General features: G+C 55.3%; 4 protein-coding genes across 4 annotated transcripts; 2 read left to right on the top strand and 2 right to left on the bottom strand.

Annotated features, from left to right (window-relative positions):
• The first annotated feature begins 11252 nt into the window (after nt 1–11252).
• SLC15A3 (solute carrier family 15 member 3) lies at nt 11253–24613 on the top strand. Its single transcript, XM_049645382.1, has 8 exons — nt 11253–11874; nt 15041–15330; nt 17178–17325; nt 18978–19088; nt 19790–19958; nt 22297–22455; nt 23693–23848; nt 24309–24613. Exons 1-8 carry the CDS (start codon nt 11335–11337, stop codon nt 24461–24463), a joined length of 1728 nt encoding a protein of 575 aa, XP_049501339.1. The 5' UTR covers nt 11253–11334; the 3' UTR covers nt 24464–24613.
• An 86-nt stretch (nt 24614–24699) lies between these two features.
• TMEM132A (transmembrane protein 132A) lies at nt 24700–36490 on the bottom strand. The gene is given in 13 exon segments (XM_049645311.1): nt 24700–24978; nt 24980–25426; nt 25428–25808; nt 26218–26409; nt 26767–27046; nt 27757–27959; nt 29056–29199; nt 29285–29480; nt 30770–30919; nt 32242–32573; nt 33340–33558; nt 33781–33995; nt 36376–36490. Coding segments are annotated over 13 exon segments (3063 nt in total). The 5' UTR covers nt 36476–36490; the 3' UTR covers nt 24700–24774.
• Nucleotides 36491–37843: 1353 nt separating this feature from the next.
• On the bottom strand, nt 37844–45970 carry TMEM109 (transmembrane protein 109). The gene is made up of 4 exons (XM_049645458.1): nt 45833–45970; nt 40871–41103; nt 39875–39977; nt 37844–39419 (listed from the first exon to the last, which is right to left on the bottom strand). Exons 2-4 carry the CDS (start codon nt 41093–41095, stop codon nt 39028–39030), a joined length of 720 nt encoding a protein of 239 aa, XP_049501415.1. The 5' UTR covers nt 41096–41103; nt 45833–45970; the 3' UTR covers nt 37844–39027.
• Nucleotides 45971–49349: 3379 nt separating this feature from the next.
• Nucleotides 49350–60523, top strand: PRPF19 (pre-mRNA processing factor 19). The gene is made up of 16 exons (XM_049645396.1): nt 49350–50366; nt 52043–52192; nt 52372–52448; nt 53180–53321; nt 53405–53478; nt 53598–53660; nt 54526–54567; nt 54692–54766; nt 55097–55172; nt 55332–55441; nt 56998–57153; nt 57279–57348; nt 57579–57664; nt 58017–58187; nt 58331–58436; nt 60360–60523. Exons 1-16 carry the CDS (start codon nt 50348–50350, stop codon nt 60455–60457), a joined length of 1515 nt encoding a protein of 504 aa, XP_049501353.1. The 5' UTR covers nt 49350–50347; the 3' UTR covers nt 60458–60523.
• Nucleotides 60524–61845: the final 1322 nt, after the last annotated feature.

Consider the following 61845-nt stretch of genomic DNA (forward strand, 5'->3'; position numbering starts at 1 on the left):
CACAGCCGGGGGCCGGGGCGGGGCACAGCAGCCTGTGCCACTGCCTGGAACTGCCACAAAGTCTTCTTTTGCTCTGGACCCCACTCAGAACCGGCAGCCCCTCATGTCACATGATAAACGGGTGGGAACAGAATTGCCAAGGATGGTCTATGTTCCAAGTTCCCAAAAAGCCCACTGCGTACTGGGCCCTGTTCTTGGTGGGAGGGGCTGCAGGTGCAAAGTCTTGGTCTTTGCCATAGAGGCAGTGTCCCGGCATGCCCCAGACCTTTGGACACCTAAAATCTTGCCCAATATGGCAGCCACCTGACTCTTTGGGGGGGGGGTGTGTCTCCCACCTTCTAGCACACAGGGGGCAACAGTTCTCAACCTTGTTGGTCTCAAGTCTCCTTTATGGTCTTTTTTTTTTTTTTTTAAGTGGGCTTCATGCCCAGCATGAAACCCAATAAAGGGGTTGAATTCAGGACCCTGAGATCATAACCTGAGCTGAGATCAAGAATCAGATGCTTAACAGACTGAGCCATCCAGGCACCTCCAATTTTTTTTTAAATGTTTGTTTGTTTGTTTATTTATTTTTGAGAAAGAGAGGTGGGAGAAGGGCAGAGAGGGAGGGAGAGAGAGAATCCCAAGCAGGCTCTGCGCTGTCAGCACAGAGCCCGACACTGGGCTCAATCTCACAAACTGTGAGATCATGACCTGAGCCAAAAATCAAGAGTCAGACAGTTAAGTGACTGATCCTTCCAGCCTCCTCTATATTCTTAAAAATTATCAAAGACCCAAAGAACTTTTGTTTACGTGGGTTGTATCTATTGATACTTACCGTATTAGAAATTAAACTGATAGGGGTGCCTGGGTGGCTCAGTTGGTTGAGAGACCGACTTCGGCTCAAGTCGTGATCTCATGGTTTGTGAGTTCGAGCCCCGCGTCGGGCTCTGTGCTGACAGCTCAGAGCCTGGAGCCTGCTTCGGATTCTGTGTCTCCCTCTCTCTCTGCCCCTCCCTCACTCATGCTCTGTCTCTCTCTGTCTCAGAAATAAATAAACATTAAAAAAAAAAAGAAATTAAACTGACATATTCTAAACATTTATTTAAGTCATTTAAAAGTAGCAACAATGAGCTCATCACATGTCAATGTAAATAATACTTTCAATGAAAAATTACCATATATTCCAAACCAAAAAAAATTGGGGGGGGGGGGAAGGGTAGCATGATTCCACATGTTTTGCAATCTCTTTAATGTCTGACTTTATAGAAGATGTTTGGACTCTCATATCAGCTTTTTCATTCAGTCTGTTGAAATGTGTTGTTTTGGTCGAAGCACACTGTATATGGAAAAAAAAAATCTGGCCTCATAATATGCAGTTGGAAAAAGAAGGAGCATTTTTATACCTTTTATTTTTTAAAAATATTTTTATACCTTTTAAAGATAATTTAGATATCCTTCGCCGATACTGCAACAAAGTTTGACGAGTGATGTTTTCTAAAGGTTAACTGGAGTATGGGATCTAAAATTGTGTTAATGAACTTTAATCCTCTGTTAAATTAAAATCCATTGACCTACCTGGCACTTTGAATGGATCTTTCATGCATGCATGTTTGTGTAATAACATGCATCGATCATTCTGGAGCATGCTGGCTCACAAAAGTTATGCAGATCTTCCAAATGTTGACATGTGGCATTATATGATAGGAAAAAGTCGCCTTCGTTAATGTCGTCTCTGATCTCCTCAGAAAACTTTAAGTAGTGGGAAGCTGTCAAGAGCGCAGTGGTAGATAAGAGTTTCTCCTAAATTCGAAATTTCACTTGAGAGCTCCAAATTCACGACTGGCAGCAAATACTGCCATTTGTTTTTTTTGGAAGTGACAGGCTTCCTTTGCTCAGTTTCAAAAAATTATCTGCCAAATTCTCCAGTCTGAATAGCCAGAGTTTTCAAGTAAAGGTGGCATTCCATGACAAAAAAAAAAAAAAAAAAAACCCCAAAAAACGACGACCCAGCCCGCTCACTGGCAAGTCAGATGACACGAGACTCTTCCCAGTAGTGGCCACTGCACCGTGGGATTCAGCAGTAGGGCTTTATATATTCTCCTCTTGTCACCCAGAATACTAAAAAATTGTGCACGCAAGAGTTGTGATTTGATAACGTTAGTAATTTTAGCTGCTTCGTTGAGGACATTCTTAAGTAAAGCTAGCAATGCGTCTCCCGCTTGTCCTCTGAGCACGGGGTTGGAGAATTCCGTGACTTCTAGGACAACTTTATGCCACTGCAGTTATAGCCATCAAGGCTTTTGTACGAGGCAGATTATGACAGTAAAGAAGCGAATGTTGTCTTAATGTTAGTATGAGAATCGTTTTGACCCTCTAGATCCCGGCAGTGGCCTCGGGGACCCATAGGGGCGTCCATGGACCTGACTTTGTAAACTGCTGGTTCTAAGAAAAGGGCCATGGTGCTCAGAGCTGAAACCTATCACCATGAAATCCTAGCTCTTTGCTAAAGCGTCGCCCCAGACACGTCAGCCTTCTTTGAGGGGCAGCCTTGCGGACTTTCGGCAACCGGGACATTCCGCCCCGTTGTCTCTTCTCTCCCGTGGGCAGGATTTCAAGCCCCTTCCTCCTCCTGGTCGCTCCCCATTGAATCTTTAAGTGTGGAACCTACTGGACCCAATGTTCTGCTGAACCCAACCTGGAGCAGAGGTGATACCAAACTTGACTTTTGTGTCACAACCAAAGCCTCAGAACTACATTAGAGGAACCCCGGAAATTTAGGAAAAGAAAACAAAGCCCTATAATCTCATCACCTTGACAGCCACTGTTACATCGTGGCCCCAAAAATGTTGACTCATCCTGAATCTGTTGATGAAATCCCCAAGGTGTTTTTTTGTTTTTTTTTTTTGTTTTTTGTTTTTTTTTTTTGTCCTGCTAGCTAAGCCACGTCATCCTGGCCCTTTCCACATGGGGCTGCAGTGTCCCATGAAGACAGCCTGACCTTCAGATCTGTCCACTGCCCCGTGGACATCTTCTGGGGTCTGGAGTCCAGTGGCCAAAGTTTTTACTAATTTTTCCGGCTTCGGGTGACCTGCAAATGAGATCACCCTCATCCAACATCAGCAACCCCTTTCATAAATTCTCCATGTGGCAACTTGAACCTTAGATTAGAACATTCGATGTTGAGAAACACTCACTGATGATGTATGTCCTCTGTTTTCGTTTCCTGGGGCTGCTGTTAACAAAGGACCACAAATCAGGTGACAGACAACAGAAATGTATGCTCTCATGGTTCAGGAGGCCAGGAGTCTGACATCAAGACGTTGGTAGGGACGCACTCCCTCCAGAGGCCCTCACAAAGTCTGTCCCTTGGGTGCCTGGGTGGCTCAGTTAGTTAAATGTCCGACTTGGCTCAGATCATGATCTCTGATCTCGGCATTCGTGGGTTCAAGCCCTGCATCGGACTCTGTGCTGACAGCTTAGAGCCTGGAGCCTGCTTCAGATCCTGTGTCTCCCTCTCTCTGCCCCTCCTCGCTTGCATTCTGTCTCTGTCTCTCTCTCAAAAGTAAATACAAACATTAAAAAAAACACAAAAAACAAAGTCTGTCCCTTGCCCCCTCCCTGTCTCATGGTGGCAGGAGTTCTTTGGCATTCCTGGATTTGTGGCCACATCATTCCACTCTCAGCCTCTGTCTTCCCAGTGCCTTCTTTTCTGCGTGGCCCTGTCTCACTTCCCTCCGCCCTGCTCTTACGAGGACACTTGTCGATGGCATTTAGGGCCACCGGGATAACCCAGGATAAGCACCCCCTCTCAAGATCCTTAATTTGCTGACATCTTTTGTCATATCAGACAATATTCATAGATTCCAGGGATTAGGATGTGGACACATTTGGGGGGGGGGCACCCATCAGCCCGCCATACCCTTTAACCGCAGACATTTGCATATTGGCAGTTCTCAACCAGGGGACGTTTGGTAATGTCCGGAGACAGTTTGATTGTTACAACTGAGGGGGAGGAGGACAGCTAGCATCTTGTTGACAGAGGCCAGGGATACTGCTAACTACCCCCCCAATGCACAGGACAGGCCCCGCAACAAAGAAGCATCTGGTCCGAAGCGTCAATAGTGGCAAGGTTGAGAAAAGACTTTATAATAAATTATTATTATTTTCTACCCCGTCTAAGAAGCCTCCACTGTCATCCCTGTGTCTTGCTGCAACTTTATGTTTCACTGCAGCCTTTGTTACATGTGACATTAAATGCACCCCGTTCTGACTCCCTTCTCTTCGCTTCCTCCCTGTCTGTCTCCCCCAGCACTGGAGCATCCCCACTGTCTCCATTTGCTTCCCTGTTGTATCCTCAGCCCCGTGAACAGCACTCAGCACATAGTAAACGATCTCTACACATTTGTTTTTATTTATTTATTAGTTCATTAAGGTGCAGACATTTCCTGAGCTCTTACGATATGCCAGCCGCCGGGCTGGGTTATCTCATTTGGATACTCGAAGAAAAACCCGTACGGTTAAGTATTTTCATTCTCCATTTTGCAGATAAAGAAACCGAAGAGGTTAAGGGACTCGATGAAGATCACTTAGCTCTCGAGAGGTCAAGACAAGGCCTTTTCTCGGGTGTCCAGCCTCAGGGTGGATCCCCTTGGGGAGGGTAGACCTACTCTACGCCCAGCACGGTGGCAGGCCCTGGGACACAGAGATGAAGACACAACCTCTGTCCTCAGACGGTACTGGTCCAGTGGGAGAAATAGCCAAGTAAGCAAGGCTTTTGTGACATGAGTCCCTGCAGGGGACTCTGGGGGCTAACCTGAACATGGGAAACCGGGGGAGACTTCTCGGAAGAGGTGACAGCTCAGTCAAGTCCTGGGGGAGCAGGATTCGTTAGTCGTGGGAGGCAATAGGCTGGGGGAACAGCCTGTGACAAGTTCCAGATGACAGACAGGATTGGAAGCTGACAGCGGCCGCGCGGCATCATGGGAGCGGGAGGTACGGAGAGGGAGATGCCAGGGATAAGGCTCAGGGACTGGCAGGGGAGGGGACTGAGGAGTTTGGACAACGGGGGACCCCCCCTCCCACCGCAGGGTTTCGAGCACTCTGTCCTCAGTGGTCCGTGCACTGAAAGGTGCTGCTGCGGTGGTCCAGGCAGGGCAGGATGGCTTCCTGGATGGGACAGAAGTGGGTGGACACGAGAGACAGTTGCCAGGCAAGACCAATGACTTGGGAGCAGGACCCTCGGGGATTCTGGAACAGCGGCAGGCATGCCGGCCAGCCATTTTTCTAAAAGGTTGGTGGGCGTGGGCATTTAGTAAAAGGAAATAATATGTAACAACAATCGCTGGTGGCACATTACCACCCCACGGCCATCCCCAATCTGCGGATGTTCTCACTCCTGGCTGCTAAGGGGGCAGGGAAGGCAATGTGGAACACGTCCCCTACTGCCATCTCCCCCTGCGGTCCGTCCATAGTCATGTCCCACATTCTGCTGGGGCCCTGGGAGTGTCCTGCTCATTCATTCTGGCCTCATGGGCTTGGAAAGGTGTCTGCTCTGTTCCTCGCCTTTAAAGGCACCCGGCTTCCCTGGAATGAAATAGAACAGCCGTGTCCTGCAACAACACGGCCGAGGAAGGGCACTGCGTGTGCGGCCGCCCGCCTCCTCAAGCACGGGGGTCCAGCACGGACATTTCAGCCACCCAGATGTGCAGTTCCCGGCCACCCACACACACCAGCATGTGCCCGGACTGGCTGCCCTTGGCACAGAAGACTGCCGCGGACGGCCACCTGCACAGCAGTGCGGGGTTGCCCTGGGCTGTCCTTGTCCCTCCCTCTGCTAGGTCCCTTTCCACTCCATGGCTGTCATAGCTTTCGTCCAAGCGGCTCTATGTCGTGGTTTCCCCCTATCTCCAAGCCCAGGAGCCCCTACAAGTACAGGGAGTAGGTTGGCCACGTATAAGAGAAACCCACGTTGTCCCACATGTTCGAGGCAGGACTTGGGTAGACCTGGGAGATCAGCCGGTGCCACTTCAGGGGCCACGCCGTGGCCATCCTTAACAAACTTGCAGGGAGAGGCTGTACCTGTACACTGTTGACAGAGACCCTGCAGTCTGTGGGCCATGGGCCATGTGACAGGACGGCCCTGGAGCGTTACTGAGAAACGGTACCTGGAAACTAGGAGCGAGATCTAGGTGTCACTGCCCGGTGACAAGTAATTTAGAAGGTGAGGCTGGGGGCCTGAGGGGTTAGGTAGGGACTTCCCACAGCCTGGCACCTCTCGCTGGCCCTGCAGGGTGCTGTCCAGAGGATCGAGGAGAAGCCACTGCCAGCAGACGTCCCTAGCTCGCTCCCAGGACAGCCCTTGCATTTCTCGAACTCAGCGGTAGCAAATGTGTAGGCGAAAAGACTCATTTCACCAGCTCTGAAGGAGGCGTCTACAGGGCCACTTCAGCACATGTCCTACTAGACGGGGCGGCTGCTACTCGGCTCCGTGTAAGGGTGCCAGCCCAGAGTTCCCAGACCCCCTGCCACCCCCCCCCCCGATTTCAAAAGTAGCTGGAAATCTAGATTTTCACGTGAACATTTCTTTTTTTTTTTTTTTTAATGTTTATTTATTTTTGAGAGAGAGAGAGCAGGGAAGGGACAGAGAACGGGGGGCGGGGTACAGAGGATCTGAAGCAGGCTCTGAGCTGACAGCAAAGAGCCTATGCGGGGCTCGAACTCATGAACCATGAGATCATGACTTGAGCTGAAGTTGGACCCTCAACCGACTGAGCCATCCAGGATCCCCCACACGAACATTTCTTAATGTTTAAAGGAGATAATTAAAATTATTTTATTTTTTCAAAAGATTTTTTGAACATTTATTTATTTTTGAGAGACACAGTGAGACAGAGCATGAGCGGGGGAGGGGCACAGAAAGAGGGAGACACAGAATCCGAAGCAGACTCCAGGCTCCGAGCTGTCTGCACAGAGCCTGATGCAGGGCTCGAACCCACGGACTGTGAGATCATGACCTGAGCCGGAGTCCGACGCTTAACCGACTGAGCCACCCAGGCGCCCCAGGAGATAAATAATTTTTAAAAACGTTTTGAATGAAAAAACAATAATGGAAACAAAGACAAAAACTTCACGCCATGTGGCCAAATTCTCTCTGGACCCAGCTGCCTCTGTTTGTGGGTCATGGTCATGGGCCGCCAGCTCTGGGTCTCCTCAGTACTGAAAGTCTACTCTCCAGCTCCCTTAAACACGGGTGATCGATGTTTAACCCGTGTTCAGGTGACAGTCACGTCTCTGTTCAGAATGCTGCTTCCTCTGCCTGCAAGAAGCAGTTTGTTCCCATGGTCTCCCTAAGTAAGCAGGTCCCAGGACCTTCTCTAGTCACCCCACCCCCACTCCCCAGTTCCTGGCCCCCAGGCACCTCGGGAGCAGGGACTGGACAGAAAGGAAGAAACTTCACCTGTCTCTTCTTTGATGCTTCCTTCTCTTGGCTCTTCTCCGCTGGCCACATTGCTTGTGGGGGACTTGCCCTTCATCCTCCAGTGCCTGAAGGTCACTGACAGCAGATCAGTACTCTCATCTGCAAAGCTCAGCCCCCTGGGGCTGATGCTTGTCAGATCCGCCACCCTAGTGACCTTGCCAAGAAAGGTCACAGCTGAGTCTGAGGTGACGTGCGCTTTCTCATCACACCCTGACGATCCCAAGCTTCCTCCACGTAGAGGCAGAGGCAGCTTCACTGGAGCCTCAGGAAGAGGCTAGGAGACCCCGGGGTCTGGCCGCCCCATCCAAAGCACCTGTCCCTGACCGCAGGGGCTGAAAGAGAATCCCGGGTGAAGAGCGCTGTCTTTTCTCTGCCACCCTGCATCACACCTTACCCTGCGTGGACTTGTCCATCCATCCCAGCGTGGCTTGTCGCCTGATAGGAAGCTTAAGAACCCAGTCTTCAGTGGCCATCTACAGCTGTTTACTTTGGCTTTCAGCCTTTCTGATGCTATTCTTACAGATCTTGGCTTGGGAGCCTCTTTCCATTCCTCCATTCAACCAGTGTTTATTGAGCACCTACTAGGGGCCAAACACTAGACACTCACGGGGAATAAAACAGTGAAAGACTAGACAAGCTCAGGAGGTTAAGTGGCCGACTCTTGATTTCAGCTCGCGTCATGATCTCACGATTTGTGAGTTCGAGTCCCGCGTCGGGCTCTGTGCCGATAGTGGGGAGTCTACTTGGAATTCTCTCTCTCCCTCTCTTGGTCTCTCTCTAGATAAATAATAAATAAACATTTAAAAAATGAATCCAGGGGCGCCTGGGTGGCGCAGTCGGTTAAGCGTCCGACTTCAGCCAGGTCACGATCTCGCGGTCCGTGAGTTCGAGCCCCGCGTCGGGCTCTGGGCTGATGGCTCGGAGCCTGGAGCCTGTTTCCGATTCTGTGTCTCCCTCTCTCTCTGCCCCTCCCCCGTTCATGCTCTGTCTCTCTCTGTCCCAAAAATAAATAAAAAATGTTGAAAAAAAAAATAAATAAATAAAAATAAAAAATGAATCCAAATGCACACTTTACGTACTTCACAAAAATTAACTCAAAATGGATCATAGGCTTAAATGTAAAACACAAGACTATGACATTCCCGGAAGATAACAGGAGAAAGCCTGCATGACCTCGAGTATGGTGATGACTTTTTAGATGCAACGCCAAAGATGCGATCCACAGAATAAATTATTGATAAGCTGGATTTCATCAAACCAACAGCTTCCGCTCTGTGCAAGACCACGTCAAGAGAATTAGACGACAATCACAGTGTGGGGGGAAATATTTGCAAAAGACACATCTGATACAGGACCGTTGTCCAAAATATACCAAGAACTCTTAAAACTCAACAATGAGAAAACAAGCAACCTGATTAAAAAAAAAAATCCAAGGACCTTAACAGACATTTCGCCAAAGAGAAACAGATCAGAAATAAGCATATGAGAGGCGCCTGGGGGGGTTCAGTTGGTTCAGTGTCCAACTCTTGGTTTCAGCTCAGGTCACGATCTCATGGTTTCGAGAGTTTGAGCCCCATGTCAGGCTCTGCGCTGACAGTGCGAAGCCTGCTTGGGATTCTCTCTCTTTCTCTCTCCCTCTCTCCCCCTCTCTCTGCCCCTCCCAACTCACGCTGTCTCTGTCTCTCTCAAAATAAATGAATAGTCTTTAAAAAAAAATAAAAAGCAAGCAAGCCAGCAAGCACAGGAAAAGGCGCTTCAGATCCTGTCATCAGGGAAATGCAAATCAAAGCAACAATGAGATGCCACTACACGCCCATTAAAATGGCCAAAATCCAGGACACTGGCAATACCAAACGCCAGCAAGAACTGGGAGCAACAGGAGCTCCCCTTCATCCCCGGGGAGAATGCAAAACGGCACAGCCGCTTTCGAAGACAGTTTGGCAAGTTTCTCGCACAACTCTGCATACTCTTACCATATGATCCAGCAATCGCGCTCTTTGGGATTTACCCAAAGGAGTTGAAAAATGACATCCACGTGAAAACCTGCTCAAAGATGCTCAAAGCAGCTTTATTCATAACGGCCCAAACTTGGAAGCATCCAGGGCGCCTGGGTGGCTCAGTCCGTTAAGCGTCGGACTTCGGCTCAGGTCGTGATCTCGTGGTGCGTGGGTTCGAGGCCCGCGTCGGGCTCGGTGCTGACAGCTCAGAGCCTGGAGCCTGCTTCAAGTTGTGTCTTCCTCTCTCTCTCTCTCTGCCCCTCACCCACTCATGCTCTCTGTCTCTCTCAAAAATGAACGAACATTAAAAAAAAATTTTTTTAAATTAATTCTTTAAAGAAAAAAAGACAATGTCCTTGACCGAATGGAACTTCTACTCTATTGGGGAAGACAATAAACCAGTAATGGAACAAGTATTCTGTGCTCTGAAGACAGGAAAACAAGACGGTGTGACAGATGGAGGGTGCTGGGGATCCAGCAGGCAACTACTTAGGACCGTCAGGAAGGTCTCTACGAAGAGGAGACATTTCAGCTGAAATCCAAATAAAGAGAAGAGGCCGGCCATGCAGAGCTCCGGAGGGAGAGCAGTTCTGGCAGGAAGCAGAGCTCAGCAGTTGGGGGGAATGGAAAGAAGGTCCCCGGGGCTGTTGTGAGATTGGAGGAGGGCGGGAGTGAGAACTCTGGGCTTTTAGGCTGCACCTGAGGGCCAGCTCTTAATCTCAGTGCATCGCAGGTCTCTGAGCAGGCCGTGCTGAGGCCCGGTTTGGACTTGGTCTGAGGTCCAGACCACTCTAAGTCTCGACTCACTCGTGGGCCCTCTGTGGCACCACATGCTTCCTGAAGGTGTCCCCGCTTCCTTCCTCCTGATGGCAGTTACACAATCTGAATTGCATTCCGAGAGCTTCCCCTGTCACTCACGAGCCCCTACAGTGGTTCACCCTTGGTTCAGTTAGCACGAGCCGAGCTGGTAATCCCCACCCTCCCTGCCTACAGATCCTCCCTCTGGGTCTCTGGTCTCTGCATCTGTAAAGTGGGCGGGGGCGGGGGTGGGGACCACATGATGCAAATGGCTTTGGTAGTTCCCTCACTGTAGCTTTGGATAGTGACTGAAAGAGGATGCAGCCAAAGTGGGTTCCAGGGAAGAAGCGAAAGTGAAAGATGGAAAAGAGTCCTCCGGGCTCCCGGGCTCCCGAGGTGGGGGTGGCAAGAGTGGTCTGGAGAAGGAGGGAGGTTTTTAGAAAGCCAGGCCGGCAGAGACCCTGTGACCCAGGCTTTCATTTCTCCCAAGCACCCCACAGCACCATGTGACCCAGCCTGGCCAGAGAAAGGGGAAGCGAGGAGAGCCCAGAATTTCTCAAGAAGCACAAAGCTGGTCGAGGCGGCCTCAGCCGAGCAGGGAGCCAGAGCCAGAGGGGGCCAAGGAGGAGGGGAGGCGGGGGGGAGGGGGCAAGGAGGAGGTGGAGGAGACAGCAAGGCCGGTGGGGGCAGAGCGAGCCCTGTGGGAGGGCCCCCTCCCCCAGAGGACACGCCAGGTGTCACAGGGGGAAGGGACGACAATTCAGACGGGCGAACGACTGGGAGACCCACAGGAGAGGAGGAGGAGGGGCGGAGAAGTGGGGCGAAAAGGGGTCGGCAGGGGGGCCTGAGGGGTCGAGAGGAGGGGGAAAAAGAGCCGCGGGAGGAAGGAGGGAGAGTCAGGGGTGGGTGGAGGGGACAGGGGGAGAGTTGAGGGTCAGGGACGGGGAGGCAGAGACCGGGTAGCCGCAGAGGCGGCAAGGGGAAAACCAGGCAGAGGGGTCAGGGAGACAGAGGGGGAGAGGGGGTGAGCCACAGCGGGTGAGAAGGGAGGGCCGCCCGTTCGGGGGCCGCAGGTGGAGGATGCCCCCGCCGCGCGCCCGGGAGGAGCGCCGGCCGCTGCTGGCGCGCAGGCCGCGGGGGCCCCGACGGTGGCGGCGGACGGCGGCGGCCGCGGTGCTGCTGGTGGAGGCGCTGGAGCGCGCCGCCTTCTTCGGCGTCTCGGCCAACCTCGTGCTCTACCTCAACAGCGCCGGCTTCCACTGGGACGGGCAGCAGGCGTCCCGCGCGGCGCTCGTCTTCCTGGGCGCGTCCTACCTGCTGGCGCCCGTGGGCGGCTGGCTGGCCGACGCCTACCTGGGCCGCCACCGCGCCATCGCGCTCAGCCTGCTGCTCTACCTGTCCGCCTCCAGCCTGCTGGCCGCCACCGCCTTCCTCGACGGCCGCCGCTCCTTCTGCGGGGAGGTGCCCGAGTCGCGGCTGGGGCCCGCCTGCCCGTCGCCGGACTGCCCGCGCGCCTCGCCCGCCCTGTACTGCGCGCCCACGCTCTACTCGGGGCTGCTGCTGCTCGCCCTGGCCGCCAGCTCCATCCGGAGCAACCTCACCTCCTTCGGGGCCGACCAGGTGAGTGGCGGCGGGCGGAGGCCCAGGCGACGCGCGGGGCCCGCGCGGTTCGTGGGGGCTGAGACCGGGAGCCAGGGGAGACCTCGGGCAAACCACTTCCCCACTCTGCGCCCGGTTTCCTTATTCGAAAGAAGAGGGGCGGGGGGAGCCAACTCTAACAGTCACGATGGCCGCGATGGCGATAACCGTAGCGGGTAGTTGCTTTTCTCCACGAGCCACCTTCACTGTTGTAACTCCTTTAATTCTCTTAACTATCCCGGAGGTAGGTGGTATTATTGTGTCCATTTTACAGGTGAGGACACTGAGGTTTGGGGATATTGATCAACCTGTCCAAGGTCACACAGAGAGCAGATCAAAGAGTGGGGCTGGACTTCAGGCCCCACCATGAGCCCCATATTTTTTTTAAGTTTATTTATTTATTTTGAGGGGCGGGGGGAAGGGCAGAGAGAGAGGGAGAGAGACAATCCCAAGCGGGCTCTGTGCTGTCAGCGCAGCCTCCGTTATGGGGCTCGAACGTATGAAGCTGTGAGATCATGACCAGAACAGAAACCAAGAGTGGGAGGCTTAACAGACTGAGCCACCCAGGCGCCCCCATGAGCCCCATCTTTATGTGTTATAGGGGTGGGGGGGGGGCGGTTAGGGAAGGAGAAAGCCTCTACCTCACCAGCAGTGCAAAGGTTGGTTCAAGCCAGTTTGTCCAGATCCCAGCTCTGCTACTCACTACCCAGGAGCATTGGGGCAAATATTTTAACTGATGAGTGTTTCTCTGTATGCTTTTGGACAGAGCATGGCACATAGGAGAAATTCAGTAAATATTTACTAAACAAATGAGTAAATGCCTAACCACGTGGCTATGTTTTCATAGCTTTCCTCAGTAGGATGTTAGACAATAATTTTAAGTAATATGTAATATGATTAAACCAGCTATGGTGTTAGTGAGCCAAATCGAGGCAGAACTGCATGCAGAATGTGATTATAGCCCGGAGGGCAGCCTTCCGGCCCTTCCATAGGAAAAAAGACCAGGAATCAGCTAAAACGGGAAACAGGAAAAAAAACTGTAGCAGTGGTCAGGCCACTGGGCTAATTGTACTTTTCCCTCATTGTCTCTGTTTTTCAAATGTTCTTTCATTGTATGTATTCACCACCATAAAGGGTGACATTTTAAAAAGAATCATTGCATCCAGCTGGCATCCACAATTCCAGTGTCCTTGCCAAGGACTTCCTCATCCGGCCTGTTTGGATTCTTTGGTGACGGGGGACTCAGTGCCCCCTGGGCAGCCTGTCCAGTCCTTGGATGCTGTCGACCTGCCTTCAGACTAGGAGATCCCCAACGTCGACCAATAGGAATCCCTCTTCTTCCCTTCGTTGTACTCTTTCACTGACATCCGGTATACTGCCAGGGGCCCTTAATCTGTGCCCTTGACCTCACTGACCTCCAGAGAGCCTCAGCCATCCAGTGCCCCCTGTCTCTCCTTCCACCTGGTGGCAGAACTCCAGTGACATCAACAGTGATAACTGCTCTCGAACATTCTCCTGTTTTCTGAGCTTGGCCTTTGGGTGGGGCAAAGCCAGACTGGGAGGCTGCCCCCTGGGGTCCAAACCTGACGTAGGACAGGCTGGAAACACTGAAATGGTTTCAGGCAGGGGTGGACCTCACTGGATTTGAGTTCTTTAAAAATGTCTCTGGCTGCGGTGGAGAGTGGATGGGGGTGACAGGAGTAGGTACATCAGAGCGGTAAGGGGCTGCTGCAGAATTTAGGGGGGCGGTCAGATGAAGGATGTGTGGGTGGGAAAAGTTGGCAGCATCTGGCAGACAGCCATACCCAGGAGCTGCGGTTTGAACACCCTTGCTGATTTCAGAAAGGGCCATCCATCATTCTTGACAAAGTGCTCATTTTGGGAGAGCTCATTTATATCCTGAATGGGCTGCTGGTCTTCCCCTTAGAGTTGCAATTGTCGTATTCATTTACTTCCAATGACTAAATGGAAGTGGCTGCACGTAATAGGACTTATTTAATTTTCTGCTTGAAAGTCGACAGCAAAAATTCTCGTTGAGTGGACAGGCCCCTCCTTCTCCATTGCCGAGAGGACCCCTCAGAACCTCCGAGGGGATGCATCCGTATGGACTCTAATTTTATATTTGGAAAAGGAACAAAATACATACTTTTTCCCCCCCACGCAGTTACAGAAAGTAAAGATTGACAAAAAGAGCTTTTTTTTGGGTTTTGAGATGTGGAGGTTTGTTGAAAGGGCGACGGGTGTAATGTGCACAGAATCACCTAGAGAACTGACCTCTAGTCCTCACTGCCTTTTAGAAATGCAGACGCCTGGTCCCTGCCCCAGATCTAGAGTCAGAACTGGGACCAGGGTCTGGGAGAGGTGGGATCAGTCAGTGCAGCTGACCCGAGCCAGCAGACCGGAAGGGGGCCTGGGGCCTGACTGTTGCAGATTGATCCAAATCCTGGGTAAAGATTTTCAGTCCTTCTGCCCTTGCTGGGGGGCCTGTTTTTTTTTTTTTTTTTTTTTTTTTTTTTTTTCCCTCACCAGGCCAGAACACTCTCTTGGGGCTGTGTCCAAGCCCACCTCTGTTTTCGCTGATATGCCAACCTTGTTTGACTGCCCGTATACCAGAGGGAGCGAGTCGAGGGGAAGGGATGGGCCAGAATAGAAAACTCTGCATCTCCAAGTTGCAGAGGAGATTCTCAATTAGACTTTTAACTGTTTTTTCAATAAGACTCGTATATCATATTTAATAATGCGGAACAGACCTGATCTTTATTGGCCTTCTTCCGATTACAAAGGTGATGCGTATAAAGGTTGTTCAGTCAAAGACAAAGGGAGAAATCAACCGGAAACGAGCAAAGTGGCATCAGACATCTGTTGTGTGCACTACTTGGTGAACATAAAAAGGCGCCGTGAGCCGCGAGCATGAAAAAACAGCTGTGCCAAATGTCCTGGTCATTAACAAGTGACTCCCAAGGGAAAGGTTTATTCATTCAATGCATAGATATTTATTGAGTGTCTAGTTAGTGATCCAGGGGTAGGAAAGTGCTGGAATGTTCACCCCCTGACCCAGGAAGTGCCTCTGTGGGAAAGGGGGTGCAGGCACATCGTGGCGGGGTGCCCCTGGACCTCCTGGGCCCTTACCCTCACGCCTGCCCAGCAGGTGATGGATCTTGGCCGCCATGCCAGTCGCCGCTTCTTCAACTGGCTTTATTGGAGTATCAACGTGGGTGCCGTGCTGTCGCTGCTGGTGGTGGCCTTTATCCAACAGAACGTCAACTTCCTGCTGGGCTACGGCATCACCGTGGGCTGCGTGGGCCTGGCCTTCTTCATCTTCCTCTTTGCCACCCCCATCTTCGTCACCAAGCCCCCCACAGGCAGCCAAGTGTCCTCCATGCTTAAACTTGCTCTCCAAAACTGCTGTCCCCGGCTGTGGCACCGACACTCCACCAGGTGAGGAGAGGGCTCGTGGCGAAGGGGGCCGCGGAGCCTGGGGAAGGGCGGGGCTTCTCCCGGGGAGGCGCAGTCCAGTTGGAAGAACATTCCGCTCCACCTCCCGCGGTAACCCTTTATGACAACCTGCTCTCCGGGGACCAGAGCTGCCCACTGTGACGGAGGTCAAGGTGCTGGGTGGTGATACTGCAGTGGGTGAACTGTAGAAAGTGAGAAGATGTTAATGGTCCTGACGGTGACGGTGCCTGTGAAGGTAGAGGTGGCGGTGTTTGTTAGCGAATCAATGGCGACCGACCGTTACAGGGGAGGCAGTGATGACGGAGATAGTACCAGCAAAGGCTGTTGGGATACAACACCACCCTGACATTAGGTATGAGAACGTCTAAGAAGTCAGCCAAACTTGCTCCTACTCCACTAGCCGGCATCCCAGGGAGGGAGGTTCTTGATCTTGCAAATGCACGATGCCTTCCTTTTGCTCTTCTCCTTCCTAAGTTAATTGGCTGCTTACGCCAAGCCGACTTGGAGGCCTTGGAGCCAGTTACAGATCCTGTCGGTGGGATCGAGGCGGGAAAGGTGCGGAACATGTTTTTCTAAGCTGGCGCATTGCTGCGGGGTTTTCTTTTAAAATTAAAAAAAAAAAAATTAACGTTTATTTTATTTATTTTAGAAAGGAGGGGTGGGGCAGAGAGAGAGGGAGGCACAGAATCCGAAGCAGGCTCCAGGCTCTGAGGTGTCAGCACAGACATGGGGCCTCACGCCTGTGGCTGGAGCTTGCCACAACAAGGTGTCTGGGTTGCCAGAGGAGGGAGCTTTCCAAGAGAGAATGTTCCAAAGGGAAGGAAGCAGAAGCTGTTGGTCCTTCAGGAGGCTTGAAATCCCAGAGCATCACTTCTGCTCATTCCTTTGGTCAGCACAGCTACACGGCTGGCCCAGATTCAAGGGCAGGGGAACTAATCACCCATTAGTGGAAGAGTGTCATCACATACTGGGAGGGGAGAAGGTGATGGTGGCCCTTCTTTGGAAATGACCACACTGGTGTTATCCCTTTTGGCATCTCAAAGGCTCAGATCTTGCGGTTCGTGGGTTCGAGTCCCGTGTCAGGCTCTGTGCTGACAGCTCAGAGCCTGACCCGGCTTCGGGTTCTCTGTCTCCCTCTCTCTTTGCCCCTCCCCCCCCAAATAAATAAGCATTAAGGAAAAGTTTTAATTTTCAAAGGATGCAGCAAAGGGCAAAGGTCATAGCAGTGGTTGATCTATCCTGTTTCCCTGATCACTTCCCTTGCACCCCTACCTCTCTGCTCCCTCCCTCCTCATCCGGTAGGGAGAGGGCTGTAATGTTGCCTGTGGAGGAGTCTGGACTTGGAGACAACAAGCAGGGGGTTTTGGGGGGCGTATCAAACCTGGGCCAGCCTCTCTGAGTCAGGCTTGGACAGGGACTTCCCTGCTTCCCACTGAAAACTGATGCTGCGAGCCAAAAATCCCCCAAGGCTCCGCTCGCCACAGTCACTGGTCTACTTTCTCCGGGACCACGGGGCCACGGCTCGGGTGGGATGGGTCTTGATCAGCCACCTGCGCGAGAGAGGAGGTAATAGGGAGGACGGTGACTGGGAGTGTAGTGAGCACTGCGGGAGGCTGGCTCTGGGGGGCGATCGTCTCCTTAACGACGATAACGGTGAGGATGCTGAGGCTGGGGAAGGTGGTGCTCCTGGTGGAGGGAGGAGATGGGTCATTTTGGAGGTGATGGCTACGGTCACTGGTGAGAGGGGAGCAAGATTAAATTAGGGGCTGGCGATGGCCGTGGCGGTGGTGATGACGGCTGCTATTTTATTTGCTGCCGTGGCCCCACAGAGACTCTCAAGGCACCCAAACGCTGCCTGCGCAGAGGTCTCCCCAGCCCGGCCCCACCCCGCAAGAGGACATGGCCAACTTCCAGGTTCTGGTGAAGATCTTGCCCGTCATGGTGACCCTGGTGCCCTACTGGATGGTGTACTTCCAGGTGAGTGTCCTGACCTTTCGTCCTGGCGACACTGGTTCCCCAGTCCCCCGACTGGGCTCGGCTCTCACGGAGCATGTGAAAAGGGGGTCAGGGGTTCACAGAGTGAACTGGGGCTACGTGGGGCCTGGCGCAAAGCCATCTTGATAATTTTTAAATGTTTATTTTTGAGAGAGAGAGAGAGAGAGAGAGGCAGAGAGAGAGGTGGGGACAGAGGATCCGAAGTGGGCTCTGTGCTGACAGCAGAGAACCTGATGTGGGGCTCGAACTCACAAACCACGAGATCATGACCTGGGCCGAAGTCAGATGCTCAACCGACTGAACCGCCCAGGTGCCCCCCCCCCCCCGGGCCCACCATCCTGATAATTAATAGCATGAGGAACTCTGGAGACAGGTCTGAGGCCCCATGACGTGAATGTCACCCCCATCTGTCTGGGCCTCATGTATAAAACAGGTGGCTTCGAGGCTGTAACAGCTCTACGGCATTCAGATTCTCGGCCGTGGCATCTGAGGCCCAGAGAAGGTGTGCCCGTTGCTCAATGCCTCCCGGCCAGCTAGGGGCGAAGGTTGAATACATGGCAGCAGTGATCCCCCACCCCAGTGGTCTCACAACCACCTGCAGAGCTTTAAAAAAACGGATTCCATGTCCTACCCCAGACCCCTGAAAGAGAACCGCTGGGCGAAGTCTCTAGAATAAGAAACTGATGCTGGTACTCAACCAGGTTAGAGAGCTACTACTCCCCACCATTTCCTGAGGGGAAGGTTAGCAGTGTGTGTGTGTGTGTGTGTGTGTGCGTGTGTGTGCGCACAGGGCGGACAGCAGCCTACCCCAGCCTCTACCCTCCAGACCACAAGGTCATCGCCTTCCATATCCCCTTCGTAAGAAGCTTGTTTCGAGTTACAGAAGATGGGGGCTGTGCAGGGCCAGCCTGCTACTTGGGGGTGGCACAGGGAAGGTGTCCATGATGGGACAGGACATGGGGTGCAGGTGCCCGTGGCTGACTGTCAGTCATACTGGTTGTCAGAATATTGACATCCTACATACCACCAGGTAAATAGCCGCGGTCCTGAGCGACCCAAGTGCCCTCCCCTGACCCTCCTGTGGGATTGTGTGTTATACAATCCCCTGTGTTATACGGCAACCAAAGGGGTGATACCTGTGGGTATCAGTGGGCGGTGGGCCCCCCCGGGAGCCTGCTCCTGCACCCGTGTCCAGTGCCATTCTGGTGGGTTCGTGCCTATGCGGCGTCTGTGCTGTGTCAGCCTGTGGGACTCAGCCTGGCCTCGGTGTCAAATGCCAGCTCCCCGTGGGGACAGCCATGTCATTATCTTCCCTACGTCAACAACCACTTATCCACGCCCGCTCTGTGCCAGGCCCTGGAGACACAAATGTGAGTCGGACCAGCTGTGCCCAGGCTCTGGGACAAGGCTGCACACGCAACGCACAGGCCTGGGAGCAGAGCGCAGGAAGGCAGGAAGCTCCCCTACGGGGCCTGGCTCCCCGAGGAGGAAGGAGGGGAGGGAGATCAGCTCCCCGCTCCCCTCCCCCCAACCCAGGCTGGGGGAGGGGACCGCGGGGAGCTCAGCTGCAGAATGGCCCTCTGGGAGCTGGGAGTCTCCCGGCCTGAAGGTGAGGCCTCCACCTCTCTTGGCAGATGCAGTCCACGTATGTCCTGCAAGGTCTTCACCTCCACATCCCGAACATTTTCCCTGAGTACCCGTCCAACAGTTCCGTGGCTCTGAGAGCCGAGGGCAGCAGCTACAAGGTAAGAGACCACGTGGGCGTCCAGCCCCCCACTTCAGGCCCCGCTGGGTGCCTCCTCCTCTGAGAAGAGAAGGAAACGAAGCAGCTTCCACACCCAGGGTGCAGGGGGTCCTCAGGGAACGGGAAAAGCACCTGGGGGATGGGTAAAGCTGTGCCCCAGCCCAGGCATCCTGCCAAGATGCTCAACTGCTCGGAAGAATTCAGGCCGGCTTTGCTCCCACCTGTCTCCGCCAGGCCCTCAGATAGACGCGCCGGGGACCCTCAGTTCTATCCTGAGTCCCCTCACTCTCGGGGACCCCCGGATGCCCAGATGTCTGCCTTCTACCAGGACTTTCCAAACCAGTTCTTTGGCATCCCAAAGACTCATCAAAGGTCCTAGGAACTGGCAGCTAAATGACGTTGGCCGCTATACCTTTGTTCCCTGCCCAGGGAAGACATCACTGATGAACCTTGACATGTTTTCGTGCTGGGCCCAAGAATGTACCCGGCAGCCGCTCCCCATTGGTAGACTTAGAGGAACCCATCTGCCCTCCCTGATCTAACCCCATCAGCGATTTCCACAGCTGAGGAATGTGCATTTCAGAGAGGGGAGAGGGCCGACCCTGGCGCACCCAGGGACAGTCTGGAGGCCAGTTCTCCCAACTCCGGCCCAGAGCCCTTTCTGCTCCGCTAGCCTGCCTTGCTTGGCTCCCTCTCGCCCAGATCCCGGAAGCCTGGCTCCTTCTGGCCAACGTCGTGGTGGTGCTGATCTTGGTGCCCGTGAAGGATCATTTGCTCGACCCTTTACTGCTGCGTTGCAAGCTGTTGCCCTCGGCCCTGCAGAAGATGGCACTGGGGATGTTCTTTGGTTTTGCCTCCGTGGTTGTGGCAGGTGAGTGGAGGGACTCTGGGAGGGAAGCTGGCCTTTGTCTGGGGTCGGGGGAGGCTGGCTCCATTTCGGGCTAATGCTGGAGCCGTGGGCCCGGGGCCAAGAACACCTTCCTGCCACGGATGCCACGTTGGCTTCCCAGAGGGCGTGAGCTGAAGGGGACCCTCCTCCTCCAGTCCAGCCTCCCCTCGTCCTGACGAGTGAAGAAACTCAGGCCAAGAGAGGGAATAAGGTGTTCAGTGGGATGGAAGTTCCCTAAAGCCAGGGTTCTTTCTTTCTTTTTCATTTGGTGCCCATGGGCACCCAGTCAATGGGCTCGATGAATGTTTCAGACACTCAACCACTTAAAAAAAAAAAAGAAAGAATTTATCATTTATTCTCTTCTTTCCTCCAGTTCTAAAGGATTTGCAGCCATTTATAAAATGGTCAAGAAGCCTTTTGTGCTACTGCACAAACCTGAGTCCTTTTCAATTAGAAACTGAATGGTTCTGAAGTTCCTTAGCGTCTGTGAGTGCCATCTTCTCAATGGGGATACAATGGGGATTCAGCCCTGGTGCAGGACCGGGCCTCCGCCCTCACGGAATGTAGTCTAGCAGGAGTGTTCTGGGGATTCAAGAAAGCCCGTAAAACCCCCAGTACTGTGCCTGGATCACAGGTAGGAGGCAGGGGGGAATTCAAGCTCGATAAACAGTATCGTGTTAACAAGGATGAAAACCAAACCACGTTTCTTTTCGGTGCCGTGCTTTAATGCACCCTGTCCTGTTTCATCGTCAAAGCAACCCCGGGAATTTTGTTCTCACTCCTTGCACGTGAGCACTGGGTCTCAGAGAGCTTGGGTTTACCCAAGGTCACACAGCTAGCCAGCGTGGCAGGGCCAGGATTGGAACCTGAGTCACCCAACACCACATCCAGCGTTCGTTCCACTACAGCACAGCTGCCTCCTAAGCAGAGAAGGGGAAGGAGAGAAAATGAAGCTTTGCAAGCCAGGTTAGAAAACCATTCTGTAACACTTGATCCTGCAAGTGGACACAAGTCGTGTGGTCGCACGGAAACGGGGCCAGCAGCGAAATCAGACACACCGGGGCTCTCAAATCCAGCCCCAGCTACTCATTAGCTGCGTAACTGTGGGCTGGGTGCTTAACCTCCTTTTTTTTTAATTTTATTTTTTATTTAATTAATTTTATTTTATCTCATATGCAAGACTGCATATTATTTTTTTTTAATATGAAATTTATTGTCAAATTGGTTTCCATACAACACCCAGGGCTCATCCCAACAGGTGCCCTCCTCAATGCCCATCACCCACCCTCCCCCCCCTCCCACCCTCCATCAACCCTCAGTTTATTCTCAGTATTTAAGCATCTCTTATGCTTTGCCTCCTTCCCTCTCTGTAACATTTTTCCCCCTCGTTCTCCTCACCCCCGGGTCTTCTGTTGAGTTTCTCAGGATCCACATATGAGTGAAAACATATGGTATCTGTCTTTCTCTGCCTGACTTATTTCACTTGGCATAATACTCTCCAGTTCCATCCGTGTTGCTACAAAAGGCCAGATTTCACTTTCTCATTGCCAAATAGTATACCATTGTATATATAAACCAAACTTCTTTATCCATTTGTCAGTTGATGGACATTTAGGCTTTTTCCATGAATTGGCTATTGTTGAGAGTGCTGCTATAAACGTTGGGGTACAAGTGCCCCTATGCATCAGCACTCCTGTATCCCTCGGGTAAATTCCTAGCAGTGCTATTGCTGGGTCATAGGGTGGATCTATTTTTAATTTTTTGAGGAACCTCCACACTGTTTTCCAGAGTGGCTGCACCAGTTTGCATTCCCACCAACAGGGCAAGAGGGTTCCTGTTTCTCCACATCCTCACCAGCATCTATAGTCTCCTGATTTGTTCATTTTAGCCACTCCGATCAGGGTGAGGTGATATCTCAGTGTGGTTTTGATTTGTATTTCCCCGATGAGGAGTGATGTTGAGCATCGTTTCATGTGCCTGTTGGCCATCTGGATGTCTTCTTTAGAAAAGTGTCTATTCATGACTTCTGCCCATTTCTTCACTGGATTATGCCTAGCACATAACAGGCTCTCAATTAATGCAAGTTGTCCCTGTGAATGACTACAAAACCTCTTCTGAGCTTCCTAGCAGCCAAGGCAAAAATCAAAGGGTTGAAACTCAAATCTGGGACCTCCACCCTGCCCCTGGGCCAGTATCCTCTTCCTTACCTGCTGCTCAGTCTTCGGCTACCTAGTGAATACCTACTACATGCCAAGCTCTGCCATGGGCTAAGCTGCCCACAGTGGGCCTGACTCCAGTCCCCCTCTTCCCCCCACTCCAGGAGGCCTAGAGATGGAGCGTTTACAGTACATCCATCGGAACGAGACGGTGTCCCAGCAGATCGGGAAGAATGTGTACTACGCAGCACCTCTGTCCATCTGGTGGCAGGTCCCTCAGTACCTGCTCATCGGGATCAGTGAGATTTTTGCCAGTATCCCAGGTATGCTGGACCCCTCCCCCTGCTCTCGCACCAGTGATGGGCTCTGCCTGGTGCCGCCTCGGGCCAAGTCAGCGGCCTCACGGCCACAGCTTCTCGGGTTCGTGCGGGTGGAGGAAGGCCAGGTTCCCTAAGTGGGGCTGCCTTCACCCAGTGGGGACTTCCCAGCACCTGGTTTGTGCCGGGCACCGTGATGGGCACTGCAGATTTGGAGGGGATTAAGACGCTCCCGTAAGGACTTCCCACACAGTCCCTGGTGCCGTGTTCCTCATCCCCCGGGTCTGTGCATTTGCTGTTCCCTCTGCCTCAGGTTCACAGTGAACAACCATTTCCCCTTCCCTTCTGAGCCTAAATGCCAGTTTCTCCGTATGGCCTTTTCCGAGGCCCCCCAGGCAGAGGGAGTCGTTCTCTCCTCCTGTTGCCAATGTCTGTCCCGGCACATGGGGTGCTGCGTTGTCAGAAAGGCAGCACGTGTTTGTCTCCCCGGCCGGGCTGTGAGCCAGAGCCGTAGGGTGGGCGTGGGCTCTTCACTCAGCCAGGGAGCAGCTTACTCAGCTGCCGGCCAGGGCTAGGCTCGGGGAGGGGACTCAGAATTGGGAGGCATCACCCAGACGGTAAACCCAGTGGAGGACTGTGGAAGGGACTCTAGGGTGTTGGGAAAGCCCGGGGACGAGGTGGGGAGGAGGCAGGTGGGCAGCGGGGGCAGGACTCAGCAGGTGGCAGGAAGGAGGTCACAGGCAGGGGAACAGCATTGGCAAAGAGCTGAGCTTTGTGGGGAGTGTCCGGAAGGCTGGGAGGTGCAGGGCCAAACCTGGATGTTGAAGTTTCTCCTGGGGGCCATAGTCTCACACACACGCCCCCAGTGTAGGAGACTTTTGCAGGGAAAGGATCCCACTAGACGTGTTTTAGACCCATCTGAGTGTGTGAGGAGGAAGACAGGAGGCAGGGGAGTTTAAGAGGCGTTTGCAGAGGCTGGGCAGGAAATAACCATGTCCGCAGTTTGGTCCAGGGCAGAGGGAAGAGGAGGAGGGGAGACAGAGCAATGTGGGGGCGTCCAGGTGGAGGGGAACAGACGAGCAGGGCGGAGGCAAGGGGTCGGTGGTGCATGGGTGTCGTCCTAGCCACGTAGTGGGCGGTCCTGCCAGGGAGGCCAGGGTGGGGGCTTGTTGAGTGTGGGCTGGGGGCCTCGGACCCCATCTCTGCCTCTCCACTGGCCTGATCCCACCCCCTCCCTCTGCAGGCCTGGAGTTTGCCTACTCGGAGGCTCCTCGCTCCATGCAGGGTGCCATCATGGGCATCTTCTTCTGCCTGTCAGGAGTGGGCTCACTCTTGGGCTCCAGCCTCGTGGCACTCCTGTCACTGCCAGGGGGCTGGCTGTACTGCCCCAAGGACTTCGGTGAGTGTGGAGCCCTCCCTGGGGGTGGGAGGCTCAGAAGGGTCGTGTCAGCTGCTAAGTGACTTGACCCCGGGCAGAATGAAAATTCGCAGGCTGGACTCGGGAGAACCGGGTTCTAGCCCAGACTTGGCCAGTCGCCCACGATGTGGCTTCCCCACGTTGGGCCTCAGTTTCCCTAACTGTCAAAAAGGAACCCGTGTACTCAGCAGGCCTCCAAGGCTCCTTCCTGCATCTGGAAGTCTGTCATTCTGGCTGAAGGGCCACCTTTCCCTTTCCCTGTTGTGTTGGTGTTTTAAGCCCCGTAAAGAATAACTAGCGACCAGGGAGTTACAGAAGCCACAGGAAACAGGCCAGATGCTAGAGGGCTGTCTGCCCGCCCACTGCCCGCACCTTCTCAGCGGCCAGTCCCAGGGGAGCCCTGCCCGACCCAACCCAAATGCCAACCCCTCCTTTTCCCCAGGGAACATCAACAATTGCCGAATGGACCTCTACTTTTTCCTCCTGGCCAGCATTCAGGCCGCCACAGCCCTCCTGTTTATCTGGATCGCTGGTCGCTACGAGAGGGCAGCTCAGGGCCCAGTCTCTCCAAGCTGTCCCAGCAGGGATAGGGGCTGAGCACGCCGCCCCCCTCCCCCCCCGAGCCCTCGCTTCTCTCCCCAGGACAGACAGCAGCGGTCCCAGGTGGGGGTTCCTTGAGTTTATTCTGTACCCGACATTAGGATGAAATGGTTCCCATAAATAAGGGGCATAAGCCCTTCCTCACGAGCATGGTCCATGATGGGGGGGGCAGAGGGGGCCTGGGTGGGAGTCCATTCGAGTGACCAGGCGGGGAACTTGGATCAGCGAGCACCAGAGGGTGGGCAGGAGGCTGCCGGGGCTGGCGGCCGATGGTGCTGGGCCGGGCAGGCCGGGCAGGCGGGGAGGGGTCAGGAGCTGCCCCGGATCCTCTCCATGTAGCTGCGCAGCTCCTCGGGGTCCTTCAGTCCCATGTCCTCACATACCCAGCGGATGTCCTCCTCGCCGGCCACCAGGATGGACTGCACGGCAGGGGCCCCCACGGGCTCCTCAGGCGGCTGGGCTGGGGGGGCTGGCGCAAACGTCACAAACTCCACACGCTTCCGCCGCCCCCCCGGCTTCCTTCCGGGCCAGGGTGCTCGAGGAGCCGGCGGTACCCCCGGAGGGGGCCTGGGCCAGGGTCAGGGCCTCCCCTCCTCCCCCACTCTCGCAGGGGCAGCCCCCCTCCCCCTTGGGCAGGCCGGGGGACTGCCGGTCCAGCTGGCGGCTCAGTTCCTCCTGGTCAGTGCCCAGCCAGACCCAGTTGTGGGGCTGGGGGGAGGCGGGGTCGGCGGCGCCGTCGGGGGGCTCCTTGCGCTGGTAGCGCAGCACGAAGACCACACCGTTGACCAGGAAGATGAGGATGGCCAGACAGAAGATGCCCAGCAGAGCGTACATGCCCAGCTCTAGGTCGGTGACCCGCTGAGGGGCGGGGACCATCTCCTCCGCTTCCTCCTCCTCCTCCTCCTCCTCCCCTCCGGCCTCCTCCTCTGCCGGCTCAAACTTGCCCCTCACGCCCCCCCCTGTCCCCAACACCGCCCGCCTCCCATCGTTTACGGCCCGTGCTGGCCTCCGTGGCTGGAGAGCTCCGGGCAGGGCTGGACGGGAGGGCGGGGGCCAGGGTGGGAGCAGGGGGCAGCCCCAGCCAGGCGGTGCCGGAGGCCAGCGGCACACGGTGGCGGCCCCGGCGGCAGGGCTCCGGCGGGTGCAGAGCCACGTGCAGGGGCAGCCCCTCGGCACCCGCCCCACTCACCACCACCCCGAGCAGGGCGCCCCGCTCCTCGGCTGGCAGGATGGCACCGGGCTCCTCAGCTGAGACAGACAGTCCTAGGTCATGGTGGTCGTAGAGCTCAGCGGGGGCCAGGGTGCGGTCAGAGAAGGACAGCCAAAGGGAGAGGGCCACCTCCTGTGGGGCACACGGACACAGGCAGAGACATGCGAGGGCACGCACGCATGCACACAGAGACCACTCCCACAGAGACAGGCCACACGGAGGAGAGATCAGAGAGAAAACAGACACAGGCAAATGGACAAAACACAGGGAGAGAGGGGACGTGCGTCAATCACCTGTCTGCCACTCAGCCCTGGGGTCTGAGTCATCGGGAGGGTCCTCAGAGCCATCTAATCAACCTCCCACTGCCACACTCCAGCCAGCCACTGCTTGGTCACCTCCAGCTGCAGAGAGCTCACTACCTTATAGGGCAGTCAGACCTCATTCTGAAAATGCTAAGGTGAGGGGTCCAGGTACCTCCCACCCCCGTCATTAGCCCCCATCTGGAGATGTTGACCTCATCCCCCTGACCCCCAGCTGTCACCTGCTTTGGGGCGGGAAAGGCTGACTGTGCCCAGCACGTGGCTGTGACCTCCCCGGGGTGGGCAGTGCCTCGGCTCAGGGCCAGTGAGATGCCCATCACCGGCTGCACCCGCAGCTCCAGCACCGAGACCTTGTCATCCGTCACAGCCAATGCCTGCTCCCCCAGGATGGAGTCAGACAGTGGGGAACGCACCTGAGGGTGAGAGGGAGCTACAAGTTGTGGGGGGTGGTAGGTACACAGGTCTGAGTCAACGGAGGGTCCTTCCTGGGCCCTCCGCCCTGGGCCCAGCATCTGCACGGACTGCTTTTCCCCACCCTTTGCACTCCATATGCCCTATATATACCTGGACCCCAATCCCATGCCCAGGGACAGTTTCCTCCTCTCTCAAGACCTGGCCCCCACACACCCACCCTTAGCCCTTCATTCTTGGAGGATATCCCCCATTACAGGGCCACCCTATTCTCCCCCAGCCCCCAATCCCACTGGGCTCATACCTGCCCATGAACACTCCCGGGGGGCACCTCCACCCTTGCCAGGGGGTCTGCTCACCTCGATGGAGGTGACACCGGGCTCCCGGCCCACCAGGACGCGTCCGCCCTCCAGTGAGGCTACACGCGGGTCCTGCACGCGCGCGTGCGGCGCCACAAGGTGGGACACGTCCAGCAGCCAATCGGGGCCGAGCAGGTAGGTGAGGCGGCGGCCGCCGTCCAGCGGATGGGCCGCAAAGGGGACAAGGAAGCGCACGCCTGCGCGCTGGTACTGCAGGCGGCAGCCTCGGGCGCGCCGCTCCGCCTCCTCTGCAACCGCGGGAGCTTCGGGCTCCGGCACCCTGTGGGGAGGGGAGGGCCCGGGGGCGGGGCGTCAGCTCGGGCTCCGCCCCCAGCCTCTGAGGGCCCCGCCCACTGGAGAGCAAGAGAGGGAGAGAACGACACACACACACACACACACACACACACACTGGTGGCACCATTCTTCGAGCACAGCCACACTTCTCCCCTCTGGCGAGGCGCCACAACCCCGTTCCTAACTGGTGCCTGTGCCTGTCCATCAAGCCACTCTTGCCCTCTTGCTCCTAACTGGAACTCTTGGCTCCTGGGGAGGCGAGGAGGAGCCTCACCTTTGGCTCTGGCGGGACTCTCAGTATTCACTGAGCTAGGGGCCATCTCAGGCTTTGAGGACACAACAGTGAACGGGCTAGACAAAAACCTTTGCCTTCAAGTCTTAATCGCGGGGAGGAGCGTGAAGGGGGTGGACAGACCACAAACAGATGAACGAGGTTCTACAGTCATTAGAAAGTGATAAATCCTTCAGAGAAGTGAGGTGTGGAAGAGGGAGAGGGAGGCAAGGAGGGTGGAGGTCTGCAACTACAAATGAAGTGGTCAGAGGCTGGGTGGTGAAAGGCGGGTGGGTAGGAGGAACCGGAAGCAACCGGGTAGTTTTTTAGACACCCCCCCCCCCCCCCCCAGTGCGTGGGACCAAGGCCACATTCCCTACAACCTCTCTCGGTCCCAGAGCGACTTCGCCAAGGCCTCCACTCACCCTTCGGCTGGGCCGGGGACCCTCCAGCCTCGGACCTGCTCCAGGGTGGTGTCGGTCAGCTCGATGTGCAGGGGCAGCAGCGGGGCCCATACTGTCAGCTGCAGCGAGGCCCGCAGCCGGCGCCACCAGAAGTCCACCCGCACCCCGCGAGCGCCTTGGCTCTCTTTGCCAGCCACAAACACAGCGTCGCAGGTCTCAGACACCTACGGGAGGGCAGGAGCTGGGCTAAGTCGTGGGAGACAGGTGTGGACCACAGAGGGCTGCCCTGACCCCTCGCCGTGAGAAGGGGCAGGGCTGAAATTCGTGGTGCATGTCACTGGCATGTTTTAAGATTATGAAGATTTCGCCATGCAGTCAAGATCCGCTCTGGAGGAACCAGCCATCCCCCAAGTTCACCCCAGGGGTTCAGCTGGGGAAACTGGCTATCCGCATATAACAAAGTCTTTCTCCTGGCCGAGGAGCATTGGAGCCCACAGATTTGGCTCCTCATTAGTGCTGGCCTCTGGCTTTCCTGCTGGAGCCACCTGGCAACCCACCACAGGAAGGAAGGCAGAGAGCCAGGCCAGACCTACCCACCCCAGAGCCCTCAGGAAGGAACCGCACACAGGGCCAAAGCGGCGTCATAAATGGCAAGACGCCTTTTCCAGGCAGGCAGCAAGGAGTTAGGAAACACGGGCTCTAGGCTTCTCCTCTTTGAACTTCAAAGTGTGGAAAGTCGCCCTCCCCTTTTTGTCTTTTTACCTCATGGATCGTTACCAGGCTCTAATAATTATCACTGATGCTTTTAATTCTTGCAACGGAATAACATATTCCCGTTTTAAAGCTTAGAAAACCGAGGCTCAGAGAGGCTAAGAGACTTGTCCACGATCACACAGCTAACCGATCACACAGCTAACTGATAACAAAAATGGCTTTCAAACTAAAATCTGTCGATCTCAAGGTATATACTCTTTAAGTGGGCTTTATGTAGAACGCGGCTAAAATTCACAAACCTGGGATCGAGAGTCGCGTGTTCTACTGACTGAGCCAGCCAGGCGCCCCCAAAGTGCTCTGAGCTCTCCCAGCTCAGTTCATCTGTCAGTGCAGTAATGAACGTGAAGGTGCCTAAGCTGGGGCTGCTGGGGTTACACAGCTCCCACCTGACTGTGCACAGAGGCGGTGGGAACAAAGGAAGTTGAATCTGGGGTTCCCCCGCTGAGGTTTCTGGTGTCACTAAGAAACTTCTCTCGGGGACCTGAGTGGGGAAGGCGTAGGTCCATCACTGGGCACACTCACACGGGGTCGGCGTGTGCCACTCACCTGCAGGACCTGTGTGTTGGCCGACTCGCAGCCGATGTGCTCGGTCACCTCCACCAGGGCACCCCCACCGTCCACAGTGACGAGGCGCACAGGCACACGCTGCGGCTCTCCAGTCAACGGAGCCGTGTTCACCAGCTCCTCAGCCTGGGGGTGCGGGAGGAGCTTAGCCCCAGCCTCTTTGCCTCACTTGGCCGCGGGCCTGGCCAAGCACGGGTGGGGGACTCCTTACCTTGGCCAGTGGGACAAGGGCTCTTATGTCCCGCTCCGACACCAGGATCTCCCACACCATTTTGTCCTTCTCTGCTTCGGGGGCCTGGCCTGGGTACTCCAGCTGCCATGTGACAGGGCGAGTGACCGCCACACCCCCACTAGTGCCATTCTCCACCAGAAAGTCCACTGACAGGAACTCGGATAGTTCAAGGGGGCTGCTGGCCAGAAGGGGGGGGGGGGGGGGGGGGGGAGAGAGAGAGAGAGAGAGAGAGAGAGAGAGACTGACTGAGTACTTGCTAGTGGCCACACGCTATTGTAAGCACTTGCTATGTTCATGAGGTGGGTCCTAAGACAATCCCCGATTTACAGATGAGAAAACTTAAGTACAGAAGTTCTAGAACTTGCCCAAAGTCACAGAGTGAAAGGCGGCAGGGCTGGGATTAAACTCAAGCATCCTGGCTCCAGGGCCCAAGCTCTTACATGCTCTTGGCTTCTGGAAGGTCCGTGTAATCACTTCACCACCCCCCTGGAAAGCTTGCTTGCTCTCCTGCCTTCCTGGGCCCTCTCCACTCAGACTTCTGCTTTCCATGGCCATTCAGGTGGCAACAGCACCTGTGTCAATTTCTACCAAGCAGGAAGAGTCACTTCGAAGCCCCAGGACTGGCACTCGACCCCCTGAATAATAACCCTCACAGCTTCCTTCGATCAAACACTTGCTGGGGCGCCTGGGTGGCTCAGTCGGTTGGGCGCCTGACTTCGGCTCAGGTCATGATCTCACGGTTCGTGAGCTTGAGCCCTGCGTGGGGCTCTCTGCTGTCCGCGCAGTGCCCACTTCAGATCCTCTCTTCCCCTCTCTCTCTGCCCCTCCCAGCTTGTGCTCTCTCAAAAATTAAAGAACACATTAAAAAAACAGACAAAAAAACCACTTGCTGGATGATTGCCATAGAGGATCTTATTTCATATTCACAAACCCCGAGGGATGCATTATTAGCCCCATTTTGCAGGTGAGGAAACTGAGGCTTGGGGGGGGGGGTGGTAAAGGCGGAAGTGAACTGGCTTGCCCGTGATTATTCACCCAAAAGTGTCGGAACCAGGACTCAAACAGGCGTTACCATGCTGACGACCTCGGCCCAGGCTCAGAGAGTAAATAGAGATCATGTTAACCACAGCTGAGCTTTTTTGGAACTATCAATGGGCCAGAAAAAGGGCCCCACTTGGTGGTTGCGGGAGGCAGGGTAGGGGCTGTGAGGGCTGGAACTGAGTGGCCGGGATAGGCTGGCATCACGTGACTAAGACTCACAGACACTCACTGCAGGTAGCTGCAGCTAGACACGGATACGTAGGAGCTCGACGAATGACTGTCTGCTTTGTGCTGCTTCCTTGAAGGAGTCTGTTCTGTGCTTGCTCCCGTGGGGCTACGGAGGCGGCGTGGCAGCCCCCTTCCCTTGGGCCCCAGAAACCCGCTCACTCCTTCCCCTGCTCCTCCGGGGAGGGAGTTGCCCACCTGGAGTCTGGCCCCGTGGGCCCGGCACGGTGGCAGGTGATGAGAGTCGTGTGGTGCTTGGAGGCCTTGAAGCGGTCCAGCCTGGCAGTCCACAGGCTGGGCTGGGCAGGGCGGGCAGCCGTCACGTGCAGCCCCTTCTTCACCTTGATCCTGGGGAGAGGACACAGGCCCAGTGTGTCGAGGCGGGTGCCAGACTATGGACCGAACGAGGAGCAACTCAAGGGGCTCCAGGCACTGGCCTCCTGTCTGGCCTCCCTGACTCCCGTCGGAACCTCCTGCTCACCATCCTCCCATCCACAAGGACCCCATCTCGATGCGTGTCATGCCACACAGCTCTCCCCAGCACCCAAAGACCCCAGCACCCAAAGACCCGCTGCCCCCAGCGTCAAGTCTAATCCCGGCATCGAGGCCCTCCAGGATCTGCTCTGGTTTCGTCTTGGCCTGTAACATCTCTGTCACCCTGCCCCAGCTACACCGAAAGTTCTTCCCCCACCCACAGCCCATTTATGCCCGAGTCTTTGCTCAGGCGGTGCGTTCAGCCTTCTACCTCTGCTCGTTCTTCAAGCCTCCAGCAACTCGAATAGTTTCCTTTAGGAAGCTCTTCCGGGGGCAGGATGGATTTCTCCCTTGCTCCGCCCCTAATGCAGGCCCCCACCGCGCCTTGTGCCTCCACCAGAGCATATCCCCCAGCGCATGCCATACAGCTCCCTTCCCTACCCGTTGGTCCCCTTAGTGCCAGGTGGGGACCGGGCCTTGCTACTCTCTGTAGCTCCAGAGTGGAGACACAGGGCTTGCATATTTTAAGTGTCTACGAAAGATCTAACGAGTGTGCAAGTGAGCACAGGACAGTGTGACAGACGGGGACGGGACAGGCACTTGGGAGATGCACAGGGACAGGACACACACAAACCCAAATATGAGAGAGAGGCACGTCATACTCTGCAAATCCTCATCAGTGGAATGGGGGTGGGGGGGCTACTTTGGGGAACTTCCTGTAGAAGGGGACACAAAAAGGAGAGCCTTTCTGTGGGGGAGGAGCAGGCTCTGTCCAAAGGTGAGGGGCAGGCAGGAGAACATGCAGATGAATGTGACTGGGGCAAACATCCCATTAGAGCATTAACCACCCCCAGGCACCGCACTTTCCAGTTTCCAAGTCGTCTCCTGTTTTCCCTCCCTAAAGCCCTCACAGCTGCCCTGTGAAGAAGGCATCGTCAGCCCCACTGGACAAGGAGTCTCAAGGAGGTGACAGGGGAAGGGGAGCTTCCTATTCTGACTCCAAGTTCAGGGCTATGCCCGCTGCTGGGTCCTGCCTGCTGCCAGGACAATCACGGCTCTTGGCCTGGAGGGGTTTTGGTGGGCTCGTGTTTGCAGAGATCAAGGGTTCCAGTAAGGACCCCAGAAGGAGAAGGCACCTGCCCTGTCTTCCTGCAGAGGCCCCTGCCTCCAGCCCACCCCAGGAGCCCCGTTCTCACCGCAGGGTCAGGACACTGGCTGTGAAGTTGTGCCGGAGCAGGAGGGTGGCACTGAAGAGCTGGCCGGGCCGCACGGGCACGTCGGGCACCCGCAGAGTCACCGCCTCATCCAGGGGCACCTCCTGGTACCGCGGGGGGTCCGCGGGGCGCAGCTCCACGCTGCCCACCGGAAGAGCCTGCTCCCTGGCGTCCTCCTCCCCGCCGGGGCCACAGCCCCCAGAGCCCTCAGCTGCGGGCTCCAGCGTGTAGGCCAGCTCGGCCCGTGTGCTGGAGCCCTGGGAGAACCAGTGGGAGGGAAACTCCAGCTCCACCACGCAGGCGCCTAGGGATGGCTGCAAACACACAACAGCCAACGGTTGGCATGGCGGGGGCGGGGGGGGGGGGGCGAGTCCCAGCATCCACGATAGGAGATGCAGAGCTGGAGGGGTCCTCCTGCTGCAGGACCAGCAGCGGCCACAGTGACACAGCCAACCAGTCACGTGACTGGGGCCAGGTCTCGGAACTCATCCAAGAGCCACGCTTCTGCCTGTGGGAACAGCCTCATTCCAAAGTGAGCCAATCCCAGTGCCTCCCCCCTAATTACGCCCTGGGACCACCCTGACTACACCCCAGCCTTCTAAGAATCCCAAAGCCCTCAAAATACCTCTTTCCAGTGGATCCCTGTGCTAGACCCCCAAAACAGTGGAAGTTGCCATTATAAAAGTGATATTAACAACAGTGTGAACGCTTGCTGGGTGATCACGCTGTGCCAGGCGCTGGCGCTGGGCTAAAAGCTATTCTTGCGTTCATTTCATTCATTCTTTATTCCAGCTCCACACGAGGTAGGCATCGTTATTACTCCATTTTATAGATGGGGAAGCTGAGTCCCAAGAAAATTAAGTTACTTGCCCAAAGGCATCACCAATGGACTGACTTCCTTAAGGGTCCCTAAACCACCCTCTCAAAGGGTCCCCATGAAAGCTAGCGGAGCAGGAAGGGAGTCAGGTGGTCTGTGACTCCCACACCAGCCGGGGGTGGTAAGCCCTCTCTTCCCTACTCCAGGGCCGTCCTCTGGTCGGCACAGCAGGCCGGCAGCTTAGGCAGGGCCCGCCCACTCACCTGGAAGTGGCAGGCTCGGTGAGCAGTGCCTGCAGGGTGAATGGCGTGGAGCCGGGCACAGGGCAGGCTGCCAGGCCCTGGCGGCCAATCCTGCCCTTTGAGGTGGAAGAGGACGCGGGCGTGGGGCTCTGCTGGGGTCACAGCCGCTTCCACTGACACAGCCCGCACATCCCACGGCACTGGCCGTTGGTGGGGCTCAGTGACCCGTGGAGGGACCACCTGGAGGGAGAATAAGGGTGTTCACAAAGCAGGGGGTTGAGGGAAGCAAGATCTGGAAAGATGGGATGCCAGGCCTCCAGCCCCAGCTTGGCAGGAGAGGGCATTTGCAGGCCTCCGGATGATGGGGAGCACAGCTGGGGCTGGGGGGACTCCGGAGCCACATACAGCAGCCCTCAGCTCTGAATCCTTTTAGCCGGGGAGTCCCTGGTGCCGTCTCCTTACCTGCTGCGTCGCAAAGGGCGGGTAGGAGGCCCGGAGAAGTGGCTGGGCCCTGGGCCACGGCTGCAGGAGCAGGAAGGTCTCAGATCTGGAGCCCAGAGAGGAGTTGGCAGGTGGATAGCGGTCCACCTGCTGCACCCGGAAGTGCTCAGGGGCATCAAGGAGCTCTAGGGCCGCAGGCAGGTAGACAGGATCCAAGGGGTCCTGTTCACAGTCCACTGAGGAAGAAGGGATAGGGATGGTGACAGCTCCAGAGCTGGCAGGGCTGAACTGAGCTCCGTTCTGGGGCACAGTTGTCCCATTTCACAGATGAGGAAACTGGGGGCTCAAAGAACCTCACACAGGTAGCACGTGACAGGGCCAGGATTTGAAGGTATATCCCAGACAGGATGCCAGCTTCCAAACCATTCCTCCTTCTACCTTCCATAGACTCAGACCTTCCTCCCTTGAGCAGAACCTTCTCAGCATTTCACCCTCATTCCTGCCCTCTTACCTACTTGCCTCTGATATCGAGGCATCTGTAGGGTACAGTTCTCCCTAGACAGAGCCTGCGCAGTAAAAGGTGGCGACAAGGTGGGCTTTGTAGAAGCAGAGATGCTGTCTGTCCCTGAGCCCTTGGCCAGACTTGTCTGGGCATCCACCCAGCCTTCCCCTCCATCATCACCATGGCAACCCTGCACGGGTTGCCTCTGTACCCAGTACTGGGTACTGGAGTGCAAAAGTGGGATTGGGGCGGGGGCAGGGGGCCCATGAGCCTGGGGAGAGAGTCAAAATATTCAGTGACTAGAGGGGCAAAGGACCCCGGAGACCATATTGGGTTTGTACCGACTATTAGTCAGCCCCAATAAGAATAAATATTTTTGTACACTAACTACATGCAGACTACTATTTAAAACGTTTTACGTATATTAACTCTTCAGTTTGTGTACTAACTCTGAGACCCAAGCCCTGTCACTATTATTTCCATGTTACGGGTGTGGAAGATGAGGCTGAGGTCGAGGGACTTGCCTTGGGGTCACCCGGCTGGAGACAGGTGTTGCCGGGAGTCAGAGCTCAGGCATTACACCCAGGGGGATACTTCACCTCCGCTCCCTGTGCTGCTTGCAAGGGTGACCACTGCCGGCTGTGCTCCCTGGACTGTGGGTCTCTCCCTCCTCCCTTAGAGTCCGGGGTGAATGTTGCCTCCTCCTTCAAGGAAGCCCTTCTTGATTGCGGGACCTCTCACCAGTACCCTCAGTCTTTCCCCGGCTAGTCGCCTCATCTGAATTAGTTGTCTTCCTGTCTATTCACAGGGGGACTTGTTCTACTCATTCCAGAATCCCCCAAGCTGGGCAGCTCTCCCTGGAGATGATGCTCTGGGAGCCTGGAGGACTGCGTGTACATCTTAATTCTGACTCCGTGAAGCTTGGGTCCATCATTTAACATCTCAGAGCCTGAGTTTCCTCACCTGTAGAATGAGCATTTAGTGACACTGTGAAGAGGGGAGGGCTTTGTAAAGTGCGGAGTGCTGTCTGGGGGGAGAGGGGTTATTGCTACTGAATAATGGATGTGACAAGGCCTTCCTCATCTCTTAGAAGGGGTTATTAGGGCTCCTGCTGGGTCCCCTGGGGAGGGGAGCAGGTGGCTGAAAGCAGCCCCGGAGCCAGCTTCCTCCGTGCCCCATCCTGGGCTTGAAAGATGGTTTCAACCTCTCTCCAGACCCTCCCCACCAAGGAGCGTGTGTCTGAGAGGCTCCAGCCGTCCTGCCCCCAAGTGTAACAGGTAAGTGACTAGGGCTTCCCGGGGGGCAGCCCCTGACCTCCGGTCCTCCTCCTATTTCACTGCCAGGATAATTATAAGATGCTACGTGGCCTGACTCCCACGGACTTCCAGCACCCAGAGCTCAGCTCTCACGGGGAGGGTGAGGGGGGTAGTGAATGCCTCACTATCCCTCCCCCACCTCCACTCTTCTGTGGTGTCATCCACCTAGCAGCCACAGCCCTGCCAAGGGCAGTCTGACCCCCCACCCCGGGCACAGGAGAGTCACTGCTCCTTCCTCCAGTGATAGGGATCGCCGCAGGATTCAGGAAGGCACGGATGGGGCAATCCCTGGAGACTCCAAGGTCAGCTTGCTCTTTGGGGCAAGGGGAGGGCGGCTGCGCACCTCGCAGGTCCCAGGCACAGGGGCTGCTCCCCGTTCCCGTGGGGGCTGGGTTGGTGGTGGGGGGAGGAGGGTAGGAGCCACTGGGGTGCAGCCGTGGGCACCGCAGATTAGGGAGCCGGCGCGCCTGGGTCAGGGGCAGCCGGGTTAAAAGCCCGGGCGGCAGGGGAGCTCGCGGAAGGTGCGGGGACCCGGCGGGGGTGGGAGGGCTGGCGGTGAGCGCCCGGGGCCCGGCCGATCCCGGGTCAGGAAGAGTTGCCGGGTTCCGCGAGTGCGGGAAGCCACAGAGGAGCGCGGCTGGGGGGGCAAGATCCTGGGGGTGAGACCTCCAGCCCTCAGGGCACAATGTGGGGCGACCCGGCTCGGGGCTCAGTCCGGGAACCCGCAGCTCCGGGCTCTCCGCATCCCTCCAGCCCGGCCCCGGCCGCCCCTCGCCCCGCCCCTCCCCTCCCGCTGACCTCTCACGACGTCCAGGGCCAGGGCCACCAGGAGGCAGAGCCAGGGGCCGCCGGGCCCCCGGGGAGCAGCTGCCGCGCGCCCCGCCATCCCGGCGCACATCCGTCCCGTGGAGGGCGGGCACTAGGCGGGCGGCTCAGGTGGCCCCCGCCCGCCCGGCATCTCCCGCGCCCGCTCCGCACCGCCTCGACCCGGCCGGCTGGGTCCTCGCCGCCGCCCGCCCGGCCGCCCGCCCGCGGCCGCAGCTCCCAGACAATGGAGCGGGAGCTGGAGCAGCAGGGTGGGAGGGAGCGAGCGCGGCACATGGGCTGCCCCTCCGCCCCGCCGGGTCCTAGTGCCCTACGGATCCCCAAGCCCCGAGCGCCCCCGTGCACCAGGTCGGGGAGAAGGCCGCTTCCCTGGGGGACGGAGCCACAGGGGCTGACCCGCCGCTACCGAGAGGGACTCGAGGCGTTCGGGTCGCTCCCTCTCGGAAGCTCCTGCCCGTGGGGGAAACGGCCACTTCCTCCGCCTCACGCCCGCCCCACAAGCAACTCACCTGTAGAGGCATCCACACCTGAATCAGGAATTCAGGGATGTGCGGAACTGAGCTGCAAGGGTGGAAAGGGGGAGAGAGGGGCCAACAAGGCCCAGGTGACCATCACCTGGGCCTTCGCTGCTAGAGCCCTGGACCACTCCTGTGGAAGAAGTTCTCAGGGGCGGACAGCTGGAGTTTCCTGCCTAGCCCCAGCTCTGGGAGGGGTCTGTGGGCCTCAGGAAGGGCGAGGGCCCCTCTGCTCCTGAAGGAAGTCCTTCCTCCCAGGTCCTGGCCTCCTGGCCCAGCCTTGCCTGCCAGGCAGTTAGGAGAGGTCCAGACCAGAGCACCTGGCTGCACATTAGCATCTCCCGGACAGCTTAAGAAACCGGGGGTGGGGGGGGGGGGGGGGGGGGGGGGGGGGGGCAGAAACGACATGCCTGTAACCCTCTACAAAACAACTGATCTAACATAGGCCAGGTTGAGAACCATAGTGCAGGAAAATCCCATCTGATGAGGGGAGGAGGGAGGACAGGCAAATCTCCTGGCTGCCAGCCCACCAGCCTTTCTTATTCTTACACTCAATGGGGGAAGGGGTATCTTCATGGCCCTCCCCCACATCCACGCTATTCCACCCGAGCGGTTGGTCAGTTCCCGGAAGTTTTGTAAAGGGCGCATGCCTTCCTCAGGAAGGAATGGTCCACGAGGGAAGGGTACCCAGTACTAACAATTCTGTTTTGCCCCCCTCCTCTCCCTCCTTCTCTACCAGCTTCACACTGCCCCTGCAGGGACAAGTCAAGAACACGGAGCGGCTCTACAGGAATGGATTTAGCCCGAGGGAGAAATGAAAGCAATCCAGACTTTGAGTAAATACATTTTATATGGAACAAGATAATAAAATAGCGTGCATTTTATTTAAAACCAACCAAGCGCTGATAAAAATATATCTCACTGCAGCGGTGATTCCACATCAAACCTTAACAGTTAAGAACTGGGCGTTTAATTCATTCTTCACATCACGTGCTGGGCCTGGCGGAGGACACCCACCTCCCCCAGAACCTCAGAGAGGAAGAATGAGAGCCCTGGAGGAGAGGGCTCGCTCGGGTGGCAGGCTCACGCTGCCCCTCTCAGAGCTTGTGAAGGGAAGAGGCCCCGATGTGCGGCTCTAGTGTGTCTGCTCCGCACGCCTCCGGGGCCACCAGGGTGGACCCTGATCGGCAAGTCCTTAGTGGCAGGAGTGGAGGGAGAGGGAGGGGTGGAGAACAGTCTGGAGCTGTGCAGACAGGTGAGTCCTCCTTTCTCCTCCAGTGTCTCTGAAATCCCCACAGGGGATCTGATGGCCACCGCAGGGTCCAACTTGCAGGCACAGGCCTATGAAGCAGTCACCTTTTGCTTTGGCTGAAGGGGAATCAAGAATCTGAGAGGGAAAACTCTCTTCTTGACACAAAGCAGCCACAGTGCACTTTCCTACATACAGTACAGTGGCGGGCAGGCAAAGGGCCCTGCTGGCTCGGATTAAGGCACTTAGAACAGACTCCATGTACATCCTTGCTCCCAGCCCCGGGTGGGAACTTCCCCCTTGCCTTCCCCTCAGGTCCCACATGCCCTGCCTCTTCCCCAGAGCTAGGCAATGAAGAGCATGCCTGGAGGGATTGTGGTTTGGGTGGAGCGCAGGGCCGGAAGGAGACACGAGGAAGGAAGCTTGGGGACTTGGCAAAGGAGGAGCTAGGAGAGTATCAGGAGGAAGGCAAGGCAGCAGCAGAGGGGAGCCAGCTGAGTCACAGGAGACCGGGGCAGTGATGTTCACTGAGAGCAGACGCACAAGCCATGGGGAGGCTGTTCCAACCTGCCCTGACTGAGGTAGGCTGGGAGCAGCGAAAGGGTTAAGAGACAGACAGAGAACCCAATCCCAGACAGAGAACCTCAGAAGGCAGGACCCCCGGGACCTGCATGGGGAATGGTCTTCCTCTTTCTCAGCCGGGGGTGGGGGGTGGGGTCCGGTGAAGACAAGAAGGTTCTGACAGTTCAGAGACGGGGCAGGAAAGGGGCAGGGTACTGGAAGGGGGGCTGTGCGATCCAGAAGCAGTGCAGCTCTTTGGTACGACGAGGACGACGCAGGCGGCCTTGTCCCGGCGCCCCCTCACTCCTCCTCCACACCCCGGGGCCCCTTGGCCGCCCGTCTCTGTCGCCAGCGCAGCTCTTCCACCTGGCGCTCCAGGCCTCGAACCTTGGCCTCCAGTTGGGCCCCTGAGGCCCGGGTGCCAGTGAGTCGGCTCAGCAAGGCGTAGAGGGTCAGCAAGGCCAGGAGGAGCAAGGCCCGGGTGGAAGGGTCGGGCACTGACCTCACCAGGGCCACAAAGCCGGCCAGGAAGAGGACAAGCTTTAGGCCCCACAGGATCCGCCCCAACAAGGCCAACACCAAGCCAAGGAGCAGGGACAGAAGCCAATAGACAACTAGGGCCCCTGCTCCCCACAGCAGGAAGGTCTGGACCTGGCTGGGACTGAGCTTCAGGCCCTGGGTGAGGTGATCTCCTGGAAGAGGGAGAACCACAGAATCAGCCAATCTGGAATGGTGAGGGCACGGGGTGGGGGGGGGGGGGAACCAAAAAAGGAGCTAAAACTCCCTGCAAAGGAAAAATCCTTCCTCACAGGGTCACAAAGGTAGGAGCTTGAATGTCAGTCCACTCCTGTTCCTGCTGGCTGGGGGCAGATTACTTCCCTCGCCTGGAACCCGGTTCATCTACAAAATGGGAGTGATGCTCTGGGCCGCGGGTAACAATTAAATGAGATACTATGGCTTAGCCAGACAGGAAGCAAACACCTGGTAAGTAGGGGCAACCATTAGCCTGCTCTTATGTTTGCCTCTGGGGACACCTGGCAGGGGTTAAGCACCTGGGGAAAAGTCTGCGCCCTGAAAAGATAAGCTCCCACAAATAGGAAGTGACAGGCTAAGCTCCAGGGGACCGAACCAGTACTCTGCCACTCACCATCTAGCCCCAAGGCATTCAGCAACTGCGCAGCAATCCCAGACAGCGCGAAGAAGGCCACCGAGATGGCTGATGAGATGGCCCACATCACCTGAGACAAGGTCTGTGGAAAGAGCGGGGCAAGGAGATAAGCTTATAATCAATCATGCCCTTCTCCTTTAAGCCTCCAACCACTGCGCAGGCAAGGCCAGGAGGGAACGTCCCTCACCTCCTTCTCAGCCAGAGGTCTGCGAACCAAGCCTGGACGGCAGGCCGTGTCTCCTTCCAAAACTGGAACTCAGGACATCTGGGCCCTAATTCAACCGATTTGCTAGAATATTTTGGTGATGGTAGTAGGTGAATGTGTGTGTATGGGGGGGGGGGGTGGTTGTCAAATCTCTATAGTTGTCACCCTGTAGAACAGGGTCCTCCCACGGAATCATGAAGTCGTGGAAGCAACATCTGTGAAGGGCTAGGATGTTTCAACGGAGGAGGAGTCCCTCAGGTCTACTAGATCATGGATTTTATAAATGATCGTCTCAAGTGTTTAGAATGACCTATCAAAAGCATGTGATGCCACACCTAGGATGTCATTAGCTGGCAAAGACAGCTCTGTCTTAAGCCCCTGAGTCAGGCCTACCTCTACCTCTAGAGGGGAAGGAATTTTCAGGTCTTGACATTTTGCCAATTTAAGACTTTAGGTCAGATTTAGACCAAAGTCAGACTCTGTCGTCATCCAGTGACATGGGTTTATAAAGACTGGCCCGTTTCCTAGTCTTTCTGACAAGAGAGGGCAGGAATAAGGGAAAGGGAGAGCTACAGGCCCTAGGGTAGGAATCGAACAATGGGATTGCGAAAAAGCGAGAACTCTCTGGCTGCATCTTGTACAATGTGGGGCTCTCTGCAGCAGGGATTATGACACAGAGAGGATGTGGACCCAAGACGGGGTGGCCATGAATGTCTCCTCCTTTGTCTTTCTTCGGTGTGTGTAGTCACAGCAGGAAGCACCTTCCTTACCTCTGAAACCAGGTGAATGGTCTCTGGCCCGAGCCAGGCCTCCAGCGTTCCCCGCACAGATCGACCTATCTGGCTCAAGAGATCAACCGGGGCCTCCCTCTTCTGCTGGCCTGGTGGCGCGAAGTCTGCGTGGGACTGGGATGATGCCGAGTGGAGGAGGATGAGGGCCACCAGGACCGTCAGGATGACTTTGAACACATGCTTGCCCCGCGGTGGGCCTGCCATGGCTGGGTCTGTTGGGAGAGCAGCACAGGGTGAGCGGAGCGCCAGAACGGGCACGGACACCCCCCGAATGCCCTCCTCTACCCCCACCCTGTTAGGCGAGAAAGGCAGAAGTGGGCCTTTTAACTTCAGCTGAGCTCGACCTTTTGATTCACCGGTTCCTCTTTCATATTCTTTACCACTTGCACGTTCGTTAACCGGCAAGTATTCTCCAATGCCTTAGGGGAGACTAGATCTAGGATTGTTCCAGTTCTAAAAATCTGAAGGCCCGTCTCTGGGTCTTAGGTGTTACGGGCATAAAACAAATATAAGGCTTTGTCCCCAGGGAGGTTATAATCTACTTAAGATCAAGCAGACATAAAAAACAACTTAGGAAATAGCACACAAATAAGATTTGTGCCGTGTAAAGATGTAAAGAGAAGTGCTCAGGTATGTGCTCAAGCAAGAGAAAACTGCATATGTGCCTCCTGCCCTGCAGGACCATCACAGGAGGGGGTATTAACCTCCTACTGGTAACAGATGAGAAGAAACAGACTCAGGGGTTAGGCACTGCCCCAGGTCACTGGGCTAAGTAGAAAGGTCAGGGTTTGAAGCCAGGCTTCTACTTCCAAATCGCACACTTATTTGGGACAGAAGGTTAACACCGTGGATCTCAACTGTGGCTGCTCTTTGGAGCCACCGGGGAGCTTCACAAACTATTGATGCCTCTGTCCCAAGTTCAGACTTTCTGGTGTCACTGTCTGGGAGTGGTTTAGGCTTGAACCTGCAAAAGCTCCCCGGGTAATTTCGCTGTGCCGAGCTGAGACCCACTGACACAGAATGACCTCAATCAACTCCCCAGCCCCCAATGCAGGCAAAGGGTTAGAGCACAGCCTTTAGGGAAAGATATTATTAATAAAAAGCTAACCATGTGCCCCCTATCTCATACAATCGCCACCATCAGGTAGGCATTGTTACTGTTCTCCATTTTACTGAAGAAGAAACCAAGGTAGGATAAGCAATGGGGGGGGGGGGGAGGCCAGGATTTGAACCCAGGTGCGTCCGATATCAGACCCCTCACACATACTGCCCTGCCGTATCATCTCCGAAGTCAGTTTCAAAAGTGATTTAGGGGGCGCCTGGATGGCTCAGTCAGTTAAGCGTCTGACTCTTGATTTCGGCTCAGGTCATGATCTCACAGTCGTGAGATAGATCCTGAGTTGGGCTCCGTGCTGGGCATGGAGCCTGCTTAAGATTCTCTCTCTCCCTCTGCCTCTCCCCTGCTCACTCAAGAGTACTCGCTCGCTCACTCAAAAAAAAAAAAAAAAAAAAAAAAAAAAGGGATTTAGAGAGTCACACAATAGATTATTCATGGGCTAAAATAAACTTGGCATCTAGCAATCATCTCCGTGAATGACTCCTGGTGACAATTCACTTACCCACTTTGTGTTTTGTACTCTGAGCTCATCTGTAATATGATGCCACAGGCAAGTTAAGACCCAACACGCACAGATTCATTGAAGCAGGTGTGGACCAGCCAAAAAAAATGTTTGCAAGTTCGCTATTTACCACTGTGCTTGAGAAATGTCAAACAGCACCAGCAAATCCCCTGTTCTCTCCCAGGGTCAGAAATGAACCTGTAGCTCCAGGGAGTTTCCATGATTCAGACCCAATGATCAGAGGCTAAGCCATGCCCCTGATGTAGGAGCAGCCAGGCGTTTGAAGTTTTTGCAGGTTTCCAGATCACTCTGGGAGTTACCCAGAAATCAGAGCCATCAGGGTGGAGAGGGATTCTTACTTTGTAGAAAGGAGAAGAGTCCAAGAAAGAGTTATAAAAATATCCTATCCGGGGCACTTTCTGGCCCAGAAACACCTGCCCTGAGTTCCTCTTGAGGTCTGTGGAATCAAGCAGGGCTGCAAAACCATGCATTCATGTGGAGCGGTCTCAGGCTGGGAAGGCTTTTACTCTTCTCCCCTCTTTGGCAGAAATCAAGAACCAGATGGTTCCTGCCTGCCAGTGGTCAGACAGGAGGGAAGCACAGGTCAGTTCCTGAGCTATCTGGGTCATAACCACACTGGGGACTTAAAGAGCAGGGTTGCTATCTTAGGTTGGATCCTATATCCGAGGACCTCCACCAGGAGGGATCAGATGTCGTCTCCTCGGTTCTAGAAGGTCAGGGTGATGTGAGCTGCTCCCCCCACGGCGGCCTCCTGCATTCTGTGCCAGCCTCGACTTTCAAGCAGACATCTGCCTCAGTCAACAGGAGCTGGGGGACCTTGGAATAAACCCTCCACAGTGAGGCCATCACTGGCTCCCCAGCTGACCTTCTGAAGTGCACCAGAAACCAAATCTAACAGGATTCTAGAGGGTGCCCTTTGCAGAGGAGACTGAAGATCATTGGCTGGTCCGTTTCTTCAAATTGTTTTATTTAACAGGATCCCTTCTCATTTCTTCCAGGTTCTTTCTGCGCAGCAGGAACCAGACTCACTGTCATCACACCTCCTCACTGCAGCCCAACCAAATACTTTTCATAAAGAGAAACCATGGCAGTCAAGAGCCTGAGCAGCCTTGAGCTCTGAGAGGAAGTAGGTCTTAAACATATTCACCTCCTGCAGTGTCTGGCCTCAAATGGTGGCACTCAACAAATTGTGTGTGTGTGTGTGTGTGTGTTCATATTCACACATACAAGCAGCCATCTGCCCCAGTTCAGTGTGTATGTGAATGATGTGAAGCATAGACGTTTATTTCTTGCACGTGTGTGGTGCTTTATAATTTACAAAATGCCCGTTACTTCACTATCTCACTGAACTCTTCCAACAATCTTACAAGGTACTACTATTCTACATTTTACTCAGAAAACCATGGCTTAGAGAGGTCAGGGGAGTTGTTCAAGCTCACACGGCTGAACTGGGTGAGACTTGCCTCCGGGACCCAGGATCTAAATCTCGCCCTTCTGCTTGTTCCAACCCCTGTGCTGCCTCAGAAGCACATGGCCCTCAAGGCACTCAAGAGTTCCACCAAGTATGAATGAGCTCAAAGTGAGAGGATATGCAGAGTCCCGCCAGGAGCTGACCCACCTGCGGCACGTGGTTTTGTACCAAGAGGTATGAGGACAGCAAAAGATTGGGGCCAGCCCTGCCACTTCTGTCCAGGTACCTGGAAGATGGCTCGGGCAGGGCCAAGAGAACCCGGCTCAGCTGGGGAAACTGCTCCACTTAACTATGGTAGTGAGAAGGCACTATATGTTTAGCTGTGGTTTGCCAAGAGGGCAGGGTGGGGCAGTCCATACACCCCCTGCCAAGGCTCCTTCCTCGGGATAGCTTCCTTTCCCACCGTGAATCACTACGTGGCGGGAGGGGCAGCTGACTTAGTGCCCTCTGCTGGCCCTGATTTCCCCCATCATTGCTCAGAGCTGCCCCAGTGGAGCAGTGGTTCTCGGCTCTGGTCGCCCAGCAGAAAAGTCTGTGGAGCCTGCTCAAGCAAGGATGTCTGTCCCAATCGGGGCCATCTTAGACGCTCCCAAATAGGGGCTCAGGATTTTGTTTGTAGAGCCCCTTGAGGATTTCTGATGCATAACCAGACAGCTGCCAGAAATGATCAGCAGCAAAGGAAAAAGTCTATTCTAGGCAAAGTCTCTAAAGTGTGGCAGTGCGCGTAGGGACCTAGACTTCCATCCCAGGCTCCATTCTGCCACAAACTAGAAGCCACCGCCTTATGCCTATGACTTAACCTGAGTTTCAGTCTCCTCAGTGTCAAATGGGGTTAAGCAGGCTTAAGAATTATTACGTGTTTCTGCAAGAACTTTCTAAACCTTAAGCGCCAGTAGGAATGTTGCCGTTCACAAATTGCCAATACACCGTTCATTACATTGTAGCATAATTCAGCAGGTTTACACGCCGGCCTCCCCCACCAGACTTCCCGCGCCTCCGGTTGAACTTCACTTTTTTTGGAATCCCCAGTGCCTAGCGCAGAACGATGACTAATGGGTGCTTGTTAAATGAGTATTAGAAACTCGCCAAGGTAGCAAGGGAGAAGCGGGGAGAGGAGGCTTATTTTAAAGTTGATCCAAATACGCAGCGGCCGCCGGAGCAGCACAGCTGCGTCGAAAGGAAGCTCCTTGACGGGGCGAAGCTGCCACTGAGGAAAATGAAGTCAGCGTCCCGGCAGGTGGGGGCAGCCCCCGCTAAACCCCTGGCAGCTGCTGCCCAGCAACTGTTTGGGGGCAGGGCGACGGGCAAAGGGGCAGCTTCCTCCCCAGGGCCCAGCCTCCCCCCAGGCAGGGTGTCAGTCGCATGTGCTATTTCGAACAGCAAGTCCCCTGCCAAGCCCTGCTGGGTGGCGTCGCTGGCAAGGGACGCGGCGCGGCCCAGGGGTTCGAGGTACCCCAAGGGGCTCGGGATACCCCAAGGGGCTCAAAGCGAGGCCGCGGGAAGCTGGGCCGTGGGGCGGGGGCGACCCGCTCAGCGCTAGCCTCCTACCCCAGCCTGACAGCCGCCCCGCCCCTGCCGGACCTCTGAGCAGCGCTCGGAACCCTCTTCACCCCGGAAACGCGTGCCTCCCCTGTTACCTAGTAACGACGCCCCCTGTTGCATAGCAACGAGGATTCGGGTCCCCCGTTTGTTTCCCCCGCTGGGGGCCGTCGGACCCCTCCCCACCCGTGTCCGTCAGGCCTCGCGACTCCGCCCTGCTCCCACCTGCAGCGGCTGCCGCCTCCCCGTCCCGCGTTCTGTCCCCGAGCCCCGGTCTCGACTGGCACTCACCGGGCTCCGGCCACTACTGCCCTTCACGTGCGACTTCGCTAAAACGCGCCACCAAACCCGCGCCTCAACTCCGGGGCGTTGGTTTATCGTCCGCGCACGCGCAAGGCGGGAGGAGCCCGGGGACCTGCCGGTCCCCCTCCCCGCCCAAACACCGTGCCGTGGGCGCATGCGCCCTACCCTCTTGATCACGTTTCTCCCCCCACTGTCCACCCCCACCGAGCATTCCCACCAAAAAAGAGTGGGATCAGAAGTTCGAGCTGGGAACGGAAGTTTCTGGCAGGAAAGGGGGAAGAAGCGGCTATATCTGAGCTGTGCAGTAAGTAAACTGAATCTTTGAAATTCGGAGTCGAAGCCGGGCCGTCTCTTCAAGCCCTCAGCATGTCGGTCCACGTAGTTTCAAGCTACCCAGTACCTCCCGGGCATTGTGGGAAATGTAGTTCTAACCAAGAGGCACCTGGTCTTTTTGAGGAAATTTCGCGCTAAAAAGGCACAAAGGAAAAAGGTATTAGGGGAGCAGTAAGAGGTACCAGCTATGGAAGGATGCGTCCGCGCCCTCTAAGAGCAATTATGCACCCGAACCCTGCTGATGGCTCTCGAATGTTCATTCAGTTACAGAGAAGGAAAGGAGCCAACTTCCAGACCCCATTTCCACACACACAAAAGCAAGATTGTGAGTGATCCCTTGGCTGGTTTGTGATTCTAGGCACTTTTTTCTTCATCCCTCTTGACCTCAGCTGTTTCAACTTTACTATCCAGTCCTAGAAGTTCTAAAATACCATTTCACTTCACGGTGGGGTGTGCAGCCATCTTCCTCTGGACCCTCATTACTCCCTGCATCAGCTAAGGGTCTCTTCCAGAACAGGCTCTAGCAGCACCCTGGGCCTCACCTTGTAGCTTTTCTAACAGTTGCAATTTTACATTTGCTTGTGAGATGTTTCTGATCTGTAAGCACTGCCAATCTCCCAGACTCCTGTGCAAGAAATGTAACATTTTGGGGCACCTGGGTGGCTCAGTTGGTTAAGTGTCCAACTTCGGCTCAGGTCACGATCTTGCAGTTCAGGGGTTTGAGCCCCATGTCAGCTCTGTGCTGACACCCCAGAGTGTGGAGCCTGCTTTAGATTCTCTGTCTCCCTCTCTCTCTGCTCCTACCTGGCTTGCTCTCTCTCTCTCTCTCTCAAAAACAAATAATAAAAAAATGTAACTCCCCCCCCCCCCCCCCCATGACAAGTCACTTTCTTTTCAAACCTTTTCTCTCTGAGCAGTAGAAATAATCTCAGACAGGTGCCTGGGTGGCTCAGTCAGTTAAGCGTCCTACTTCAGGTTGGTGAGTTCAAGCCCCGCATTGGGCTCTGTGCTGACAGCTCAGAGCCTGGAGCCTGCTTTGGGTTCGGTGTCTTTTTGTCTCTGTGTTCCTCCCCAACACGCACTGTGTCTCCCTCTCTCTCTCAAAAATAATAAACATAAAAAAAGAAGAAGAAATAATCTCAGTTCTTCCCACCCTTAGTCTTCAGAGTGTACACACTGGAAAATTCACATGGGGCCAAAGTGTGGGGGCGGAGGGTAGGGGCAGTCATCTAATCCTCACTGTCAGTTAACTGCATTGTCTTACCTGCTCTTCTGTTACTTTTCCACACAGGCTGCCACTACATCTACCTGGGAAATGGAGCTTTTCTGGGTTGTTGGCCAGTATGTCCCTTTAATTCCCAAGTAGCAACACCCATGGCCTAGGGTGTATAGAGTTCCTTTCTCCAGGATCCACCTACAACTATGTATACATTCCCCCCCCCTTCTTTTCTTTCTTTCTTTCTTTTTTTTTTTTTAACTATGTCTTCCTTCCCTGCCTAGGGGATCTTTACCTCCTTTGTGGGAGGTGGAGATTGGGGGGAGTGGGGAGGAATCTGGGATCAAGTTCTTATCTGTAATATTTACTCCAAAATCAATTTCCGTATATCCTTTCTAGCCTTTGAAATTCACAAGGCTTGAAAGGATTCCCTGTTTTCTCCATTCTTCAGCTACAGCCGTAAGTTCTCCAATATAGGGACAGCTCTGCCTCTGCTCACAGTGGTATCTCTAAGACCTAGTAGTGTGCCTTCCTGGCACACGGTAGGCACTCAGTAAGGATCGTTACTGACTCTCTCTTTCTCCAGTCTGTCCTCCTCCAACCCGTCCAGTAAGTGTCTTCCAGAGGAATCTTTTGGAAGTGTAGTTATCACTCTGCAGCTCAGCTGCTGGTCAGCTGCCAGCCCCAAGTCTAACTGCCTCTGGTTCAAGGCCGTGCCTGAAAGGATCCATTTTATTTCCTACCACATCCAAAGATGCAGGATGCTTGGCTTGACGGGCAGCCTGTCATTCAACCAAGGACAGTTATGAAGTTCCTGCTGTGTGTCAGGGGCTGTGTTAGACTCTGAGGAACAACGGCGACCAGAACAATGATGGTTCCTGATGTCACAGCATTTGCCGTCTAGTGGAGAACACAGATATCAAACAGATACTTGTAAACAATGATATAAGTAAGTGATTATAGCTACCAGAATAGCTTGGAGAATTACAGAGTACTGTGGGGGACTAAACTTGAGTCAAGGGTCAAGAAAAAGGCTCCAGAGGAAGTGCCATTTAAAATGAGACTGAAGTTTCCTTTGGAGGCAATAGGAGGGGAGGAGAGAGGAGGGAGGTGTGCCAGGCACAAGTAGTGAAACCAGCCAGAGGGAGTAAGTTTGAGGACTTGAAAGGGAAGCTGGAGAGAAGATCAGGTGGTGGAGGTCAGTAGGGGCTAGATGGTACAGGACTTGGGGGCCAGTTTTCTCTGCCAGGAATACTCTCCCTCATTTAGGTCTCAGCAAAAATGTCACCTCCTCAGACATGCCCTCCCTGAATACCCCTTGTAATGCAGCCCATCTCTCCCATCCACACCACTTCCCATCCGTCTTTCTCTGATTTGTGTTATTCTTGGCCCTTACCACTCTCTGGAATTTTCTTCTTAGAGTTGATTGTCTATGCCACCCCCCTCCCCCAAAGAACGTAAGCTCCAAGACAGCAGAAACCTTGTTGGCCATCACCATTTGTATCTCCAGTTACCAGAGCAGAGTCTGGCACGGAGGCACCCAATCAATATTTGTTGAATGAATGAAAAGCCTGAGGAATAGCAGAAATAGATTTTTCATGGAAAGGGGATCACTGGCTGTTCTATAAAAAGTGGATTAGAAGGAGGCTAGGCTGGAAACAAGACCAATTAGGATGCTATTTTACTGCTGCAAGGGAGAGATCATAGTGGTTTGGACAATCTTGCTTGGCTTCAGGGATAATGGTAACAAACACGAACGCGTGTATCGTACTTATTATGTGTCAAAGTACAAAGCACTTTTTAATATTAACTCCTCACAACAACCCTGTGAGTTAGTTCAACCTTTGTTATTTTACAGATGAGGAAATTAAGGAGAGAATGTCATACAGTTTGCTAGCTGGGTGAGCTGGGATTAGAGCACCCACAGGCTGGCTTCAGAGTGCATGCTCTTGACCACTATGCCTTACTGCCCTATATACCTGCAGCGGTGCTTCTCTCCAAGCCTATGTGCATGCCCTTCCTCCTCTTGGGATGCCCTCTGCTCTCTCCTATCTGAATATTGCCCACCTGTCAAAATCCAGCTCATTCACACCTCTTCGGCCAAGAAGACTTCACTGATCACACCCGTCTGTCCTGCTTTGTCTGGATCCCTTACAGTCCACACCACGTGTTCTGTACATGATTCCTTAATCCTATCCTACAGGTATCCACTTAGAACCGACAGATCTGAGCTCTTCCAGCCTAGCTAAGTCGTGCAGGAAAGGGGCAGAAAAGGTGATGACTTGCCCAAGATCACAGCGCGAATTGGTAGTAGGGGCAGGACCAGAACCATTTCTTGGCCAGTGCTAGTTTCTCTATCCTTCTGTATCTGCGCTTTCTTCCCGGTCACCTAGCAGTGTCTTTCAAAGGGGAGTCCTAGATACACCTGCCTCAGAATCACGTGGAGTACGCCCTGAAAATACATACTGTCTAAGGCAGACCCCGGGAATATGCATTTTAACAAGTTCATCAGGAAATTCTCATACGCTAAGAAGTTTGCAAGACGACGGTCCCACGGACCAGCGCAGCGCGGGTCTCGACAAAACCTCGTTCCTCGCATTGGCTTTAAATTCCCACTGCATTGTGGGAAATGTAGTTCCGACTTCGCGTCCGCCCCCGGGAGCGCTTTACGGAAGGAGCCGAGCCTGTCCGGAAATAGCCGAGTATTCCCTGGCGGGCCCTTTCCTGCCCGGCTGCATTGTGGGAAAGGGCAGTTTCCGTTAGGTGCTGGAGGCTGAGGCGCGCGACCGGCCGCAGCCCCACGTGAAGCACTACGCGAGCATCGCTCGGCGGGGCCGCTCCCCGCCAGCCGCGGAGCGTCCCGGAAACAGCGGGGGACCGGAAGCGGCCCGCGGCGGCGCAGAAGCGAATCCCGGAGCCCGGTGCCAGGCGCCTCGGAGCGCATCGACGGCGCCATGTCCCTGATCTGCTCGAGTGAGTGTCGGCTGCGGCCGATCGCGGGTCGCAGGGGGCCGGAGCGCGGAGCGGGAGGAGCTGCGGGCCGCTGCGGTGCCGGGGTCGGGGCGGAGGCGACAGCAGGGCTCCCGGGGGGCAGGGCGGCGGCTTGTCAGCGCGGGGGTCCTCCTCCTCCTCAGCGTGAGGTGCATTTGCGCAGCGCTTCACAGTTTACATAACGCGTCAAGTTTATTGTCGCAGACGTCACTGAGGCCAGCCACCTCGTTTACGCAGTGAACTGAGGCCTGGATGGAGGGAGCTTGGTGCAGGGAGACAGCTGTGGTGTAGGAATCGGGCTTGTGCAGGACCTCCCTTCCCGATTGGCTTTGTGATCTGGCGTAGGCTCTGGGCCTCAGTTTCCTCATCTGCAGAAAGAGGGCATTCATTTGCACGGGCTGACGCCGGAGGTCCCGCGCGGGTAGTCAGAGATTCTGCAGTTTGCGAAGGTCACACAGTGAGTTGGAGGCAGTGACAGGGCTGGAATCCAGGCCCCTGGCTCCCAGCCTCAGGCTGCACGGCCACCAAACACAGCGCACATTTATAAAGCCTTTTGGTCTACGCCCCGCTTCCAAGTCTGTGATCTCATTTTATTCTCACAAGAATTCTCCAGAACAGACGTGACGATCCGGGTCTTACAGATGAGGATGCAAGGCTCAAGGAGAGTGTCGCATGGGCGGTGGGGCTAGTTTCTCTGCCCCCTGAATCCAAGCCTTTTTCGTGCCTTGCGCAGTCTTTCCTTTTGGTATTTTAATGCGGCGCGCATCGGTTTTGCATTCTCATTGTTCCGTCAGGTTACGAGATCATCCCCTTCTCTGTTTGCTTCCAGCTCTCCAACCGCCCCCCCCCTCCTCCCTGCCCTGCTCTTCTCGGAACCCCTCCATAAATCCAAAAACAGGGAGGAAGGGAAATGAGGGCTAGAAAAAGGAATCTTTCATATTGAAGAGATTGCAGCTTGCAGAGTGTTTTCTCGTTGGTTGTCCCTCTCAATTCTGGGGGAAGCTCCCCCCCCCCCATTCCCAGCACCATCCTTCCTTTAGATGTTTACACGAGATGTTTACTGGGTGCCTGCTGGGCATCTGCATTGTACTGGAAGTCAGAGACCAGCCATAATCCCTATCCTCAAGGGGTGCATCGTCTACTGGGGCCGGCATGTAAATGATACCTCTGTTGGGGGTTGTGAGGATGAGTTAATCAATGGAAAGCGTTTACAGTCATGCATGGCACCTGAGAAACACCACGTAAATGTTTCTTCTTGTTATAACGCTTGTCACGTTGCTGTGTGATTTCTTTGTCTATTAATCCACCGAGGCTCTAGGTAGCGATTTGAGTGGCCGTCTGTATCTGTGTCATAGAGCATAATGGGTGCCGAAGCATCTTTGTTCCAAACGGAGATGGGTGGGGATTATCGACTGCTCTGTAGGTGCATGACACATCGTAGTCGCGCAGAATCATTTGTTGACTGCCTGTCAGGAGAGCGATGGAGAAGCTAGTCGTGTAGCCGTACAGATACGGGGGCGCCACAAAACTGGTTGTCACGTCCTGCTTTCTGTTGAGTGTGGGGACATGTTTTGTTGGGGCCAGTAGCCTGTCAGGCGTCCCCTTGTCCCGAGGTCCCTTTCACCACCCCAAGCTCACTGCCTGCCTTTTCTCCACAGTCTCCAATGAAGTGCCCGAGCACCCATGCGTGTCCCCTGTCTCTAATCATGTTTATGAGCGGCGGCTCATTGAGAAGTATATTGCGGAGAATGGCACAGACCCCATCAACAACCAGCCCCTGTCCGAGGAGCAGCTCATCGACATCAAAGGTGCTGGCCTCCGTCCAGGGCTGTTGTAACTCCAAGCTTGACAGGGTGGGAGGTGGCGCCGGCCCCCAGAGAGGGAGATAGTGCTCTGTTCACGCAGGCTGAAGGGGAAGGGGGGGGGACGGGGAGAGGGAGAGTCCCCGCCTTACGGTTCTTCGCATCCGCTCTCCCTCTCTTGGCAGTTGCTCACCCCATCCGGCCCAAGCCTCCCTCTGCCACCAGCATCCCAGCCATCCTGAAAGCCTTGCAGGATGAGTGGGTGAGTCCCTGGAAGGGAACCGGCAGCTCCCTACTTGAGGAGGGTGGACCACGGCACTAGGACTCGGGTGGGAAGGACGGAGCCTCGTGTTTTGTTTGGAGGGGCAGGACGATCATGGAGGAGGCGGCGGCCGGTTGTCAAAGTCGCACAGGTCCGGGGTCCAGGTTTAGCTCCCTTGCTCACTTGCCACGTGTCCTTGGGCACCTCGCTCAGATGTGAGTGCTGGGTTTCCTGACCGTGACAAGAACTTGGGCCGATCTCTCCGGGTTCGGGGAGAATTAGAATAAGGTTAGAGTGTCACCCTCGTGACATCACGGACTTGTCTCATTTGTGGGTGTATCTGCAGCACCAGGAGCAGCACCTGGTACGTAGTAGGTGCTCTGCAAGATGAAGGAATGAATACGTCTTGAGTGACCATCTTGCACGGCACCCGACACAATGAGGGCAGTCCTAAATGTCGGCAGTGGCATTATTACCCCGACACAGGGTGGGGGGCGGCCGCGTGGCACTGAGATTTGCCAGTAAATCAGTGGAGACGGGGGTGGGAGAGAGCCGGCTGCCACTCCTCTCGGCGCCCCGTGTTGGCATGGGGCAGGAGCTCCGGAGCGGCTGCCAGCGCGCGCACGGTCCCGGCCGTGGAAGGAGGAGGCCGTGTCCTCCTAACCCGGCCTCTCCTGCTGGGTGCTCCCTGACCCTCCTCACCCCTCACGGTGGCGTGTCCCTCCCCCCAGGATGCAGTCATGCTGCACAGCTTCACTCTGCGCCAGCAGCTGCAGACGACCCGCCAGGAGCTGTCCCACGCGCTCTACCAGCACGATGCCGCCTGCCGTGTCATTGCCCGTCTCACCAAGGAAGTTACTGCTGCCCGAGAAGGTGCAGCCTCCGCCCCGCCACTCCCCCCTCTGGGCCGGTCCTGCTTTGTAATCCCCCGTTTCTAACGTGTTCTTCTCTCCCAGCTCTGGCTACCCTGAAACCCCAGGCCGGTCTCATCGTGCCCCAGGCCGTGCCGAGCTCGCAGCCGAGTGTCGCGGTGAGTGTCCACCCCTCCCCGCCCGTCAGCAGCCCCTGGTGTGTGGGGTCTCACGCGGCTCTCCTGCAGGAGTCTTTGGCGTTCTGTGCCCTCCTCACCTCTACCTCTCTTGTCTTCAGGGTGCAGGCGAGCCGATGGATTTGGGCGAGCTGGTGGGAATGACCCCCGAGATTATCCAGAAGGTGAGTTGCTGGAGGTCACTTGGTGGGGATGCTGGTCAGCCCTCGGTCCCCCCCGCCGTCCACCTTGAGTGCGGTGTGACTAGAAACACCGCTCCGTGTCCGGTCACTCAGCAGAGTGGTGCTGAGCGCGGGCTCGGCCCGCACTGCCTGCGTTCGTGCTCTGAGGTCACCGCTGACAAGCCCAGGACCTTGGGCCGACTCAACCGACTCCGTGTCCTGTTTCCCTTCCAGAACGAGAGTAAACGGTGTCTATTTTCTAGGCTCGTGGAATTTACAAGATTGTAGTTACTGGTAGTGCAGCTTGGAGCTCTTACTGTTATCGGGGTTCTTTGCAGGTCGTAGAACGCTTTGTTACACGTTTTCGAGGGAGACAGGACAGATGGAGAACCTGAGGCTCGGATTCAAAGGCAGGCTCCCAAGAGGCCGAGCGGGCCCGATTCCAGGGCCAGCGCCTCTGTCGTACTCACGGTCTCTCCTTTTGTCGGAGCTGCTCGTTTGTGTCTTGTCCGAGCGCTTTCCCTGCTCAGCTTGCAACCTCCTGGTGCACACGTGTGAACTCGGTCTGGGAGCCCTGCACTGCTGGCTCAGGTGCTCACTCAGCCATTTGTCCCCTCTGAGGCCTTGGGCAAGTGACCTCACTCCCCTGAGGCTCAGTGTCCTCCTGTGTGAAGTGAGGTCATTGCACCTCCTCATCAGGTTGGGGAAAGTAAGCGGAGGTAACGCACGTGAGCCTTTAGCACAGAACTCGGCAGATCGCAGGTGTGGGTGCCACTTGCGAAGGCCTAGATGTGACCAGCGTCCGGCGTGCCGCTGGCCTGGCAGAGTGCTTGGTCTCACGTTGCGCCTGTTCCCGTCTCTTCCCCAGCTCCAAGACAAGGCCACCGTGCTGACCACGGAGCGTAAGAAGGTGAGTCCTCCAGAGCCAGGAGAGGGCTGGCCGGTGGAGGCGGCTGACGCCTTAGGGGAAAGGGGGCTCGCCGAATCCTGCACTCACTGCTGCTTTTGTGGGGGGCGCTTTTCTTTTTTCTCAGAGAGGGAAGACTGTGCCTGAGGAGCTGGTGAAGCCGGAGGAGCTGAGCAAATACCGGCAGGTGGCATCCCACGTGGTGAGTGGCCAGGTCCCCGCTAACTGGGAGGCGGGGTGTTGCAGCTGTTGCTGGGGTGGGCGGGCCAGCGTGGGGGGGCCGGGGGGCTGTAGAGCTGCCTGGGGGCCCCGGCCGCTGCGTCCCAGGGCTTGTCTTCTTGCCCGGGGCTGGCTTTGCCAGGAGTGCGGCGAGGGACGTGCCGCCTCCAGGCAGAAGGCCAAGCGTAGCGGATAAGGAACAGAAGTCACTCTTGTTCCCCTGGGCCCCGGGGCGGAAGTGGGGGCGTTGCGTGGCTTCGTGGCTGGCCTCCGTTCGGCCGTGACTGGGTTTGGTGTCGCGCCCTCCGCTCAGGGCTTGCACAGTGCCAGCATTCCTGGGATCCTCGCCCTGGACCTCTGCCCTGCCGACACCAACAAGATCCTCACTGGTGAGAGCCGGTCTGGCCCCGCGGGCCGAGGCGGGGAGGGCGGCAGGGTAGGGGCAAGCTCCTGTCCTCTGCATGGGCCTGGGGGCCAAAGTACCGTCTTCGGCCGAGGGGTGCGGGTGGGCACGACTCACTGTTGGATCTCGTTTGGGTCCTTTCCAGGAGGGGCGGATAAAAATGTTGTCGTCTTCGACAAGACTTCTGAGCAAATCCTGGCCACCCTCAAAGGCCATACCAAGAAAGTCACCAGTGTGGTGTTCCACCCTTCCCAGGTAAAGGGTCCTGCCAGTCACCCTGGGTCCCTCATTCCTGTGCCCTGGTTTCGGTGGTTTAGGGTTGCAGACCCAGTCACCCAGTGCCGTGCCGTGTCCTTGTGAAGTGAAGTGGGCCCGAGGAGGAGCACTGAGCCTCCAGAGTGGGCCCTTCGAGGCCTTTGTTTACAGCCGTGGGTCGCTCTGTCCTCCGTGCAGAAGCCCCTAAAGCAGTGGCCTTCAGCCCAGGGAAAGGGAGGAAATGAGAGCTGGAATAAGCAGACTTCATAGGCACGTGGCGTGTTAGGAAAAGGAAGAAAGTCCTGTAGTGTTTATAGTACAGACTATGGAAAACAAAGCTGAGCAAAATCTTAACATACCTGGGAAGGACAGGTGCATCCACATTCCTATGGTCCTGCGGGGTCGGGGGGAACTTGACATCAACCGTTGAACATGGTGCGGGCTAAAATTGATGGAGTTGCTGGTTTAGAGGGTACAGGCAGCCTTCAGACCAGATTAGTGACATTGTGGGATTTGAGTTTTTAGGTCTGGGACGGTTTGGGTCTAAGACTGTAGGATTGTGGCTGGGTCTGTGCTTCCCAATTAGCCTCTTCCCTGTCCCTTAAGGAAATTAGAAATAGGTGAATACTGTGGATTTTTCCTAAAACTAAATGTTTTTAAAATGGGAGGCACTCCTTTCTTGCGGTCAGGTGTGGATAAGTTGTTTCTCTTATGAAATCGTGTCAATGAAAGATGGTAGTTGTTTTTACCTTGTGTTTAATGTCCTAACCCAAATAATTGGTGCGTGTACACGGTAGAAGTTCTCTCTCTGCCCCAAATCTTTCTGAGGATTAACTTGCTCCTGAAATCCTGGAGTCTGTGATGCAGCAAAATAGGCCCTTGCAGACCCTCACAGACCCTCTGCTGTTCAGAAGTGCGCTGTTCCTGACAGTAGCCATTAGCTAGCTACATGTGTCTATTTGAACAGAGTGAAATAAACTAAAATTAAAAAAACTCAGTTCCTCAGTTGCACCGGTCAGCTTTTCCTCTTTGGTACTAGAAACAGGGCGTGGGAGATTGCTCTCTGCTACAGTTACCCTTCTTACCACTAGACAGTGAAGCCTTCTCTCCTAGGCCAGTGCTGTTTGAGTTACCATTTTTTTTTTCAACGTTTTTTTTTTTTTTTTTTTTTAATTTTATTTTTGGGACAGAGAGAGACAGAGCATGAACTGGGGAGGGGCAGAGAGAGGGAGACACAGAATCGGAAACAGGCTCCAGGTTCCGAGCCATCAGCCCAGAGCCTGATGCGGGGCTCGAACTCACAGACCGCGAGATCGTGACCTGGCTGAAGTCGGACGCTTAACCGACTGCGCCACCCAGGCGCCCCTGAGTTACCATTTTAAATGGCGTTTACCATTGGCTGTCACGCATCACCAGTTGGATGGATGGTTCTAGGCAGGACAGGCCTGAAAGAGAAGCAGTTGTTGGGCTCATGGCCATCCCCACCCCCCTTTTGTAAGACTGTTGGGGTCGATCTCTTCTGCCTCTGATATTTTGCCTCTTGTTTTTCCTTTTAGGAGCTGGTGTTTTCTGCCTCCCCAGATGCTACTATCAGGATTTGGTCGGTGCCGAATGCCTCTTGTGTGCAGGTTGTTCGGGCCCATGAGAGCGCAGTGACGGGCCTCAGCCTCCATGCCACTGGGGACTATCTCCTGAGCTCCTCCGATGACCAGGTGCGGTCCCAGCCCAGACCCTGCAGAGCCCTGCTGGTCTCCAAGCTTGAACATCTGGGGAGGAGGGAACACCTTCCTGTTGGGCACCCACTTTCTTAACTGGCTCGCTGTCTCTATTTTTTCAGTACTGGGCCTTCTCTGACATCCAGACAGGGCGTGTGCTCACCAAGGTGACCGATGAGACCTCTGGCTGCTGTAAGTTGTCATAGAGGCACTGGGCTCTGTCTGTTCTTTTGCTGCTTATCATTTATTTATATGTTTTACTTAATCATTTGCTCCTTTGTTCTTAAGATTTATTTACCACCAGTGCCGGCCGGGTGCCAGGCGTTTTACCGGGCACGGTGAACAATGTGAAGAGAGGCCCCTTTTGCTGTGCTGGCCTCTCCCGTGGGCTCTGACCACAGCTCCCTGTCCCTCCTCCACAGCTCTCACCTGTGCACAGTTCCACCCTGATGGACTCATCTTCGGAACAGGCACCATGGACTCGCAGATTAAGATCTGGGACTTGAAGGTGGGACATGGCAGCCTCTATCTGAGGCCCAGGGTGTGAGCTCGTGACCTATGCGGTGTGATAAGTGCCAGCGGCACCCGGCCCTTGGGTGTCCCAAGGGCAGAGACACGGTGGCTGTGCGTGCGTGTGTGTGTGTGTGTGTGTGCGTGCGTGCGCATGTGCACGCCTGTGTATGATGTGATGGATGTGGCCCGGGGTCTTGGGCTGGGCCATCTACCTCTGCGATTCCTGTTAGTTGTCCTTCCCTAAAGGATGGTGGAGGATGGCTCAGAGGTAGGCATCTGGCGAACTCCCCATTTTCTCTGGGTCGTGACCAGTGGGTGACGTTGTACCACTCATCCTCCGCCTGTAGGAGCGCACCAACGTGGCCAACTTCCCTGGCCACTCGGGCCCCATCACCAGCATTGCCTTCTCAGAGAATGGCTATTATCTGGCTACGGCGGCCGATGACTCCTCTGTCAAGCTCTGGGATCTGCGCAAACTTAAGAACTTTAAGACACTGCAGCTGGATAACAATTTTGAGGTGCGCCCCCTCCCTTCCCCAGCTCTGTCGGTTGCCTCTCCTCACTTGTTGATTCTTCAGTGAATCAGTCTAAACTGCTTCTGTGCATCCCTAATTGTCCCATAATTTCTGTTCTCGTGTGACGTCTCTCCTGGTTCTGGCAGGTGAAGTCACTGATCTTCGATCAGAGTGGTACCTACCTGGCCCTTGGGGGCACAGACGTCCAGATCTACATCTGCAAGCAGTGGACAGAGATCCTTCATTTCACAGGTAGGGTCTGACTCTGGGATCCTGAGGTCTCCGAGTGTCCTGGCCCAGAAGGAAGAGGGTAAATACCACGAGGTTAGGAATTTCCAGGGAGTAGGCCTGAGTTTGCCTAGGCAGCTTTTAATCCCTTCCTGAGGCGATAGAGTTTAGTGGCTAAGAAACTGCACTCAGGAGTCAGACTGCTGGGCTTTAAAGGTTAGCTCTACCCCTGCAAGCTGTGCGTCCTTGGACAAGTTACTTAGTCTCTCTGGGGAACGATAATAGGGCACACTCAGTGCGGTGTGTGAGGTTTAGCTGAGTTTATATATATATATAGATATATATGTATGAAGTCACGTTTATGCACATAAACGTATAAACAGATGAAATAGCTGTGTACTTACACACGTACACATGTGCATAAATAATTAGAACCGTGTTTGGCACGGTTGTTTTGGATTTGCCATTGTTCAGCATTGTGTCTTTGTCTTCTGTGGGATTGGAGCAGTGACTAAGATCTAGGCTTTGCGCTAATGGAATTTCCAGTCAGTTGAGGAGGGTAGATGTGGGATGAGTTCACAGATAATTACTTGATTGCAATTTGTTTCTGAAGTTCATTTATCTTGGAGGAGAGAGCGCTTGTGCGGGTGCGAGCAGGGGAGGGGCAGAGCGCGAGGAGAGGGGATCCTTAGCAGGCTCCACGCTTAGCACGGAGTCCGACACGGGGCTCGATCCCACCACTGTGAGATCATGACCTGATCCGAAGTCAGGAGTGGACACTTCAACCAACCGAGGCCACCCAGGCGCCCCTACTTACTTGCGATTGTAAATGTCAGAGAAGAAAAGCATAAAATGCTGAGACTGCGGATAGTAGGGCTACTAACCTCCTGATGGTTGCGTGGCCCTGGGTACGTGACGTCCTCTTTGAGAGCCGTAGCTTTTTCATTTTTTAAACTGGTCACGTTGGCACTGCTTTGCAGATGGTGCCAGCTGGTGACACAGAAATGGCTTGCGTGGTGACAGAGTGCCTGCTGCACACTTGGGTGCTGAGTGAATGGCAGCTGTTAGCTGTCTTTGTTGATGAAATTCTCATCCTTGTTAGCACGTTGTGGGCAAGACCCAAGATGCTTCTCCCACCCCCGTGTTCTCCTGAGCCCGGCTTGGTGTGTGTTCCAGGGGTCCAGGCCTAACTGGAACCCTTCGTTGGGCTCCGGTGTTTCGGAGTTGAGCGGGGTGCAGCAGTGGGCCGGAACCACAGCCTGAGCTGTAGTGGGGGCTCCAGGCGTTGTCCTAAGCCTTCAAGGAATTTGCTCTGATGCTCCTGAGCTACCCCAATCCAGCAAGGCACGTCACCCAGCCCCTTCTGCCCTTGCTACAGCCCTGCCCTGTGCCGGGGGCCCAGGTTCCCTAAGTCGGAACCCCCTGAGCCAGAACAAGCCAACGGACGGTTCCGATTATAATATAAGCAAGGAGTTGGAACTAAATATATACTATAAATATATGCGAGTCAGCTGAGCACTGAGGTTTTAAACCGAACTGAAAACTCAGCCCAATTTTTAAAAATAAGGTGGTGAGAAGTGGAAGAACAAGACCATGTCTGCTTCGTCTGTCTCGCCCTCTGCCGGCTCCCAGTCAGTTCTAGGACTTGAACTGCGCAGAATTGCAGTTGCCCCAAAAGCTCAGGCAAGGAGGAGTGACGTTCCTCTGTTCACTCACCCCACAACAAAAACCTGAGTTGTCGCTGTGTGCCAGGCGCCGAGGAAGGCCCTGGGGATGGATGTTATGCAGGCTGGACTAGCGCCCTGCTCTCGGCAGCGTGAGTCCACTGGGAAGTAGCGAGCACTGACCCAGGGAGGGCTGGACAGACTGGGAGTAGATCATCAGGATCCGCACTCAGACCCGAGGGGGAGAAGCCTTCTCACCTTTGCCTCTCGTCTCTCTCCTCAGAGCATAGCGGCCTGACCACAGGGGTGGCCTTTGGGCATCACGCCAAGTTCATCGCTTCAACGGGCATGGACAGGAGCCTCAAGTTCTACAGCCTGTAGGCCCTGGCCCTTCTGATCTGGGAGCTGGGCCTCATCTCAGTAGAGGGGTAGAATTAGGGTGGGGGGGTGGGGGGAGGAAGGGGAGAGACTAGCGGGGGAGGCGGGGGGGGTCTCTGGGGCGGGACATTCACATCATTTAACTCTGGTCCGGGTGGTGACCTGAGAGTCACGGCGGCGGGGACCACCCTCATCCATGCAACCTCCAGGCCTGACAGGAAGGATCATGGGAGGTAGAACTGTCACTCTCTGAAGGCTCGGGTCGGAGCCCAGGGCCTCTCCCCTCGTGGCGTTCATGGAGTGTTCCAGTTCCTGGGAGATGGGGAGAGGCTGAGCCAAGGGACGTGTGAAGGGATGGGCATGAGGGCTCTTGAAGGTTTTTGTAAGCAGTGATTTAGTTTCATTAAAAAAAGAAAACAATAAACCTAGCACCTTCCTGTGTGTGTCTGTAAAAGGAGCCTTAAGCCGGGACGGTCAGGGGGAGGAAGCACGTTTGCCAGAAGGATTCTTTCATGCCCCTGCAGGCCTTGACCTTGGGCTTCAGAGGATCTCCTGTCACTGGCACCGCCACATCTTTTCTTTGTGGGACTGGCTTCCACAGCAGCCCAGAAGGGAGGGAGAAACAGCCTTTTCTTGCTGGTGAGGAACTGTGAGCGTCCAGGAAGGACTCCCTCCGCTGTGGGGGCTGCGAAACCTGTCCCAGGCTGGCTTCAATCAGACATTCCAAGCTCTGGCTTTTGAATGTTTGAAGTAGGGCTGATTCCAGGGGAGATCTCCAGAGCATAAGTAAACATGGAAGATCAGATAGTGAAGGTGAAGGCTGCTGTAGGGGGTGAGAGTAGGATTCTTGCTACTGAAGGTTGGGTGGCCTCTCTCGCATGATAAAGAAGCTTAGTCTTCTTGCTTAGGACCTAAAAGCAGGGGAAGGGTGCTGCTGGGAGGCCAGGTTTCCCAGGGAGAGTGAACAAGGCCCGGGGAGGGGCAGGAGGGAGGCCAGGGTGTGTGACCTGGGGTGGCCCAGAGAGGTCTTCTGGACCCTGGATGAGAGCCGTCCCGTGACCTGATGGGAGCCAGTAAGGGAATACGAGGTGAGAAAGAGGGGGTCCGTGGCTGTAGATGAGGGTATGTTCTGGGGCCGGGGGCCTGGGTCGAAACACAGGGTCCGTGTCGATGCCACCCAAGAACTCCATGTGTGTTTTGCTGGGCCCCTGTTCCCTGTTCGAGAAAGTTGGGGCATGCTGTTTTCTCCTTTGGAGGGTCCCGATGCTTCTTGGCCAGTAAAACCTTTGAAAACTGCAAGAAAAGAAACCCTTTAACTTTTTAACCCACCTTGCTCATCTGACTTGGACAGCGTGTGTGTGTGTGTGTGTGTGTGTGTGTGTGTGTGTGTG

Source organism: Panthera uncia, chromosome D1 (genome assembly GCF_023721935.1).
Source record: "Panthera uncia isolate 11264 chromosome D1, Puncia_PCG_1.0, whole genome shotgun sequence".
Taxonomy (NCBI): domain Eukaryota; kingdom Metazoa; phylum Chordata; class Mammalia; order Carnivora; family Felidae; genus Panthera; species Panthera uncia.

Coding starts and splice junctions, on each gene's coding strand:
- SLC15A3 (XM_049645382.1), top strand. CDS start 11,335: ATGCCCCCGCCGCGCGCCCGGGAGGAGCGCCGGCCGCTGCTGGCGCGC. Junction 19,959..22,296: donor TGCCTCCGTGGTTGTGGCAG/GTGAGTGGAGGG, acceptor CCCCCACTCCAG/GAGGCCTAGAGATGGAGCGT. Junction 22,456..23,692: donor GATTTTTGCCAGTATCCCAG/GTATGCTGGACC, acceptor CTCCCTCTGCAG/GCCTGGAGTTTGCCTACTCG.
- TMEM109 (XM_049645458.1), bottom strand. CDS start 41,095: ATGGCAGGCCCACCGCGGGGCAAGCATGTGTTCAAAGTCATCCTGACG. Junction 39,978..40,870: donor CCATTCACCTGGTTTCAGAG/GTAAGGAAGGTG, acceptor CTCTTTCCACAG/ACCTTGTCTCAGGTGATGTG. Junction 39,420..39,874: donor GAATGCCTTGGGGCTAGATG/GTGAGTGGCAGA, acceptor TCCCTCTTCCAG/GAGATCACCTCACCCAGGGC.
- PRPF19 (XM_049645396.1), top strand. Junction 53,661..54,525: donor CCCCCGAGATTATCCAGAAG/GTGAGTTGCTGG, acceptor TCTCTTCCCCAG/CTCCAAGACAAGGCCACCGT. Junction 58,188..58,330: donor AGCTGGATAACAATTTTGAG/GTGCGCCCCCTC, acceptor TGGTTCTGGCAG/GTGAAGTCACTGATCTTCGA.